Source organism: Apodemus sylvaticus, chromosome 22, assembly GCF_947179515.1.
Source record: "Apodemus sylvaticus chromosome 22, mApoSyl1.1, whole genome shotgun sequence".
NCBI classification, from domain to species: Eukaryota; Metazoa; Chordata; class Mammalia; order Rodentia; family Muridae; genus Apodemus; species Apodemus sylvaticus.
In genome coordinates, this window is record NC_067493.1 from 7,439,478 (window position 1) to 7,511,566 (window position 72,089).

A 72,089-nucleotide genomic window follows, 5' to 3' on the forward strand; every position below is an offset into this window, starting at 1 on the left:
AGGCCCCACCGACCTAGCCACGCCCCCACAGGCCAGGACACACATCTCAGATCGGCAGTGATTTCCCAGAAAACAAGAATCTACTGAGCTGGGTGGTGGTGGCGCACGCTTGTAATCCCAGCACTCTGGGAGGCAGAGGCAGGAGGATTTCTGAGTTTGAGGCCAGCCTGGTCTACTGAGTGAGTTCCAGGACAGCCAGGGCTACACAGAGAAATCCTGTCTTGAAAAAACCAGAAATAAAAAGAATCTATTGTCATCTGATCTCCATGTGAGTGGCGGTGCCAGGACTTGGCCAGAAGCTAAAACATCTGGTTTTCCATTCCTCACTTGAGAGGTCAAATCATTTAACTTCAGAATTCTTTATATAGAACAGGACCTAAGCGAGAACTCAAGTAAACTAACGGGCTGACCCCTAGCATTAGTTTCCAAGTTGTCCCCCAAGAAAGACTGAAGCCAGTTCCTGTCTAATCCCCTACAAGACCTGTGTCTCAGGTTATTCCTCCCACAAACCTGCGACCCCAGGTTACAAACCCACCCCTTACCTGATGACCATCAAGGCGGATGGGAGCAGAAGTTACGTTTATGCCGTGACTCCCAGCACCAGGCAATTATGTTAAAGCCACAGTAGCTTTCCAATCACTCGCTTGCACAAGTATTCCAAGCATTCTGCTCACCATAAAGCCTCGCCCCTGTAGACATTCCTGTCTCCACCACCATTAAACCATCCTTAGTGATGGTGGTGAATTGTGGGGGCCCAAACTAGGTGAAATACGGTAAAGATCCTGCTGTGAGTTGCTTCTGATTAGGTTCTGTTTGTCTTTTGGGGAAACACAAACATTTCCCTGGCACAACATTTTGGTTCACTGGCTGTGATGTTCCCCGTCATGCACAGGACTCCCATATGGAGGTGTGTGTGTGTGTGTGTGTGTGTAAGGGAGAGGGGGACATGAGTGACACTCCAAGGGCTGCAGAAAGAATGGACACAGGCGACCCCAGTAGACAGGATATTAGGGGACCCTACAGGATGCACCAGAGACCTGGGACATAAGAGACTCACGGGAATAAAAGGGCAGGGCCTTCGATGCAATGACTGACAGTAGAGAGAGGGAGCTGTAGACCCTCCCTCCAGCAGGAAGTGAGGTCATCAAATGAGGATGAGTGTGTGTGTGTGTGTGTGTGTATGTGTCTGTGTATGTGTGTGTGTCTGTGTATGTGTGTCTGTGTGTGTGTGTGTGTCTGTGTGTGTCTGTGTGTGTCTGTGTATGTGTCTGTGTGTGTGTGTGTCTGTGTGTCTGTGTATGTGTCTGTGTATGTGTGTGTGTGTCTGTGTATATCTGTGTGTGTCTGTGTATGTGTGTGTGTCTGTGTGTGTGTGTTTGTGTGTGTGTCTGTGTATATGTGTGTGTCTGTGTATGTGTGTGGGTGGCCATCCCATGCTCACAATTCTGACCCATAATTGTTCCCATCAAAAGAATTTCAGGGGTTGAAAAGGAGAGCATCACGAGGAAAAATGGATGACAGACAGACACAAAGTGGTGTCCAGCCCAGGGGGAGGTCCCAAGGCCTGATACTATTACTGCAGACATGGAAAGGTCACAAAAAGGCGCCTAGTGTGACCACACTCTGGACGTCCCAACAAGCAGCTGTAAGCATCAGATGCAGATGTTTCCATCCAACCAATGGACAGCAGCAGCTGAGTGTGGTTGTTGAATGAGAGAAGACGGGAAGAAGCGGAGGAGAAGGGCAGCTCTGTAGGAGGACCGGCCATCTCGTTTAATGGGGACCCCTGAGATCTCCCAAACACTGGACCACAACACTGACAGCACACACCAGCGGATGTGAGGCCTGCAGCACACATGCTGTAGAGGACGGCTGGGTTTGTGATTATTCAAAGATGGTGGATCTAGTTCTCAAGAGACTGGGGGAACCAGGGAGTTCAGAGGTCAGCTGGGTCGGGGGTGGGGAGGAGGTGTGGGATGTGGAGCAGTCGGAGTGGGAGGAATAAAACATGGACTCTAAAAAACTTAATTAATTAAATCATTAATTAACAAAAAAATTCTTCAATGCTAAAAACAAATTAGAATGGGACAAAATGAAACCAGTGTCCCAGTAGGTTTCTTTTTAAAATCAATTAACAAATTTTATTATTATTATTATTATTATTATTATTATTACTATTATATTATCAAATTTCAGTTATGTTTGTGTTTGTTTTTGAGTTTTTTGTTATGTGAACATGTGAGCACAGGTCTATCTGAATCAATAATTGGAACTTAGGGCACTGATTCCTTGCAACTATTCTTTCTATAATTAATTAACTTATGTATTTATTTTTACACTCCAGATTTTATTACCCCCTCCCGGTCCTCCATCAGACTGTTCCACATCTCACACCACCTGTCAACCCCCTGTCTCCACGACGATGTCCCCACTCATCACCCAGACCCCACCTTACCTCAAAACTAACTGGGACCTACAGATTCTTGATTGACATGTGCATCATCTCTGATTGAACACAGAGTCATGTTCTGTATTTGTGTGTGGTGGGGGCCTCATATCAGCTGTTGTGTGTGCGCCCTGTGTGTTTTTCGAGTGACTGACTGACCTTGGGGTCCAGATTAACTGAGATGCTGCTCCTCCCACAGGATCATCCTCCTCAGAGTCCTTTAGCTGTGCCCAATTCATCCAGGGTCAGCGGCCTCTGTCCATTGGTCGGATGCAAACATCTGCATCTGTCTTTTTCTATTGCTCATTGTATCTTTCAAGGTGCAGTCGTTCTTGTATTCACTTTACAAGTGTGTGAATTCAGAAACCAGGGGCTGCCTACTTCAAGCAGGTGCTGTGCAAAAGTAATAATACATCACATAATTACTGAGATTTCTGTCAGTGCTCTTCAATATTCTATGTGTTAACTAAAATATTTTTTTCTCTTTAAGTTCTTCTCCTCTAACACTTAGGATGAGTAATGATTTTATTGTCATCTTCCTGCAAAGGAATGTTATTGGCATGTCAGATGCAACATTCATTCTTTCTTCCACACAATTTGTGTTTGCTCTTATCAACCAAGTCACATCATCTAGACACACATGCACTCAGATTCCAAAATAAGGTAATCTGAGCTTCTGTTAACTGTTATTCTGGATCAAAGTAGGAAAATAACACTTTCAATATCGAGCAATATCCACAACCATGGTCTTGAAAAATCTGCAAATCATTAGATGATGACACAGTGTGTAGGACAGGTTGTTCCTTTTTGGTTTGTTTTCCTTCATTTTTCCATTACACATAATCATTATAAGAAACAGGGAGAAACACTATATAATGCATATGTCTTGAACTGAATGCTAATAGGTGATTCAGAATCAATATTATATTACTCAGTTACAATCTATAATATATATGTAGAGTGAGATTTCTTTCCTTAAATCTCGAGAATTTCTCTCTCACTTTAACACAATTTCAAAGCACTGGTGATAAAGAGGCAAACTCTCAGATGTGCATCGAATCCCAATATGTGGAAGACCTCAACTGCCTCCGTGTCTTTGACTTGCGTGCTATGGTAGACATTAAGGAATATAGCCTAGCATTTGCTGAACAGAAGCATGCTTTAAGTCAGGAAAGGGGCTTAATTGAACATGTCTTGGAGACTCCTAGCCTAGAATGCCACCGTGTAAATAAAAAAAGGCAAAGTGGAACAGCCATCCCAAGACAGAGAAAAGGGCAGTAAACTTGGTGCACACTATGATGTGTACATATTAGAGGTGTCCATCAATACCAACAGAGAGAATGGACATCCCAAGCCTGATTGCATGAATAATAATTGTGATGAGGAAACAAATGTGTATTATAGAGCTGGGTACCTGTAATACCAGGGTGTACTTCATTTTTCTTCCAGTGTCTATGACATTGAGAGCCACATGCTAATTGTTTTGTCCAGCACAATCTAAACAACAAGAGGAACTATAACACAAAATAAGATTTTCTGCAGGCTCCAGCAGTCAGAGCTTGAATGGACAATTAAGTGCAGGGAGCACAAAAAAAATAAAATTTTATTTACATGAGGATGAATCAGCTTAATGAACCGTTAACAAGAATTCACAAGTACCTTGCTGTGGTATTCAACATTACATCAAGACAGAGTTATAAATGTAGATAAACACAGGGTAATTAAGTCAAAGCCAATTCCAAAGTTTCTCGATGAGTGATAAAGACCACAGTTTTATGAATGCATGTTTCTGGTCTATGTTGGTATAATTCTCTTTTGGTCACTTCTCACACTAATCCATGTGTAATGTATTCCATGTGTGAAACTATGAAACTATTGCTAGTGCAGGATCGACAATTTATTGATAGTCCGTGCTTAAAGGGTGGTGAAGAAATTTCACACATATATATAGTATGAACATTTATATGCATATGTACATACATATGTAACACATATGAGCATATTCACACCATACATATACAGAGATACCCAGCTGTTAGAAAAGTATGTAACAGAAGGACACTGGTACACAAGGATTCAGTTTCATGATGTTCATCATCTTTACAAAGAATCAAATGAATCCATCATTTCTTTGTCTATTCCACTGTATTTTGATGATATCTCTCATTGTGTTTAGATATCAAAAATTTAAGTACGGTATCAGATTTAGTAGGAATATTCCTAGATTAAAAGACACGCAGGAGCTAATATCATGGTTAATATATTTTAATGTTATAGTTCATGTACATTTAATAACTCCTAAGGTATTACTAATTTTTTTAATTTAGTTGTTGTCCCTATGAGAGTTTGAAACTCACAGTTTTAGTGGGAATAGGTTGCACTGTCTTAATTCATGTGCCCAAACACACTAATATATAAGGTAATACTAAATGGAAACTCAACGATTTGTGTGAGTGTGTGTGTGTATGGGTGTGTGTTTGTATTTCTGTGTGTGCATGCAAATGTAATAAAATGTTCATGAATTACTGGCTTATTGTGTTTTTTATGTGTGCAGGGCAAGTATAGAGTGAGAGGAGAATGTTGTAAAATTAAAATATTAGTATTTAAAAACTGCAAAATTTAGAAATAAATACAGTTACATCCTCATCTGACTGGAGGGACACTGAACTCTTTAGTACTTTTAATAAGTAGCAGTAACCCTATCACTAAATTTAGAAAAGTCTGTTTTATTTATCCTTTTTTTAAAATTTTTTGTTTTGTTTTTTTGAGACAGGGTTTCTCTGTGTAGCCCTGGCTGTCCTAGAACTCACTCTGTAGACCAGGCTGGCCTCAAACTCAGAAATCCACCTTCCTCTGCCTCCCAAGTGCTGGGGTTACAGGCGTGCACCACCACTGCCTGGCTCCTTTTTTTAATTGATTATTTTGTTTATTTACATTTCAAATATTATTCCTTTTCCAAATTGCCTCTCTGACAGCACCCATTTCACTCCCACTCATCCCTGCCTCCTCATAGGTGCTCCTCCACCCATCCATCCACCCACTCCATTTTTGCATTAGAAAACCTTACATTCTAATTCCACTGGCTTTAGGATAAATCATCTACTTTTTCATTCACAAACTCCCATCTTTGTGAGACCTAAATTTTTTCACAGAACAGTGAAGATGATATTGATAAATAACCATGTCAAAAATAAAACAACAACAACAAGCAAGCAAGAGTGGAAAAACAGAATGTATGTGTTTAGGAATCTAACCTCATAAGTTAGATACAATCGCCACTGTAACAAGTTTAAGAAATGTTCCAAAAGACCCAACAAGCAGCTGAAAGGGTCACATGCAGATATTTACACCCAACCAATGAACAGAAACTGCTGACTCTGGTGTCTTCCTATGGGTCACCCTCCTCCTCAGCTTATTAAAACTATTCCATAATTCAACTGTTTTCCAGCTTCTACACATTGTTAGATATAGTATTTTTGTCTTTGAAGAATAGGTAAAAAGTAGGCAGAACTCTGCCATAAATGTGCTCCTACAGGAAATAAGAATATATGATTTGATTTCATCTTTGTAAATTATTTAGTTAATTTGTTTGACTTGATGGATGGTTTCTATTTGTAGCCATGTCTGTTCTGTTACTCACTTTTTATACAAGGTCATAGATACAACTCTCTTATCAAATTTTCTTGGAAGATACCAGGGGAGAAATATCCACAAAAGCAATATGATGAATAAATTTGTAATAAGGATTTGAGAATTTTATTTCTTCCAGAGTTAACAAAACAAGGGAATTGGTAAAGATTTTATGAATAATGTACAGAATATTGTCAGATATTATATGTCTAGTCATCAATAGAGGAGTCAGTGAGAGTGATTTCAAAACTAGATACATGCACTGTAATCAAATAATTGATAGATATGTGTCAACGTTTGACAGAATTCCTGAAATATTATTATTTATTCAAAAATATGATTTCTCCCTGACCTTTTGGATAGAATTTCTGTCTGGTCTTATTAAAATGATGTAGACCTTGGGTACAAAGATGCCTCCAAGCATCCCTGCACTGAATGCTAAGATGGAGAAGATCTCTATAGCAACCATGACCTTGCACTTGGTGCTATGGTAGACAGGGAGGAAGGTGACCCAGACACTGCAGAACACCAGCATGCTGAAGGTCAAATACTTGGCTTCATTGAATGTGTCAGGCAGATCCCTTGCAAAGAAAGCAACAGTGAAGCTTCCAAGGGCCAGGCAGGCTAAGTATCCTAGGACACAGTAGAATGCAGTAACTGAGCCTTGTTGCACACAATGATAATGTGGCCATACTCAGAATGTTCATCAATATCAACAAAGGGAGGAGAAACTGCTAGCCATATTTTACAAAGAATACAATGGAATAGAGAACATATGGGGATAATGTAGTTGGATGTCCCAGATACTAGGAAGTTTCTCATATTTCTTCCAGGGTCTGTGAATTTGAAAGCCAGAACCAAAGTGATTGTTTTGGCCAGAACTGTGGAAACAGCCACAGTGAACACAATTCAAGATGTGATTTGTTGCAAAATACTGGTCACTCTATTAGGATGGCCAATGATGTAAAAGGAGCACAGAAAACAGAACATGAGCAACATAAGTAATATGGAGCTGAAGATTCTGTTATTGGCCTTCACAATAGGAGTGTCATGGTGCTTGACAAAGACACAGAGTACCACAGCTGTGAATGCAGAGAAACAGAAGACTATAAAGGCAAGAGCCATACCGAAGTGGTCTTCATAGCTTGGAAACATCACACGTTTGTGAATGAATTTGTTTTGTTCTGTGTTAGCATACGGGTATTTTGTCCTATCACAATGTCCCACTGTCTCATCACAATGCCCCACTGTCCCATCACAATGCTCCACTGTCCCATCACAATGCCCCACTGTCCCATCAAATGTTCCACTCTCTGATCATAGTGCCCCACTATCCCATCACAATTCGCCACTGCCCCATCACAGTGCCCCACTGACCCATCACAGTGCCACACTATCACATCACAATGCCCCACTGTCCCATCACAATGACCCACTCTCCCATAACAGTTCCCCATTGTCCCATCACAATGCCCCACTCTCCCATCACAATGCCCCATTGTCCCATCACAATGCCCCATTGTCCCATCACAGTGCCCCATAGATCCATCAAAGTGACCCACTGTTCCATCACAATGCCCCATTATCCCATTACAATGCCCAATCGTCCCATCACAGTGCCCCACTCTCCCATCACAGTGCCCCATTGTTCCATCACAATGCCCCAGTGTCCCATCACAATGTCCCACTCTCTGATCATAGTGCCCAACTATCCCATCACAGTGCCCCACTCTCCCATCACAATGACACCTTGTCACATCACAATGCCCCATTGTCCCATCACAATGCCCTACTCTCCAATCACAATACCCCTCTGTCCCATCACAGTGCCACAGTCCCATCACAGTGACCCACTGTCCATCACAGTGACCCACTGTACCATCACAGTGACACAGTCCCATCACAATGCCCCACTCTCCCATCACAGTGACCCACTGTCCCATCACAATGCCCCACTGTCCATCACAGTGCCCCACTGTCCATCACAGTGCCCCACTGTCCAATCAGTGCCCCACTGTCCCATCACAGTGCTCCACTGTCCCATCACAGTGCCCCACTGTCCCATCACAATGCCCCACTGTCCATCACAATGCTTTTATTAGTCAGGGTTCTTCTGAGTCACAGACCACATGGTTGGTCTCTATATATTTAGGGAGTTTCTTGAGGACTCACAGTCTGCAGTCCAACTCCCCAAACTTAGTCAACAGTAGCTCTAGATGGACATCCAAGGATCTAGCAGTCGCTTCATCCCATGAGGCTAGCAGGCAGAGAAGAGTGTCTGCCTCCTTCCAATGTCCTCATGTAGGTTTCCAGGAGAGGGTGTGGCCCAGATTAAAGGCTGTCAGTCTCCAGCAGGGTCTTGGCCCAGATTTAAGGCTGTCAGTCTCCAGCAGTGGGTGTGGTCCAGATTAAAGTCTGTCAGTCTCCAGAAGAGGGCGTGGCCCAGATAAAAGGCAGTCAATATCCAGCAGAAGGTGTGGCCCAGATTAAAGCCATGTGCTAATGTGAATTTAATCCCATATGATCTTGAACTCAGAGATCTCCTTGTCTTAATCTTCTGGATTTCACAGACACCATGCTTCAAAATCTGCATGCCAAGATCCAGGTGAGAAACCTGTATCTCTGAGCCTCCAGATTAGGATCACAGGAGAGCTAATTCTTAATTTTTTGAGATTGTAATTAGGATTCTTAACAATCAGGGCAAAAATTGTCTTTTCCATGAAAATATGAAATGTATCACTATATGTCCACGTAGGAATTCACAGCTATATCCTTCCCATGCAAGGAAGGACTCTAGAGACCAGGCTAGACATCACTGCCCATGCTCAGGCTTGGTGATCATTATCTCTCTCCAGAAAACACAAATCTCCTCGATAATATGAGCTGTGATCTGCAAACATTAATGGGGTGTTGATAGATTTGTGACATTTAGAAAACACTTAGAGACAGTCGGGTGTGATACACTGTGGTTAATTCAGTTATAGAATAGATTGGAAGTGGCTGAGGGACAGGTGAGAGCTATTTGGGAAATAGGGAATTTGGTCATGTGTTGACAAATTTGGACACACAACTGTTGGGGAGTGTCTGGGTAGATGGGTCTCTCACAGCCTGACTTACAGAGCATGGAATACAGAGATATATACTATACAATATACTATATAATATATAAAAGATTACCCAGATCTGACACTCTGACTGAAAACAACAAAACAGAATAATCTTGTTTTCCTGATCGCTGTCCGCAGCCATCATCTCCAAGCAAGACCCTCCTGAGAACATCTCTCCTGTCCTGAATCTCCACATGCTGAAGGTGACCCTGGAACTGCCTTCTAACAAGTTCGTGCAGCCAAAGCCTAGGAAGAAAGTGGACATCTCAAGTCTTCTGCTGCAAACTTGATGGGCTGGCTCTTCTCTCCATCCTGACCCAGGTCTCCACAGCTAACATATTTGGAAATAAAGCACAGCACTTTCCCATTGTTCTGACACTGACAAATCTCAGTGGCTGAGACCTCTGGCTTTTGAAATGGAGGTGATCAACATTTGTGTCCCAGGAGAGTCTCCTGGGATGGGCACCTCAGCTTCTGTTCAGTAGAGGAAGAGCATTAGCAGGAAGAAAAAGCCTGTTCCCCATGACATACACAACCCCTTGTCTGAACATTCTAGTGTATCCTGGAGAGCTCTAGGCATCCTCTGTGATGTCACCAGTGATGTCACAACACCCACTGCTCTCAGGGCTTTCAAATAGTCCCTAGAGAGTTCACCCATATTTAGGTCTGCAAGACGGAGGAGGAGTGTACTTGAGAGTGATAAAGGGGAGCTTAGAGAAATGAGAGAGAGTCCAAAGGAAGCTGGCTTTCCATCTCACTGTAAACCAGTGAGGAAGATGCGGTCCTGGGAAAGGCTGAGTGAGTCATGGAAAAGTGATGTGAAAATTCCTGGAGTAGGAAGCTCTGAGCCTGGCTTCCCAGGAGTAGGTAACAGGCAATGGTGCCACTGTGAAGTTAATGGACTTAACTGCTTAACATAATTCTTGAATGGTGAGGATTCTAGTACATTTGTTTGTCCATCCCCAAAGACAGGATCTGGTTAGTCCAAAGCTAGTACACTGTGAATTCTTATATTTTTATTTTTATACATACATACATACATACATACATACATACATACATACATGCATACATACATACATACATACATATATATAATATTCCTGGACATAGGGGTGTAACCTGGTGACATAAGGAGACCATAAAGAATCAGTTACGAAATATTTCCCAGTTAATATCAGTTCAGCACTTTACTCCCAGTTTGTTTTTCTAGGTACAGTGGTTATCAGACTACAGTAACACAGAGAAAAATATTCTTTTGACACCTTACATTCTAAGACCTCCTCTGACAGCCTTATCTCTGAGTATGACACACTAAGCTTCCTGAATCAGCAGACTGGGTGTCAGCCATATCTCCAATGCAACCAAACAACTGTCAGAATCAGAGACTGGGTACATTTTCCAGCTCTAGATTGTTTTAGTCTTTCAGTTGGATGAATTTTTCAGTATTTTGTTGATATTTTGCCATATAAAGCTATTTTATCCACAGTCATGAGCCTAGAATTCATTATAGGGCATCTGATTATGAACACTGTATATGGATGCTTGGGGATTGTGTCATTATTCCTGGTTTCCATAGCAACATGGGGGCTCTGAAGCCAAGTTGTAACCTGTGCAGTTGTTAATAAGCCTGGAGAGGCCATCTCTTTGTTCATCATAAACATTTGTAGGTAGGCAGCCAAAACACTTAACATTTCTCAGGAAATATTGCAGAAGAAGGAGGAGGAAGAGGAGAAGAAGCAAGTGGGGGAAAAGATAAATCAGCGTAAATGTCTAGAAAATATTTCCAATAAAATCACAAATGAATTTTTCTTAACTAAAGGAAGGTGCCTGTTAATGTACAAAAAGCATTAAAAAACAGGTTGGGAAAAGGTCACTTTGCCACATAATAATCAAAACATTAAGCATGTATGTTAAATAAAAAAAATAAAAAAAAAACTACAGCACAAAAAATAACAAATTAGCCAGGCATTGGTGGCACGCTCTGGTAATCCCAGCACTCTGGGATGCAGAGGCAGGTGAATTTCTGAGTTCGAGGCCAGCCTGGTCTACAGAGTGAGTTCCAGGACAGCCATGGCTATACAGAGAAACCCTGTCTCGAAAACATTAAAAAAAAAAAAAAAAACACTTAACAAAACAAAACTTAGTAATGTGTGATATCAGAAATATTATATTCATACCCATCTTATTTTTAAGGAATTAATTCATTACTTATACAATGTACTCCGTGCATGTATTCATGCAGGCCAGAAGAAGGCACCAGCTTCCATTATATATGGTTATGAGTCACCATGTGGTTGCTAAGAATTGAACTCATGGCCTCTGTAAGAACCTCTAAGCCTTCTCTTCAGTCGTATTCCTGCCTTCTAAATGTATATTTTAAAAGGCAAAAAGGTCTGGACACAGGTGCTGCAGAGTCACAGAAACCACCCATGCTTCTACAAGAAGGCAACTGGTCCAGATGTTTTGGACAGAATTATATTCAGCTATGACAGTGAAGTTATTAAAAGGTCATGGCTGGAACTATCAAGTAAGAAGTACCACTAGAAACCTCAAAGGAACTCATATCTGGCTGATGGTTCCCATTTTTCCAATAGAGCACCCATCACCCCAGAACCCACTGCTCAGTTGCATATTCCTCTCTATTGTGGGCTGATATCCTGTGCTTACCAGGTCTGTATTTCAGAGCTTCTCTGAGTTTCCCTCACAGCACACAAGAGCAGAGCTCAGAGCGAGACTCAGAGAAACATTCAATCCTGCACAGCCACAATGAATTTGCAGAAAGACACCAGGAAGATCCCGCGTCTTTGTCTGACTGGCGGGTCTTCCTGGCAGCCTTGATGTGCCAGTGAGTCTTAGTCTGCTCAGGTTCAAGTGTGCTTCCCCTCTAGCGCCAGACCTATTCCAGATCTCAGGAGTGGTTTGTAACCCATTAGCATTTGAATCATTGTTCCTAGAGTACTCTAACCCCAGCCAGCCCTGGGGAAGGACCCACCATTCCAGCTCAGGCTAGTCAGCTGCCTGCTCCTCCTCTCTGTGAGCAATGATCCTGCTCTTACCCAGAGCTGTCCTCAGACCTAGCCTGAGCTTTCCTCACAGCACTTGTCTGCTTCTTCCTGTATTCAAGGTAAATAGCTTGCATAGCCCATTATTCAGGTGCAGCTGAGGTAACAATGTGATCCACAAGTGGAAGTGTGCCCAGGCTATTAACATAAATGTGGGGAAATATACATGTTGTTTTGTGGCTCCAGACTGGGCTCATGGAAACCAACTACAACTCCCTTTCACCAGATGATAGGTCCTTAATTTTTCACATTTCCCCCAGCAGACAGTCATTATTGGACTAGGAAGACCACTGTCAGTTGGACCTTCTATAATATCTCCTTTCTACACACATAGAGAAATTCATTCTTTATATGAGGTGAGGTATGATTATCTATAGAACCTGTCCTAATAAAATTGCGTTTTTTCTCCAACTTGCCACTAAGGAAGATGTTGTGAGTAACAGCCTAGCCCTTGGGAGCTTTTCCTGAGGCCACAATATATTGAGAATAAAATAAAGATCATTTTCTAAATCCTGGTATTTCCTTGGGAGAGCTGGTAATGGTCTGGGGCCAAGGATTTCACGACATTTTATATCCTCAGATCCTGTCTATTTCCACCATATGGGGCTGTAGTTGTCAGTCCTAAGGCCACTAGAGGGTTGGTCAGTAATGTTCCTGAGATAAGGTATAGTGTCTTTGTGCCACATTGTTTGTGACTCCCACCAAGTTTGTCCCATTGTGTGATAGTTTGTGCTGGATTCCTAGAAGTTGCTATTTCTTTCCATTTTCCTCTGCAAGTAGCATACACGATACTATTCTTAAAAGCTTTACTTAGCATGAGATATGGCTTCTGCTAGACCTCCCCACCACAACTTTTATACAGTTTGGCTTCTAATTTTTCTCTTTCATCCTCTGAGATTTCTCACTTAAGATGCTGTCAATAAAGAATGACCCTTTGCATTAGGGCACTGGTGTACTTAGGAAATAATTTCAGGAATGTCTTTGCTATGTAAATCTCCTATCAGCCTAATTGTCAAAACCTGCAGTCTTCTGACCCTATTTAAGTTGTCAAAAGTATAACATGGGCCCTGAAACTAAAAGAGCATTGACCAGAACTTAATTCATGCTGTCCTTATGGAGTTTTTTTTTAAAATAATCTTTAATTGTGGCACCACTACCCGGCTTTAAATTACAACTTTTAACATAACTGTGCATCCCCTTGCTCTGTTCAGGGTTTATCCTGAACTCAGTATTCTGACTGCCTTTTTTTTTTTAATTCTGCAAGTCATATTTATATACTTAAATGCTTATATACATAAAGACAATATGTATTAAAAGAAAAAAAGACATCAATTTGAGAGGGAACAAAGGAATGAGTGACATGGGAAAGACCTGAGGGGATATGAGAGGATGTGGAGTGACAAATGGAAAGGGAAATTCATATAATTACATTTTAATTAATAATTTAAATGAAAAAAGAATAATTTTTGAAAACCCTGATTGTCTTCTGTGTGTTATGCCAATTTTATATTAAAGCATAATAATAAAAGAGAAACTCCATGACATGTTCCTGCTAACAGGACAGCAAGTACAGGATTTTCTGACAGCTTTTTGGAGAACATATCGCTAATCCTTTGTTGTAGTGGCAAAGGAAGGCTTCCTCACATAAATGAGGTAGAGCATATAGAAAAGATGACCCCAAAACACAAAGGAGCACACAGAGACTCAAGTCTGAGAAGCTACAACACTGCCTTTTAAAGGAAAAAAAATACCTAAACTTTTAAGAAAAAAAATACCTAAATTTCTTTATTTCTATTCTTACTATGATTCTGATAGGTTGGCACACAGTACAGATACTTTTGATATTTTAGCTTCCTGAAGCCTTTAATGCAATTCATGTTGTGTCCTTTTATTTCACATAGTTGACAAATTATCTATTTTCAAATTTTTAAAGAATTTTCCATCGCCTAAATGGCTGTGCAGAACATCACAGCCTTTACCATTTGCTGAGAAATTAGCCCATCCTTACTTCTGGACTCTTGCTAGTGCTGATCATCATAGAGTTATTTACATTAACAAGAAGGACATTCCTCAAAGGAGGAATGTAAATTATGTACATTATTATATAAAGAAGATTATACACGCATTAACTATCAACACTCCTGGATGCCTATGACTGCTGGTTCAATCCCAAAGGCAGAAACCATGTTATTCTGTCTCTAACAAGGCTTGCCAGTCAAACCCCTATAGCCCTCCTTGTAAGTAGTCAGTTGTAAGCTAGAACATATACTTCCTCAGCATACTTTGAGACCTCCCTTGGCAAAAGGGCCTCTATAACTAGCCCTCCAATTTTCCAGGCTTGGACAGACATGCTTTCCTGCAGAAAACTGTAGTCTGGATTGTAGATCCATACACTGTGGCTACATTGGAGCTTCCTTCCTACATTTTTCATATAAATATTTTTTCTTGTATTTAAGAATGATTCATTATAATACTCCAGCCTCAAGGATGGTGTTATCAATTCTGAACTTTATAGATGTGCATAATCTATATTGCCATTCTAAAGTACAGGTGAGCAATCCCCTCCAAAACTGATGCTAAATAAGTGATGCTGGGCCATGATTTTGAACCTACAGAGATCATTGGGGACAATATGACCCTGCATAAATATATGGTATCCTAAGATAATTAGGATGCATACATCACTTACCTGTACCTTCACATCTGAAGAGGTATTTCAATTTAAGTGGGGATGATATAGTTCAATTAGAGCAGCACAAGTGCTGAAGACAAAGGCCTAGTGCAGAATTTGGAGTAATCACTTATAAGAGTATTTGTTGTCCTCTGGGAGGACATATGTGATGTTTAACAAGGACCACCTAATAATAGAGGATCTGATAACCCCTTTTGGCAGCTGGAGGAACTGATTGCAAGACGGCCATAGCCAAATGGTAGCGATAAAAAATTAAGTAAAAAAGAACCATTCTTTCATATAAAATAAATTTAAAAATATACATGAGCAACAACACAAACAGAAAAAGAATCTCATCAAGACCACCATCTATAAAAAGTTCTTTTCTTGCCTGACTGAGAAATAATTATCTCTGTTGTGTTGTTATCACTGATGCTATATTACAAAAATAATTTTGTAAAATGATGTGCATTTCTGAAATTTTTTATATTGTCTTGTGAATATTTTTATTTCCTTGGTATCTGAAGAGTAAGGTGACTGTATTTCTAATATATGAGTCCACAGTGCCAATAATGAATGTGGGTTATAGAATACATGTTTTATGGGGTAACAATAAACATAGCAATATGGCTATAGTTTGATAGGGATTGCATCATAAAGTGTGTATCCATGGAGTAAGAAATGTCATCCACACAATAGACACAACCCTCTGAGTAGCCCTAGCTGGCATAGAATTCAATGTACAGCCCTGTGTGCCTATAATTTACAAGGAATCCGCTTTTCCTGTAGGTTCTGAAGTTACTGGAGTATGATAGCACAGCTGAATAACTAAGATGGCCTTGAGGGTGAAGAATTAGAAAGAAAATATCTATTCATAATAATAAGTTTTTTAAGGTGTGTGGGTTTATTTCCTTTTTTACTGGATGTTTTATTTATTTATATTTCAAATGTTAATCCCTTTCCTGGTTTCCTCCTCTCAGAACCCCCCTATCCCATCATCCCTCCTTTTGATTCTATGAGGGTGTTCCTACACCCACCACACTCCCACCTCCCTACTTCAATTCCCCTACACTGGGACATCTATCAAGCCTTCATAGGACCAAGGACCTCTCCTCTCATTGGTGCCTGACAAGGCAATCCTCTGCTACATATGCAGCCATGTGTACTCTTTCCTTGATGACTTAGTCCCTGGAAGCTATGGTTGGTTGATGTTGTTGTTCTTCCTATGAGGTTGCAAATCATTTCAGCTCCTTCTGTCCTTTTTCTAACACCACCATTGGGGACCTCATGTTCAGATGAATGGTCAGCTGAGTGTGTCTGCCTCTGTATTTGAAAGGCTCTGGCAGGGCCTCTTAGGAGACAGCCATATCAGGCTCCTTTCAGCAAGCATTTCTTGACATCATCAATAATCCCGGGGTGATTGTATATGAGATGAATCCACATGTGGGACCACATCTGGGTGACCTTTCCTTCAGTCTCTTCTCTAACTTTATCTCTGTATTTCCTCCTGTGAGAATCTTGTCTCCTTGTCAAAAGAACCAAAGAATCCACACTTTGATCTCCCTTCCCCTTGAGCCTCATGTTGTTTGTCAATTGTATCATAGGTATTCTAAACATTTGGGCTAATACCCACTTATACACTGAAACAAAAAGAAGAGAAAGTAGGGAAGAACCTGAAACACATGGTAATAGGGGAAAGATTCCAGAACAGAACATCAATAGATTATGCTCAAAAATCAAAAATTGACAAATGGTACCTCATAAAATCACAAAGATTCTGTAAGGCAAAAGACACTGTCAATAGGACAAAATGGCAACCTACAGATTGGGAAGAGTTCTTTACTAATCCCACATTTTATAGAGGGCTAATATCCTATATATACAAAGAACTCAAGCAGTTAGACTCCTGAAAACCAAATAGCCCTTTTAAAAATGGGGTACAGAGCTAAAGAAAGAATTCTCAACTGAGGAATACTGGATGGTTGAGAACCACCTAAAGAAATGTTCAACATCCTTAATCATCAGGGAAATGTAAATCAAAACATCAATGAGATTCTACCTCATACCAGTCAGAATGGTCAAGATCAAAAAATTAGAGGACAGCAGATGCTGGAGAGAGTGTGTATAAAAAGGAACACTCCTCCATTGTTGGTGGGATGGAAAACTGGTAAAACCACTCTGGAAATCAGTTTGGCGGTTCCTCATAAAATTGTACATAGTACTACCTGATGACACAGCTACACCACTCCTGGCTATATACCCAGATGATTCTCCAGGATGTAATAAGGACACATGCTCCACTATGTTCCAAGCAGTCTTATTTATAATAGCAAGACAGTACAGATAAAGAAAATGTGGTACATTTACACAATGTATTACTAGTCAGACATTAAAATCAATGAATTCATGAAATTCTTAGGCAAATGGAAGTAGCTAGAAACTATCATCCTGGGTGAGGTAGCCCAATCACAAAAGAACACACATGGTATGCAACTACTAATAAGTGGGTATTAGCCCAAAAGCTTTGAATACCCAAGATACAATTCACAGACCACAAGAAGCTCAAGAAGAAGGAAGACCAAAGTATGAATACTTTGATCCTTATTTAAAAGTGGATCAAAATACCCATGTCTTACAGCCAACCAATAGAATGAACTTAGGTTCCCCAATAGAGCAGCTGGAGAAAGGACGAAAGGAGCTGAAGAGATTTGCAGCCCTGCAGGAGGAACAGTAATATGTGCCAACAAGTAATCCCAGAGTTCCCAGGGAATAAATCACCACCCAAAGAGTGCATGGAGGGACCCTTGGCTCCAGCTACCTATGTAGAAGAAGAAGCCCATTTAAGACATCAGTGAGAGGAGAGGCTTCTGGTCCTGTGAAGGCTCAATTCCCCACAATAGGCTAATGCAAATCACTTAATTCATGGAGAGGTTTTATCAGGGGGAGGATGGTATAATAGGGGGTTTTCAGAGGGGTAACTGACTCAGAAAAGGGATACTATTTGACATGTAAATAAAGCAAAGATTTAAAAAAAAAAGGAAACATTTGAGAGCAAATCCCATGGTGATTACCTAGCAGCTTTTTCTAGCACAGTGCTGGCTTATGCTAGAATCTCAGCAGACATATTTTGAATAGATGAAAATTTCACGAAAGTACTTCTGGACTCAGAAACACACCACTCAGCTGCTCTCTGTCTCCAAGGTGACTTTAACATAACGCAATCGCAACAGGGCAATTCTTCTTAGGTAGTCACATATACTAGGTCAACTTAATTGCTCTTAAGGTGAGACTTGTATAAAAGTCTGTGTCTGCAGGAACAATGCAATCATATGACCCCATTCCAATCTTAGTTTGTGTTTTCATCAGCTCTATTGATCCACAGACTAATCAGTTTGTATTCTTTGTTATATATACATGACTTTAGGTTTTTGGTTTTTTTCCTAATATTTCAATGAAATAGAAAGGCACAGATTTTAAAAATATGTCATAAATTAATAGTTCAAAACTGCCTTTTATACAGAGATGGTGGATTACTTCAAATAACTCTGACTGGTTTTAGCATCGACAACAGCCCTTTCCTCCCTATTTGTTGTGCAACAGGTATGTGGTTTGCTGAAGAAGGCTTTGCAAAGCCTTATTGTTCCTTGTATGAGTTACTCACATCCCTCACTCTAGAACAATTGGATCTTAAATAATGGAAGACACTGCTGGGAGCTTTGAGATGAATAGGATTAAGTTCTAGCTTCCATGTGACTGCATCTGCAGAAGGGGTTTGAGAGGTAGGAAGGCTAAAATAAAGGAAAAGAAGAAAAAGTCATGCCTATAGACCTATAGACCAATAGAAGAACACGACCTATAGACCAATCAATGGACACCACTGAATAACATAAACAACACAGAGGTTGCCAAAAGGATGCAGTGTCTATTTTGGTTCATTATCTCTGATGGTTGATTGGTTCTATTAGAGAAATGCCAGGATCCTTGCTATTGGATATTTTATGTATTTACATTTCAAATGTTATGCCTCTTTCTAATTTCTCCACAGAAACTCTTCATCCCACCCTTGCTCCTATTTCAATGAGGGTGCATGCCCCCACACACCCAGTCCTGCCACCTTGCCCTGGCATTCTCCTATACTGGGGCATTGAGCTTTCATTGGACCAAGGGCCTCTTCTCCCATTGATGTCCCAGGACTTCCTCTGCTACATATAATGCCAGAGACACCCTTAATGTGGTAAAGGTCTTGTGGGGGACATTTCCATTAGTGATTTTACTCAATGAAACACTTTCATTTCATAATGAAATTGTGTCTTTTTACATAAATTTACAGAGCACAACTGAACCCCATTGGACCTTTCTTAAAATATTCCTTTCCTTTAGGTTAATTGATATTTTTAAGAAATTTCTAGTGCATTTTAAAGCTACTCCAAAGTCCAGTGCTTGTATGCTGGCATATGAAACACTGTCCGTGTGCTTCACACTCTGATAAAATTTTCTCTTGTTTCTCTTTTCAAATAAGCGCATTTCAATGCATCAGAAATCTATGATATCCCAAATTCTAACAGAGGCATTTTAACATTTAGGTGATATCTTTGTTTCTGTTGCTCTAAGAAAAAAAACAAAACAAAACAAAACAAAACAAAGCCAAAGAAACCACACAATGATTAAGAGAAATATTTGAGAAAACTGTTTAATTCTTATGTACCTTGGTCACAGAATACTGAATGTAGCCAAGGTATGAAATTGGATGCAAGCACTCCATGAAATCATGTGGAATAATGTGACTTAATAACTTCATGTATATGTTGTCTGCAGTCCTCTTTCATATAACTCCAAGAAAAACTCACCTAGTGTGGATACCATCCACTGTCACTATCATCACCTTATATTAATCATTTATTAAGTACATGGCTTACACACAAAACCAAAGGTCAACATGATGGTAGCCATTCTTCAATTGAGATTCCTTATCATCAATTTCTTCAGAATTGTGTATTTATTTATGAACCCATTTTCCACCAAACTTTGTTCATTTGTATCATAATGACTAGTACTGTCCTATATGTAAGTTCTAATTTGTTTATCCCTTAAAATTTTTCGATGATTAAGTACTACATTTGTTAAGACAAAAAAAATATGTTGAGTATCATCTAACATTTTCCTAATATGAAAGTTTCAATGAAGCAATTTGTCTTTGCCCTTCTGTACAAAATTTGAATCTGGTCTAACTAAAATAACATAACACTTTGGAACAAAGATACACCCTAGCAACCCTGCACTGGAAGCCAAAATGGAGAAGACTTCCACAACCACCATGGTCTTCCCCCTGGTGCTATAGTAGACAGGTAGGAAGGTGATCCAGACACTGCAGAACACCAGCATGCTGAAAGTTAGGAACTTGGCTTCATTGAATCTGTCAGGAAGGTTCCTAGATAGGAAAGCCACAACGAAGCTCCCTAGAGCCAAGGAACCCAAATATCCCAGGACAACATGAAAGGCAATGACTGAGCCTTTGTTGCAAATAATGACAATCTTCCCATGTTCAGATTGTGTATCTCTGTCAATAAAGGGAGGAGATGTTACCAACCAGATGCTACAGAGAACAAGTTGGATCAGGGTACAAATGGGAATGACCAAGTTAGGTGCCCCCAATGTCAGCATCCCTCTCATTCTTCTCCCTGGAGTAGTGAGTTTGAAAGCCATGACCACAGTTATTGTTTTGGCCAACACTGTAGAAACAACCACTGTGAAAAATACTCCAAATGTGGTCTGCTGCAGGATACAGGTGGCCTGGTTGGGATGTCCAATGAAGAGCAAGGAGCAGAGAAAACAGAATACTAGAGAGATTAGCAGGATGTAGCTAAGAATGCGGTTATTTGCCTTCACAATAGGAGTATTCTTGTACTTCACAAATGTGACTAGTACAAGAATTGTGATGGCCGAGAAGGACAGGGCCATGGAGCCTAGAGCCATCCCCAGTGGATCTTCATAAGCCAGAAATGACACTGCTCTTTGGAGGCAGTGGGTTTGCTCTAAGTTGGCATACTTATCATCTGGACACCTCACACACTGTTCCATATCTGCTAGAAAAAAAAAATAAACCCTTACTAGATATCAAAATTATGTAGATAATAATTATTGATTTGTATTATTTAGAGAATATATCAATAATTATTTTGGTATTGAGCATCTATCCATGCCTTGTTGCTTAAGGACCACAGACTTAAGATTTTTCTCTATTTACCTATGTTTTTTGGTGAAACTAAGTACCATGATAAGGAATGGAATGGAAAAATTATGCATTAAACAAAAAATAAAGAAAATATGATAAATGATAAAGTGGATGATCTCAGATTTTTTTAATTCCTCAAACCATAAATTCACTATTCGCAGACGAGAGTAGTATGCAGACATAGTTAATGAGGTCAGGTGATGAAATGCATTATGCACTTTGTTTGCATTTTGGGTTGTGCCATTTGTCTGTATCTCCACATAGGAACCAGAACATAAAATTCATCATGCAAGTATTGTTTGCCTAAAGGAATGTTTTCATTCTTGACGCTCTGTGCCTCATAGAAATATGCAAGTCCCTCTCATTTTGGTACAATCTCCTTATTCCCAAGTATTCATTCCAAGCTATATGGCATGAAGGTAACGAATATTTACTTCCATCCCTCTTTCCTTAGGTCGCGGGTCATTGGTGATCCGCACGATGCCATCTCTTCTTTCGTGAAATCTTCACTCTTGTTCTAATTGCTTCACAGCAAAATCTTATTCCTTGAAGCCATCTATGCATTTTTTTGTTTGATTTGATTTGTTTTTTCATGACAAGGTTTCTCTGTACAGCCCTGGCTGTCCTGAAACTCACTCTGAAGACCAGACTACCCTCCAGAGTCAACTATCCTGTATCTTTAGGACGTTCAGAGTCTGAACCACCAACCAAGACCATACACTGGGTGGAGATAGGCCTCTCTGGTCATAGGTAGCAGATGTGCTGCTTAACCTTCACGCGTGTCCTGGACATCTGAGTGTGGGGGTGGGATGGGTGTGCTCCCCAAAAGCTGTGTTGCCTGTAAGTGGGATGTGATCTACTAGCTTGGCTGCCTTGTGTGGCATAAGAGAGAGAGGAAGCACCCAGCCTGCCAGAGACTTGAAGTGCCAATGGGAGGGGATGGAGATAATCAGGAGTGAGATTATAAAAAGTTGAATTTACCATAAGACAACAACATTAATGTAAGCCACTGTTCAAGTTGCTGAGGGACACACATGAACATCAAGCTGCATATTTAACACTCATATCAGGGCGAGGGCTAGGCCCAGCCCTTGTATGAACTCTGGCTGATGATTCAGTATCTGAGAGCCCACAGATTTGACTCTTATTCTTCTAGTGGAGTCCCTGTTCCTCAGGGTTCCTCAATCCTTCCACCACTGCCCCACACAAGATTTCTCAGGCTCTTTCTGATATTTTCTTGTGGGTTTCTGAATGTCTTTTGGTCAGCTGCTGCTTTGATCTGTTCTGAGGGCAGCTACACTCATCTCCTGTCTGTGAATCCAGGCTGACAGATGCAAACACAGCCTGAGGTTCCAAAATAGTTCAAGGAGGAAGGCAGCCCTGAAATGCGTCCCTGTTGATAATCTAAGGACAGCTCAGCACGTTACTCTAAATTGACAAGGTTGGTACTGCATTCCTTCATGTCTGCATCACACAGGGTTGTGTGTGACCAGACTGACAGTGAGAAATACAGGATGGAGGGGAAGGGTTTGGGATGGCTGATCTAGAGGGAAGCAGTGAGCGGTATTTAATGCAAATAAGTGAAACAACTAATAAATGAATATATAAATAAATTAATCATAAGGAGAAGGAGCACAAATGCGTATACACACATTGTGGTACTCACACATCCTGTGTAGTATGTAGCAAGCTATGATGAAGTATGCACAGCTCCTTAAGTCTCTCTGTGTGTGATGGACAGATGTGACTGATGTACTTGAGTCATTCTTTGATCACATGGATTTCATTTGCTCCTAAAGAACCTTCGCTGACAGATTCTGAAAAGGGATGAGTGAATTTCACGTCTTAAAACAATTTAGTGTTTCTGTCTTGTGTGGGGAGGTGGAGTTGGTTATATGGACGTCTTTTCTAGTACTAAATTAATTAATTCTTTAAAAAATTAATGAAGCATATACTCAACAAAACTTGACAGTTTAGAAAAAAATGGATACTTTTCTAGACAGATACCACTTATGAAACTTAAATCAAGATTGGGTAAACTAAATGAAATGTTCATAGCCCATAGGGAAACAAAAGAGGTCATTAAAACAACTCAACCAATGTATAAAGCAAAAGAAAAAAATTGATAAAGAAAACCAAAGAACAGGGCTATACGGATTTATAGGGGAATTCTCCAAGGCCTTCAGAGAAGAGCTAATACTGATACACTTCAAACTCTTCCACAAAATAGAAACATAAGTAACAAAATCTAATTAATACTATGATCGGACAGTTATTCTGAAACCTAAACCACAGAATGACGCAACACAGAAAGACGTTTTAGACAATTTTCACTTATGAATATTGATGCAAATATAATGCAGCAGAGGATAGTTCTATCAGCCATCAGTTGAGGGGAGGCCATTAGTCTGATGGAAGCTTCTTGCCCCAGCGTAGGGGGATGCTAGAAATGCAAGGGAGGAGTGGGTAAGTGGGAGGAGGATCACTCTCAAGGAGACAGATTTGAGAGAGGATGGGATGGGGTGTTGTGGAGGACAAACCCAGAAAGGTGAATATCTTTAGAATTATATATGAATAAAATGATTAATGAAATTAAATATTTTTAAAAATCCTCACAAAATTCATGAAGACATCAAAACCATCATTCCCCACAATCAAGTAGTCTTCATCTCAGGAATGCAGAGATGGTTCATTATATGAAAATCCATCAATATAATGGACCATACGAACAAGCAAAAAGAAAAAAAAATCATATGATCATCTCATTAGATGCTGAAAAAATCCTTTGATAAAACACAACATTCTTTCATGTTTAATGTTTCAAAAAGAACAGGAATTCAAAGAACTTACCATATCATAATAACAGTAATACACTACAAACCAACAGCTGACTTCAAATAGATGCAGAAAAACTTTAAGCAATCCTCCTAAAATCAGGGACAAGATAAGGCTGACCACTCTCTTCCCAAGTATTCAATATAGAAGTTGTAGTTCTAGCTAGAGCAAAAAGGCAAAAAAAAAAAAAAAAAAAAAAAAAAAAAAAAAAAAAAAGATCAAGTGGATCAAATTGGAGAGGAAGAAGATAGGTATTACTGCATGCAGAAGACATGATAGTATATATATGCGACCCACAAAATTCTCCCAGAGAACTACTACAGCTTATTAACAGCTTCAACTATGTGGGTGGATATAAAGTTAACTCAAATCATCAGCCCTAATTTTTTAAAGTATGATAATCCTCCTGAGAGACAAATTAGGGGAAGAAATTCCTTCACAAGAGCTGTAAATGATTGAAAACATTTTGATGTAAGTCTAACCAAGCAAGTGAGATGTTGGTGTGATAAGAACTTGAAGTTCCTGAAGAAAGACATTGAAGAAGTCCTCAGAAGATGGAAAGGTCACACATGGTCCCAGACAGTAGGATTGAAATATTTAAAAAAAAATAGCTATGTTACTAAAAGAAATATACAGATTCAATGTGATTCCCATCAAAATTCCCTTACAAATTTTAAAACCTTGATATAGCAACTCATAAATTCATATGGAAAAAAATCCTCAGGATAACCAAAACTATCCTTGATAATGAAAAAATATCTGGAGGAATCACCATCCCTACCTTCAAGCTCTATTACAGAGCAATCTTGATATAAAATGCATGGCTTTGGTACAGAAAAAGACAGACTAATCGGTGAAATAAAACCAATACCCAGAAATAAACCCACATACATATGGCAACTTGATTTTTTACCACGAACCGAAAACCATCCTATAGAATGAGGACAGCACCGAGAATGGATGGAGCTGACTTTACTGGCTCTCTGCGTGTAGAAGAAGGCATATAGCTTGATATTTATCATCCTGCACAAATTTCAAGTACAAGAGGATCACGGACCTCAATATAAATCCAGAAGTAGTAAAAGAAAAAATAGGAGTAGTCTTGAAGAGGAGACAATTTTCCTGAACAGAACACACATATCCTAGGCTCTAATAGCAAATATAAATAAATGGGATCTCATGAAATTCCAAAGCTTCTGTGAGGCAAAAAAGTGTCAGCTGCAGGAAATGGCAGCTGAAACATTTTAATAATCCAACATACAACAGAGGGCTCGTGTATATGTATGTGTGTATGCATAAGTGTAAGTATATGTACATGGACATGTATGTGTATGTGTATATGTAAAATATGGTACACATAAACAACGAAATGCTTTTTAGCTATTAAATACAAAGACAATAATTTTGAAGGCAAATGGATGTAACTAGAAAATATCATCCTGGGTGAGATATCCTAGGACAACAACAACATGAAAGGGATGTACATACTGATAAGTGAATATTATCCCCAAAGTACAAATTACTCATGATAGAACCCACTGACCCAAAGTTAAACAAGAATGAATGCGTAAGTGAGGATATTTTAATCCCACTTAGAAGGAACAAAATAGCTGTGGGAGGCTAAAAGAGAGAGAGAGAGACCTGGATGGGAGACAGGAAGGGGAAAGCCATAGCAGGTAGAATCAGGTATGGGGGGAGAGAGAGAGAGAGAGAGAGAGAGAGAGAGAGAGAGAGAGAGAGAGAGAGAGAGAGAGAGAGTCACAGAGAGCAAGAATAATGAATGAAAATATGTAGATGTCAGACGTGTGTGTATGTGTGGGAATCTTTAGGACGTTCCAGAGATCTGGATGATGGAAGCCACCAGGACTCACTGTAGATTACCTTAGCAGAAACACACAACAGTTGGAATAAGAAACCTAAAGAGACAACCAGACAGGACTCCCAGTGGAAGGATGGGGGCACAAACTCACCTAGAAAACATCTGCCCTGTTCTGGAGACGGCAAAATATGTCCTGTTCAAAAGAAATGCAGGTAAAAAAAATGGAGCACAGACTGCAGGTATGGCTGACCAGTGACACGCCCAACTTGAGACTGATCTCATAGGCAGGTGACAATCCCTGGCACTGTTAGTGATTCAGTGCTGTGGTGGCAGAGAGGAGTCTAGCATAGCTGTCTTCTCAGAGGCTGTAATTAGCAGCTGACTAAGAAAGATTCAGATTCCCACAGCTATACTTCAGGTGGATATTGGGGATCACATAGGGGAGTTGGGGGAAAGATTGAGGCCCTGACGACTTACAGTGTCAACTAACATGTACACCTCGGCGCTCGCAGAGATTGAGCCACCAAAATAATAATAATAATAATAATAATAATAATAATAATAATAATAAAGAGACTTGTCCAAGGCCCCCTGGAATTCATGTAGTATTAGACTGCCTTGTGTGGTCTCAATGGGTCTGGCTGTGCCTAATCCTGCAGAGACTTGATACACTAGGGTTAGGGAATACCCAGGGATGAGGTGAAGAACACTGTAAGGAGGGACCAGGTTGGTACAGCAATTGGGATGTAATAAATAAATTAATTAATAATAATAAAATAATTTCATTTATCTCAGTTGCAAGGGATGATGAACATACTTTTCTTCCTTTTGTATTAAATATACCGAGGACTCAGTACACTGTTATCCAATCTCCTGAACTCAGAATGCATGCATTCTTCTGTTATGACTTCATCTAAATTTAAACGGTGACCGTGACATTTAAAAGTAAGTAAACACTTCTTAATTTCAATTTTCTACATATAGTACGGGACTCCTATGAGTCATACTGTTTTTGGTTTACCAAAATAAATATTTGTCTCTGGGATGAATGGGAGACCTGAGATGCGGATGCTCACAGGAGTTCATTGGGTGACCTTAACTACGATTCATAGCAGAGTGGACATGGAGACTGAGGTGGCAACAACTTATAGCCAGGTGAGAATTCCAGTGCGGAAAGGAAGACATCACACAACCCACAGACCCTTGGGCTGATATTTTGCCCTGATGACAAGATTCACATGGATAAAGATGGATCAGTGGTTCACTGAATGCATAACCATTGAGTTGCTCAAATTAAAACCCATCCCAAGGCAGCGAGCCAAAGATTGTCACTATTAATGACACTCTGTTATACTTGCACAAAGGAGACTCACACAACTGTCTCCTTAGAGAGATCCAGTCGCTGGTGTAAACAGATACAGACACTCAAAAATAAACCTCAGGCGTGGCTTAGAGAGTGTTTTGGAAGAATCAGGGAGGGAATTAAGTGATATAAAATGTGTCAAGGATACCAAAAAAAAAATACCTACAGAATCAACAAACCTTGGTCCCTGGGTCTCACAGAGACTGAGCCAACAACCAATGATCATGCAGAGTTGGACGCAGGTCTGCTACCCACGTGTGTCTGATGTGCAGCATGGTCTTCATTTGAATTCGTTTTAAAAGTTAATTTATTTTTATTCTTTAATCCTTTTGTACAGTCCAGACTTTATCCCCTTCCTGGTCTGCTGCCTGACTACTCCCAATTCCATGGCTTTACCCCTTCTCCAAGAGGATGTCCCCAGCCCTCACCCGCACCACAAAAGTCCTCCACACACCCTGAGACCTCAAGTCTCTCATGGATTAGCGGCATCTTCTCTCACTGAAGCCACAACTTGACAATATATAACACCCCTTCTTTTGAAAAGTATTGAGATCAAGTACCTGAAGATAATTAAAGCAACACACAGCAAACCAACATACAATCTCAAATTAAATGGAGAGATATTTGAAGAAACCCCACTAAAATCAGGGTTAAGACATGGATGCTCATTCTCCCCATATGTTTCAATAGATGATTTGAATTTCTAGCTGAAACAATAAGACAACAAAAGGAGATTAGGGGGATACAAAGGGCAAAGAAAAAGTAAAGGTGTCACTATTTGCAAATGATATGATAGTATATGTAAGAAACCTCCAAAATCCAACCAGAGAACTTCGACAGCTACGAAACAAATTCAGGAAAGTGGCTGGATATAAAATTAACTCAAATACACAATTTGGATCCTTTAAAAATCATGTGGGGATGTTTCTGATTCTTTTTTCAGAACACTTATCTCTACCTGGACTGATGTGTTGTGTTTCTTTGGGAAAGGACATGATTTGCCTTGCCTAGACTTGATGCCCCAAGGCTTCATTGTAGCTAAGGGTGTCTTTCCTGTGAGGTTAAGAGGAGGATGTATGGAGTGGAGTGATTTGGGAAGTTTAGACTGGGAGAAAAGGGGTCAGGGGTGAGAGCACCCTGGATGTAAAGTGAAAAAAATATATAAATGAAAGAAATAATAAAAGGTAACATTGGCTATTTTCAGCCATCAAAATGTAACATGGACATATAAGTGCTTCTTGGTGTTGTTGGCTTAAATAGAGTAATTATTTGCGTCCTGGTTTGCCCAGCCTGTATGAGAAAGCTGGAAGAAGAACTGATATTTCTTGCTATTGCTTTCGTTGCTTCTTTTGTAAATGATCTTTAATATGTTATTTATATTTTAACTGAAGATAGAATTTAGTTATGATTAATGTTGAATTTTATGTCTCAAGGTGATATTTACAGAGCTATTATATTACAGGTACATATGTGGTCTAGATTTCAGACACTAGTGTTTCTACAATCTGTGTCTCTCTGAATAATGAATATAAATCAGATACTTGGATTCATAAAGTAGATACTTGGATAAGATCTGCAATGAGAAAATGATATATAATATACCATAACTCTAAATTCCACCAGCTGTTTAAAGCACAAAACACGAGCTCCTTGTTATCATTAGCTAATTGAGAACACACTGTGCATTCCTCCTCACACGCTCCTTTTAAACATGTTTAATTAACAGTTAAGAAAGCTTCCAGTTTTCTCCTGTAAGCCTCCCACATTGTACCTAATTATAAGGGAAAGAATAGGTTGTAAGAAAATAAGATTCTTTCAATTAGTAAATCCATTATATCAATATGTGAAATAGTGATACAATAAAAATAAAAAATCCATAATAATATTCATTTATGCAATTCATTGTGATATGTCACTTGGAACTGACAACATATGTAAAGTTGGTTTGATAAGTTCCCTCTTGAAATTCTGTCTTGGTGCTTTGTTGACCCTATTACATGTTAGGAATGAAGATAGTGACAAAGAGTACATTTGGTCATATCTCAAATTAGAACTTAATAATACATAATGAATAATTTGAGAGTATCCAGTGGTGTGTAAATATAACACATAACTGTTAACAAATATTAAATATTTAAGAACACAGCAGTGTCATTCACAGCAAAAAACATTGTAGAAAACAACAGATATGAAGACCAAGGTAGAAGCACTACTTTCATGGTGGCATGGCCAGTACTCATAAATTCTCACAGTAACATAAGAATATAGAAGAACATCTTTTTAATGAGAAGTAACATTGTATTAATAGATTAAGTAAGAAATGCCCTGTGGAAATAAGGAAGATATGATGTGCTCCTTATCAGACAAGTAAAGTAAATAATTTGTGCATATTTTTCTGTTAAAAGAAATAAGTTGTGAAAGAGATATGTCACTCCACATATGCTAACAAAGTTATAAAGGTGTAATTTTACACAATTTTTTGATCTTCTCAGAAGCTCTCAAAGTGTATGCAGATAAGGGACAATTGGGCAAAAGCTGTGGAGAGGAAAGGAATATGTTTGAAATATATTGCATGAGATTTTCAATGAATTTATAAAATATCTTTAAAAAGAAGCATTGCTTCCCAAAATAGGGGAAAAGTTAATATACAAAATTAATGATTATATACAGGTAGTCTAAGGCTGCGTACAAAACAATTGCTTTTGGAGTAAACATTAGTGATGAGTGAGATTATAAATTACAAGAAAAACATCAAGTATTTATCATTTCAGAACCACCTACATATGACTTTAACATCGAATTATAAGTTACTTTGGACTAGTGTACACAATAATTAACAAATACATAGTGTACACCCTGTGTGATAAAATGGTGTTTCATGAGTGCTAGTGTAAAATGAAGTGGAAAGTGTACAGCTTCAGAATAATTGTCCTACCTTCTCTGAAGTTTGAGGAGATATATTAACTGTGGGTATGGTTGTTGTCAGTATGGCTTGTTCTCATGTACAAGTATTTTAAAATAACAAAGATTATAATATTCCATATTTCAAAGTTACTGTAATATTAAAAATCAAAGCAATTATATGCAACCTCTTTAGTTCTGAATACAGTCATTGATTTGTAGGCAAATATTTTCAAAAGAACTCATCAGATAGTTCTAATAATGCACATTGAAGCTAAAGAAAATTTCAGAGAGATTTCATGGACATCATCTTCAAAAAACATGTTCACTCTGGAATCTGGCTTTTCCCAATATGTGTTCAGTTTCAACTATGTTCTCTTTCTATCCTCTTAAAGGAAAAGGCCCATGGTGAACTATATTGACTCAGGAAATGAAGAGGAAATGTTATTTGAAGCTGACAGAAAGTTTCAGAGCATGCATAACACCTCGAGTTCAAAACAGAAGTGAGCAAATATTCACAATGAAGTGTGGGCAAAGGAGAACAGTGAAACAAGCCAAATCCCCAGCACTCCCCACACTCAGAGCATGCTTATTACCTTGATCTTCTCTGAGTACAGAACCTTAAGGAATACCCAATATTTTTACACAGATGTATGTGATCACTTGAGACAGTTCAGTGGTATTTTCAGGTGTGTAGCCTTGTAATTTTTCTTGTTCATTCCCAGGTTACATCTCGTTCCACATTCTTGAAGGCCCAAGCCTCTAACAGCAGCATCACAAGAGTCACAAGAACCAAGGCAGCTAAAGCCATCCTTATGATATTTTCAATTGTGTGACCTCTGTGGTGTGAGGCTGGGGCTTCTGCATAAAGAGGTCAAAGAAGTAAAGTCACAGCATAAATTTCTCATGTTAAATTGTTTTGCATAGGGTCCCCATCTCCTTGAAAGAACTAGAACCTTTGTGCCTGTCTCTTAAATTGGAAATTTCTTTCTTATCTTCTTCTTTTTTGGTCATGCTTTCTGCATGTTCTCATTGTCCAAGTTCAAAGAGAATCAAATAATTTGAGTAAATTTTATGAAATGTGGGAAAACCTGTTGCTTTAAATTGTAGAAATAAGATAAATGGTCAGAGACGATGTCAGAATCTCAAAAGGATATTGTGATTTTTTTTCAACACTCATTACATTTGTTCATGGAGCTGGAGCTTAGAAAGAAACTTCATCAAAGTTTTCAGGAAAACTGATGATAAAAGGTAGAAAAAAGTAGGTTCTGAAATGTTGATAGAGAAAGATATGGGAGCGTACGCTATGTAAAGAATAGGTCATCTCAGTGAATAACAAGTCCAGTTGGGGTACTTTCTGAACATCAGAGGAGGCTTAATCAACATATAATGATCTCAACTAAAGTTTTACTCCCTTTAGGAGATCCATCACTTACCATCTTCAGTGTGTGTAGGGGTCTTGTCAATGGAATCTGCCCAAGATGGATGGAGAAATGATTATTTGAGTTCCCAGCTCTTGACTATGCCCTATTCTTCTTCTGAGGGTCCTCAATCTGCACTGTAAGTTAATTTTGATATCAAGCTATTGTATTCAAATTTTTGCCACTGGGTTCTTGGACATTTGTAAAGACCACAGCTATGCCCACCAGTCCACTACAAAGCATATCATTGGATGCTGGAGAGAACAGAACCTCTGAGAGACTGACAATTAGTTGATTGAGTTTGTGTACTATAAATACAAAATGCCTCAGTTGACTAGCTATTACCATGAGTCTGGTCACAGTATTTTAGGAAATAAAGACATGTGAGAATGAAGGATAAAGTCTACCACTGAAGACATGTTCTCTTTAGATTTTTGCTAACATTATATAAGCTAGAGTTATGCAGAATGAGACAGCTTCAACTAAAAAAAGAAAAAGAAAAACATGTGTATCATGTGGGCCTGTAGTCAAGACATGAGACAACTTGTCTGATTTATTTAAAATTTAAGTGTGAATACCAAACATCCATTGGTGATTTTGACACTGGATATTTGAATCTTGATGTTATGATACAAAATTTTAGCAGTTATTTGGGGAGAAATCCTGTAAGCAGTGTTAAACTATAGCTTCTGCTCGGGTTACTACATTGAGTATCTACCCTTCATTCTTTTCATAATGAAATGGAATAAATATTTTCCTCCCTGTAATGTCTTAGATCATGTTGATTTCCCACAACAGTAGAAATCTAAGTATAATGAAAAAAAATCCCTTATTCCTTTATGAATTGTTTGTCCTGTTCAACTACTTCTTCTCAATTACAGTGAATCCTACAGGAACTAATTTATTTCAGCAGATAATTTATTTCAGTGATAATCTTGTAATGAGGGATACATATCTTTGGAATGAAAAGGATTTGTAAATCTCAGGACTTCCTCTCATTTATTCATCTTAGGAAAGTGACCAGAGTGATCAAATACACCAAAGTATGATGTGTGGGGGTAATTACCAGAGACAATTAGGTCAAGGGGGTCACTTGATTTTGACCACACCAGTGATTCATTCTGAAATGAGCTATGGCATAGACTATTCCATTGTGGTCGGTGGTAACAGCATCCAGAACAAAAGTAGCATGGACACTCTTTACCCTAGTGCCTATTCTTTACCTAGCACATTCATGGTCCCCAATATCGCAATCACTCAACCTGGAATTGCATTTTTTCCCAGTCAGCTATAGGTTTTACCAAGGCTCACAGAGACAAGTTCACTTGGCCCAATCATTTAGAAAAAATGTAAAAAGCCTGGGTTTGAACTCAGAATTTGACTGCCAGGCATGCCCTTACCACAGATAATAAGCTATTTGAGCATGAAAACAGGTGACTGTCTAGCATCAGCTCCGAGTCTGCTCCAGTGTCCTGTGTCACCATTCTTGTGGCAAAGGGACCATAATCATTCCAGAACTGGAATTCAATGGAAGTGTCTCCTTCCTCAACCAGGATGTCACACCCAAGGAAAATGCAGGGAGTAAATCGAAGGGGTGAGCAAAAAAAGTTTCTTTATACTAGTAGAAGTCAAGAAAAATACTCAGAGAATATGGTTTTTCCCCTTCTCTGAATATCAAAAGATCATTTTTATCTTCCATTATTATCCAACAAAATTCCACCAGGTGGCTGGGGCCTAGGAATAAACTTTATCAGAAATATCAGGAACTCAATCAATCAGAAATTCTTGTAAAGGGGGGGGTCCTGAAATTTAGGTAGACAGAGACATTGAGCCCTGAGCTGTGTAAGGATCGCATCATCTAAGTCACAAGTAAGTCAAGATCTCCCACTTTCTCAACTTCAGAGCAGGATGCAACGGTTCATACTAATCTCAATTCTTGTTATACCCACTGACAGGAGGGCCTCACTTACCATCTTCAGAGGCCGTAGGGGACGCGTCCTTGGTTTTTGCCAGAGATTGATGGAGAGATGACCATTAGAGTTCAGGACACTTTATTATGTCCTGTTTCTTTCTATCTCAATGTGGACACTAGTTGCAGAAGGATATCTCCCTGTTGCAGACAAGATTTTTTTTGGGGGGGGCGGGGGGCCTCTGGGTTATTGGATCTCTGTGAAGATCACAGTTCAGCTCTTTAATCCTATACAAATCCTTATCATTGGATTTATGGGGAGGATGGAAAACCTGAGGGACTGAAAACTGCCTCACTGAATATGGGCAAAGGAGGTACAAAAAGCCTCTGCTGTGCAGTCATTACCATGAGTCTAGGCACATGATTTTAAGAAATAATAAAAAAAGAAAATGTACAGTATCTATCTGCCACTGAAGATTTTTTTCTTTAGATATTGTTAATTTGATGCAACCTAGAGAAATCTGGAAAGAGGCAGCTGCAATAGAGAAAAATGTATATATGTCTGTGGAAATATTTTCCTGATTGATCTATGAGAGCCCAGACCACTGTGGTTTATTCTAATCCTAACTGTTTAGACCTTGATGGTGGAAGAAAACAATACTGCAAGCCATTGACAAGTAAACTTGTGAGCAGTGCTCCTTCAGGATCCCTATTTCAATTGTTGCTTGCACGTGTACATCTAATTATCTTCATATTGTTTGACCCAAAATTATATGGAATAAATCCTTATCGCACTAAGTTGATTTATATAGATCATGTTTTACAACAGAAACAGGAACCTAACTAGTACAGTGACATCATCTGATCACTTTGTCAATTGTGTGTCCCACTCAACTTCCATTGCTAAATTACAATGAGACAAGGAGGAAGGCATTTGGACCGGGGGGATTCTGACTGCAACTCCGATATTAAGGCGTGAATGTCTTTTGAAATGAACAGGATTTTTAACCTTAGAGTTTCCTCCCTCTTATTTTAGGCCAGAGGTCATCATAGAAAAAAGACCATGTGACCCAAAATACTGAATGATTATGGGAAAGAGATGCTTACCTGAGACCATGAGGTCAAGGGGGTCACTTGATGTTGACCACACCTGTGGTTCATTCCTATAAGAGCCGTAGCATCTGAACGTTCCATTGAGGTTAAAAGAAGCAGCAGTCAGAACAAAAGTAGCATGGAATGGCGGATAGGCCTGATGCTGTGAGTCCAGGGTCCATGAGAGGTGGTGTTTTCCTTCCTGGATCAGAATGAATCTGCCAAATCCCGTGTATGAGCTACAGGTAAAGGCTATGGAAACTCCAGATATCACATTAGTGCTGGGCCAGACTGACAGGCTGGGCTTTTCATGTGCTCCTAGGATACAAGGGGCAGGATATGAAATGAACAAGAGTTACTCATATTGCCTTCTAGGACTGGACTCTGAGAGAAGAGCTCCCGGAGAACAGACCTCCTTCTCAGGAGAAAGCACATACATGGTGCCCAGAGCATCCACTCCCCTGTCACCACCAGCTCCAGGGCATCACTGTGCTCTGAACGTCCAACAGAGGTCCTATAATAACACTTATAGATGCCTGTGTAGTCAGTTGCCGTGTGTTGAATGTTGAACTTGGCCTTATTCCTGGTTTCCAGAGGGAATTGAGTATCTCAAGGATATCCATTTTCCTCTTTATACAGAAGATACTCCTGGGCCTCCCAGGAACCCTCACACCAGATAATCACAGGTGTATGTAAGGCAATCACAGAGCCTGGCTCAGCCCAGATGATGGGCTTTGAAAGATGTCCTGTGAAAAAAATCAGAGGCTGACTCCCAGAACATCTTCCTTCAGACACCAGATCATAGCACAGAAACCTCCCCTGGACAGAGACATTAGACCATAAATGCTTTTTACTGATTACCATTGTGAGAAATTGGCTCACTAGAGGAAAATAGAGTTATTCCCATCACAGTGAAGAAACAAACCCTGGAAAGGATGGAGACACTCACCTGCCTGTCCTGCCATCCTGGGTTCCACAATAACACCTGGAAGAAAACTTTCAGTCAGACCTTTTCCACATTTAAAGACAGAGGGGATCCCCTAGGGTGTCCACGGGAAATTAATCCTGGCTGTTGAGTAGGTTCCCTTACGGACATAAATGTCACCTCTCCCTGTTCATATCTCACCAAGGAACAACAGCCCTGTGAGCACGGCCATCATGGTGAGTCCCAGTCGTGTCCGTAGCTGTTGTCCTGGGCCAGTCTGGCAAATGTTCTGTAACATCAGGCAATATGCGTATGTCCTCTTATGGGCAGGTCCTTCCTGTCATGGGTTTTCAATATCACAGCTATTACAGGAAGAGAAACTTCTGTATTTTCCTTAGTACAGAGGATTGTGTCATCACTCAGGACTCTGAAGTGATTTTAGAGAACTTTGTTGTTGTTTGTTTTTTTTTAATTTCTCAAAGATTTTCCATCATCCTGGTGTTTTCTAAGCCAGAGTGCATTCACAAGTAGGAGCATTTTGCTTTAAAGTAGAAACAAATATAGATGCAGGATATGGAAATGTCCTGTGGGTCAAATCCAGGACTGTGTTCTAAGACAAGAGTCATCGATGCTCTTTCAATTGGAGGATGTAATGCCAAGGGGCTTCACAGACTCAGTTCACATGTTTCTCAAGGTTTGTGTCATGTCACTGCTGGACCCAGTGGTGTCCTTCCCCGTGCCATATTGTCCTGATCCATTGTAACGAGGGAGCAATATTTTACCAAGACTCTTCTCTCTTTTTCCTTGTTTCTGTGATGCAGATGCCTTTGTCTCCATGCTGGCATCATCCAGATGTTATTAATGTGTTGAGACCACAAGACTTAGGTCCTCCTCCAAGATTATTAACTTAAGTACTTTCTTGTTCCTGAGTTTTAACTTTAGTTTCTGGGCATGAGATTGTAGGAACCTTTGGATTTATTATTCAGTTTAGTACCATATTTGTCCATTTTTTCCACCTGAACTATGCTGACTGGCTCTTATCATCCCAGAGAGATATCAACACGTCCTTGGGATGCCTGTGCATTTGGGAAATCCAGCCACTGAGGATCCCATGGAAGAACAATGTGCTGTTCCATGAACTTCCCTGGCAGGCCTAAGACTTTGTCTTCCTCCCAGTGAGGGCTGTCAGAATGAGGGAGATCTAATCAACACTAGATATAACAATATGTCTGATGTCCAGTGTAAGAACAAAGCCAACAATCCTAGAGCAATATGGCAACACCAGAGAGAGCCCAGGGAACCTCCAGCAGGCCCTGAATAACCTAACACTGCTGAAGCTGGTGTTAAAGTCAGGAAAATGACCTTAAATCATAGCTTATAAAGATGATAGGGGTCATTAAGAAGGTAACAGTACATTCCTAAAGGAAAGCACAAACTGATGGAGTCCTGGAGTTGTAAAACCTAGGGAAGAGAAACAGGAACCACAGAGGCAACATCATCAACTAAATACAAGGTGGAAGAGAGAATCTCAGACATAAAAGTTATGATGGGAGGAATGGGTTCATGGGTCAAAGAAAATGCAAAATCTGAGCACTTCCTGACACCGAACACATATGAAATCTGGAGCACTATGAGAAGAACAAATTTAAGAATAGTAAGAATAAAAGAACACTCCCAGAACCACAGCTCAGGAAATATTTTTCAACGTATTGTAAAAGAAAATTCCACCACCCTAAAGAATGGGATGCCTATAAGGATAGAAGGGGCTGACAGAACACCAATCAGATTGAACTAGAAAAGAAAATCCACCCACCACATAATAATCAAATCACCAAATAGAGAGAGCAGAGAAAGATTATTGAAATCTGTAAGGGAAAATGGCTAAGTAACATAGAAAGGCAATATAGGAAATAAAAGCCATAATGGCCAGTACAGATATCTTGCACACTCAGAGAGACCAGAGATATCAGACAAGACCACTCTAGCCAGCAAATCTTTTAATAATGTTAGATGGAGAAAACAAGATATTCCATGACAAAACCAAATTTAAGCAATATATATTTGCAAATCTCGTCATAAAGAAAATACTAGATGGAAAATTCCAAAACAAGTATGCTAAATTTACCAAATAAAACAAAGAAAATAAGTAACATCACACAAACAAAAACAAAAGGGCAACACACACACACACACACACACACACACACACAGCAATCATTGGTCATTAACATTTCTCAACATCAATGGACTCAGTTTTCCAATAAACACACACAGGCTAGCAGAATTGATGTGAAACTAGATCTATCATACTGTTTCATTCAAAAAGCACACCCCAGTAACAAGGATTGATATTACCTCAGAGTAAAGCTCTGGATAAAAATTTCCAAGTAAAATTATTATAAATATCAGAAGTTTTCTTATTTACAAAGATATTTGCTGAGAAAAAAAAAATGAAGAAACTTAATCCAAAGGCCAATGTTCCCTAGAAAAGAAATTTAATGCCATGCTTTGCAGAAAGAAAAGGGAGATCTTAAAATTCATATAGTGGCAAAAAAATTCCCTGGGCATGTAAGACGGCATTGCCTGTATTCAGCGGAAGACTATTCACCGAATCCATGTTTTTTTTTTGTGGGAATTACAAATAATCAGAGCTACGAGTTTTCTTATCTGCACTGCGTCCATTGTGTGTCAAAGGTTTGGATTTGTTTTGCGTTCATTTTCACTAAATTCTAATCGTTTTTTCTTTAATTCTTCCTTGTCCGAGTTATCATGGAGTAGTGTGTTATTCGGTATCCATGTTGATGTGGGACTTCTCTTATTATTTCAAACCCAGCCCAAGTCTTTGATGATGTGATAGGATGCATGGGATTATCTTCAACCTTTTTGTGTCTGTTTAGGCCTGTTTTATGAAACTGGAGCTACAAACTGAAGGTAAAAACATGGACAAGCTGTGTCTCCTGGCTTGCTCTCCTGCTTGGGCATTGTCCCATGCTCAGGTAGCTCTCTCTTCCAGCTCAGGCCCACTTGCTTATGAATATTGTCACATTCAGAATCATGAACACTACCTCACACAGACATAACAACTGCCATTCTGATGAGAGCACATCCTCAACTGAGGCTCCTTCAGATGAACATAGCTCTGACATGGAGAAATGCCGGCAAATTTACCTCTCTCCTGACTGTGTTCCCTTGTGGATTGAAAAGATGATCTCTTTCTGCCCACCTGCTCGCCTCTGCTTTCCTAGTGCTCATTTTCATGATATCAAAATCTTCTTTCTTACCCCCAATGAAATAGGTCAGGGAGTTATCCATGAACCTAGAATTCCCTGATGGGAACTATCTTTACATTATTATGGGGCCCAGTTCACATACAATAGAAGAATAAACATGATTCACAACATCATTGCTTTTCTGGTGTGTTGGGGTATCCAGGGCATGCTGTGGTGGGAGAACTAGATTTTGATGATACCAATTTGCCTTGGTTTCTGTTGCTTTTGTTTTTGCCCTTGTGTCTCACTCTCTGGTTGTCTCTGGTGTTAGCTGATCTGTCTGTGACTGAGGTTTCTCTCTCCTGCAAGCCTGTGTGTCAGTACTCCTGAGAACAGTTCTCTCCAGGAGGAATTTTGTTATGGGGATAATTTGCACATAGTCAGCCAGCTCCTGGGTGGAGCTCCAGAAGGATCCTGTCCCCAGCTGTTACTTGGTTTCTGTGTCCTGATGGCTCTGGGTGGATCCCTCTTGGGCCTGGAATTTTAAGAAAAAGTGGAGTCTTACCTATGTTTGCAGGTGTGGTGTTACTCCTGGGAGATCAGCTCCCTCCCGATGGTATTTGCATATGGAGCACTGTGGCACAGGATCAGCTCTGGGTGCAGGAGGTCAATGGAAGGGTCATGTCCCAGGCTGCTCCTCAGTTTTTTGACCTGAGTTCTCTGCGGGGGGTCCTTTTGTGCAGATGTGGTAGTCTTGACTGTAGTCACAGGATTTCTGTCACTCTTGGAAGACCCTCTCCTGGGGATGGAGGACTGTGGCACAGATTTAGCTCTCACATTTAGTGTTTTGACTAAATGTGACAAGAGATTTTTATTTCTGTTCTAAATTATTTGGGGTGCTATAGGCTTCTTGGATATTTACGGCCATACTCTTATTTAGGTTTGAGAAGGTTTTTATTTAAATGATTTTATCGAAGATTTTTTTCTAGTAGTTTGAACTGGGTGTTGAGGGATTGAAACATGCTATTAGAGAGAGAGGGATAGAGGAATGGGATGGGCATTTTTGGGGATTGTGTACCGGGAGAGAGGTAAGAACTAGACAAAAATATGAAAGTAATAAAAGAGTTAAATGGTAAAAAAAAAAAAAAAAAGACTGAAAGATCGCCCATGTTCAAGGATATAGAGATTTAACATTTTTTTCTGACATTTCAAGGACAAAGAATACAAATAACATCAAGGAAAAGTGTTCTAACAGCACTGTGGATGCAGATGTCAGATGAACAGCTACGTGGTGCTATTCTATCCTTAGAATATGACTGGTTTTGACTCTAAGGAGGCTGGTTCCAAGGATGTCCACAGCTGCCCCTAAATCCACACCAGAAGGAATAGATTTTAACTCACCCTGACTGTGCTCTGTCTCAGGGCTAAGTCAGCACTATAGTCAATTCCTTTATAGTTTCATTTTTATGTGCATGGTTTTGTTGATTGCGTACATCTGTGTGCAATACCTGCAAGGCCAAGGAGTATCGGATCCCTTGGGACTGTATTTACAGGACTTGATTACCTATCAAGTTGTTTATGGGACTGAACCTTATCTTTCTTCAGTTCACAATCTCTTCCCTAGCACGCTGCCTGTCTACCTGTGATTTTATTGAAAAATGATTTGACATTTCAATTAAAGTGTATCTCGTTATATGTTGTTCTCTCTCAATGCCTTCCCCACTTCTTCCCTTCGAAGTCATTCATTTTCAATAAGTTTTAGAAAGTATGTACAAATATGAGGATACAATATGATGAGTGAATTTCTGTTGGTTGTGTGTATATGGTCCAGGGATGAACACTTAGATGAAGACTTGCATAGGATAAGCAATTTGAAAAGTCCCTCTGCCTCAGGCTAATTCTCCCACTTGCGAGACACTTGCTGTGTTTCCACTTTCATGGTGAACCCATATCCCTCTGGAATAATAAAACAAATTATACTCTCTCAGAGGTAACCTTAGATGTTATAATTTATGATAACAACACAAATGGCACTAGTACACAGCCATAAATTTTTACAACTGTAAAAGTTCTTTCATGTAACTTAAGAGAATTGTGAAATACAAAAAGGTTTCCTTACTGTTGCCTTCATGTGTCTTTTCTCAATACATGTTTACAAGTGCAAATAAAATCGAGGGGCATCATAAAGTCTAAATTGATTCTTGACACTTGTCACAGTTTTCTTTTAACAAAAATAATCTTGAGTGAAACAATGTAAGTATGTTGCTTCAGATCTGTGCACTTTCCCTACTGCATACAATCTGTGCACTTTCCCTATTGCATACAATCTGTGCACTTTCCCTACTGCATACAATCTGTGCACTTTCCCTACTACATACGATCTGTGCACTTTCCCTACTGCATACAATCTGTGCATTTTCCCTACTACATACGACCTGTGCACATTCCCTACTGCATACAATCTGTGCACTTTCCCTACTGCATATGATCTGTGCACTTTCCCTACTGCATACAATCTGTGCACTTTCCCTACTGCATACAATCTGTGCACTTTCCCTACTGCATACGATCTGTGCACTTTCCCTACTGCATACGATCTGTGCACTTTCCCTACTGCATACAATCTGTGCACTTTCCCTACTGCATACGATCTGTGCACTTCCCCTATCTGTTTGGATTTGTCTCAAGGTTACTTCTGATTCAACCCCTTCCCCAGAAAATCCCTGAACCCTTTACAGAGTAAAGTCCTTTTCCTGCAGGAGGCGAAAGCTGTGCTACTGGGGATGGATTGTGTGTTGTGATGTCCAGTACAATAGAAGTATCCTCATACTGTAACATAGAGGAAATAATGACAAGAAGGAGGTCTGTTGGATACAGAAGCAGTTTTATTCTTTAAATACTTTTGGTGACCCTCAGGTGTGGAATTAGATATAGAGGGAGGTTGCTTACTTATAAGTTTTGTCAGCTGTATCCATCGTAATAGTTTACTGCATGCTAATAGTTTACTGGAGTTTTTGTGTCATTAGGCCATCTGCCTTCATCTGCATGGTTATCGGTGTGGAATATGTTCATTAAACCTCCTTTTTGACACTTAAGAGTGTGCGGGCAGGTCTTGGGAATTCGGGAGTGGATGGGACGGAATATACTGGGTTCCCAGAGGCAGGGCTGTATGGCTCTGGGTCTCTCCGTGTTTTTCTCTTAGCACTCAGGGCTCCCAGCTTAGGGGCTGGGGACAATGGTGGGAAGCCTTTTCAGTCTTCTACTTCTGTAGGGCTCATCACAGTGCCCAGCCCCAAACTGTATTCCTCTGCCCTATCTTGTCCTCGTCACATCTTGGTGATCTTGAGGTGTGGCTGGAATGAAGACTGGCACTGGAGGGTGTGGCACCACATGGCTGTAGTCTGCGTATAGACAGCGTAGGATGCACTCTCTCCATCCCTCGCCTTTGCCTCACGCTAGATGGCCCGGGTCTCATTCATCCCCAGGTTCGAGGACCTCTCCTGGACCAGTCACTCTTCTAGGCTCCGGGGTACAGGAGTGCAGCAAAGTCCTGCCCGCAGGTGCTTACTTTGTGGTGGAGGAGTAGATTGCAGGCCTGTGGGTAACAGGGGAGCAGGATGTACCCCAGGGCAGAGGAGATATGAAGGCCCTGGGGTACCAGCCTGTGAGACGGCTAAAGGCCCATCCGCCTAGAGGAACATGAGCCCCAGGGATGATCACCAGGTTAGGATCATAGAGCCCCGATGCTGTTCTAAAAGCTACAGCTTGTTGTTGTTGTTTGAGACCGGGTCTCACTATGTAGCTCAGGCTAGCCCTCTTGCTTGCTTTTGTCTCCCTGAGTGCTGGGATTAAAGGCATATGCTTGCACACCCAGCCGAAAGACTGTAGCTCTCATGGATGTGCAGAGGGGAGCCCCGTGGGGGTCGGCCATAGGAGTGACAGCACCCCTCGGTTCACGGCTGAGCTGAGATGTCATTTCTTCCTCAGGCACCTAGTGTGTCCGCCCTGCCCGCTCAGTCCTCACAACTTGGGTCTCTTGCCGAGAAGGAGGCTGAGGTGTCTAAGGACCCAAAGGTGCTGGCCAGTCTGGGCTAGCCTGTGCTCTGGGTCTCAGGCGGGGTCAGGCTGACTCAGGGCCTGTCCCTGGGCTACTGCTCTAACTGGGGCAGGAGGGCGAGGAGCAGCCCCTCCTCTCACTCCGGTTTGGTGGAAAGAAAGGCAGATGGGTTCCAGAGGGGGAGGCTGCGTGGGAAGGGGAACTTGTGCCCCAACTGCAGACAGCAGCCCTCCCGCCCCACCCCGCCCCTCCCCGCCCCGACCCTCCCGGACCCTGAGGCTTTGTGTTCGACCAGGCAGACTCACCCTGCTGTTTAGAGACCTGAACTTTCTGCTGCTGATTTGGGCTGGACTTGAGCTCCTTGTCTGAGGCAGGAGAGTGGACATCACTGCCTTGGACTCCCCAGGGGAGGAACCTTCCAAAGTTGGCTCTCTCTCTCTGTCTTTGCGACCTTCCAATCACAGAATGTCACTCTGTAATCCCTGATTTTCTCTCTCCCTAAAGAAGCAAGGAGGGCTTTTCTTGTTGTTTTAAAGAAAAAGTAGGCTGGGAAAATGGAGGTCACAGAGTGAAGCTGAGGGAGGAGCCCAAGAAAGAACACAGGCCAGGGCCGAGGAAACCGCCTGCATCCATGTGGGGCACCGAGGAAACAGCGGGTCGGATAGGGGTGGGGGGATGGGGAGAGGGGCAGCACACGGGCACACGCCGGATTTCTACATGTGGGGTTTATTACTCTTATATTGACTGTGAACATGGGTGTCTGAATTCAAGGAAGTTCTGTGCCTTTCCTGTCCTCGTGTCACAGCACATCAGCTGTGCCCAGGAGTGGGGCCTAGACGTGTGTCTTCCACATGTATACAGGTTTACATGCACACTCACATATGACCTCTGTACCTTCATATGCACATCCATACGCAGCACACACACTTGCTTTTATCGTATGGTGCTTGTGTGTGTGTGTGTGTGTATGTGCGTGCGTGCACGCACGAGAGAGAGAGAAAGAGAGAGAGAGAGAGAGAGAGAGAGAGAGAGAGAGAGAGAGAGAGAGAGGGAGAGAGAGAGAGAGAGAGAGAGACTGACTGACTCCAGGTCCAAGGAGAGGTGCATATTTGAAGTGAAGCTGCCACTAGCAATTGCCCATTGCCTGACAAGACACAGTATTTCTGATCGCAGTACAGTCTCTACTATTCTGGATGGTCACTCTGTGACTCAGTTTACCCATTTTATGTACAAGACGAAAGAACCTGGAGAGACTGAGCCCATAGTGGGTGCTGCAGTGCTCCCTGCTGTGTTGACTGAGGTGTCAGATGCCAGCTATGTAGTTACCAAGAGCAAGAAAGACAACTGGCGGTGGGAAGGGGGCATCCTGCTGTGACTTCCTGCCACATGAGGCAGGGCGTGGCACCTGCAGCTGGGGCAGCTGTCCTGACTTGGCATACGTGCAATCAGCAGAACCCCGCCCTTGGCCCCTGAGCCTGGGGGTTGCTGCTGCTTTGAAAGGTGGAGGTGACAGAGCCAGGTCACACTGTGCTCGACTCCGCTCCTCTTCTGGAAATGAGGCCGCTGAGATGGCTCTGCAGGTAAAAGCTCTTCCCTCCCAACCTGAGGATCGGAGTTCAGTCCCTGGGACCTCCTGATGGGAGGAAGGAAATAACTCCCACAGACTCTGTCTTACACACACACACACACACACACACACACAAATATAAAAACAAAAAGCCCCACAACCTAACCAGCACCACTGCCGACAGCTTCAAAGTACAGAATCACCACGCAGGGGCAGACATCCATTAGACTATCTCCCCTCGCGGTGGCTGTGGAGAGAGGGAGGACGGCGCCGTCTCACACGATGCTTCCATAAATTCGATCAAGCACGGGGCAGGGCCAGGCTGTTACTCATCCTTGACTACGTCTCAGTCTCGTGGTTGACAAACCCAGCAGGTAAAACCCAAGGGTAGGGAGGCAGGGCTGCGAGAGGAGAGGGGGCCTGACGCTCACTCACATCACAGCTCAACCTCATTTGTCCTCCTTCCTAGTCTGCTCCGCCATCTTCCCAAGGCTCCAGGCTCGGCCTTCCATGCAGGTGGGAGAGAGGGACCAGGTATGGGCCGTCTGCCCCAGCGCACAGTAGGTGCCTGTCCTGTCTCCCTTGGGGTCTGGCTCAGCCTTTCTGTTTAGGACAATGGCTGCATGGTGGCCTAGGTCCCAGGGTGCTGCTGGGCCTCTCCAGAACTTGTTTGTCACAGCCAGCGCCAGCCTTTTGCTTTGGGGTCCCCAAGCATCCTATTTTAGGCTACTTCTTCTGTTTTTGGTCCTGTCACATTGTCTCACACTGTCGCCCAGGCTGGCTTTGGGGCCGTCCTCCTGCCTCAGCTTCCCAGATGTGAGTCACAACGCCTGACCTGTCTCTGTTTTTCTTTCTTTACCATGTTGTTCCAGAAATGAACACTCAAGTGACCCCCAAGTAGAGAGGTGGGAAGATGGCCCAGCTGCTAAAGTGCTTGCCATGTAAACTTGAAGATCTGAGTTTGATCCCTAGCACCTGTGCCAAAGCCAGCTGTGCACATCTGTAAGCCCATTGCTAGGAAGGCCGAGACAGAAGAATCCCTTGACAAAAGGCCATTGGGCCTGAAGGTTCAAAGACACACCCAAAAATCAGAATGGGCAGTGACTGAGGAAGACACCGGGGGTTGATCCCTGCCCCACCCCACAGTGACCCCCAAATAGCATATTGGCGGTATACTTTTTTCTTCTTTCTTTCTTTCTTTCTTTCTTTCTTTCTTTCTTTCTTTCTTTCTTTCTTTCTTTCTTCTTTCTTTCTTCTTTCTTTTGTTGGTTTTGGCTTTTTAGAGACAGGGTTTCTCTGTGTAGCCCTGCCTGTCGTGGAACTCACTCTGTAGACCAGGCTGGCCTTGAACTCACAAATCCACTTGCATCAGCCACTCAAGTGCTGGGATTACAGGCGTGTGCCACCACTGCCTGGCTTAATAATAATACTCCTTAAGCATGACTTGGTTCATTCCTGCCTTGCATATCAGATGTCAATTACAACATTTGTCTGTGGTCAGTGTATTGATGGACATGTGCCGAGGCCCTGAACCTCTGCATCCGTTCCTGCTGTGCCGGCACCTCGTGTATCTTCCTTACGCATCCCCGAGGACTCATTTTCCATGTTTCTTCTCTTCAGATACTCCTGCATCCTCCTTTCACAGCATCCCCCAGCTCCTGTGCTCACGCCCTTCTGTACTGTGGGCTGTGGACAGGGAGGAGCATCCAGATCCTGCCTTTGCTGTGGAGTCAGTCGGGTGTGCAGAGAGGAAGTGATCTGTCCTTTCCACCACTGCGGCAAACGTGACAGGGGGATGTAATAATCCGTCATGTCATAGGTGCTCTCAACAGGGTGAGATGTAGAGATCTGAGCTAGGTATTCTGCATGCATGATGTATTGACATTGGCTTAGTGTATGCTGGGAGAGAGAGAGAGAGAGAGAGAGAGAGAGAGAGAGAGAGAGAGAGAGAGAGAGAGAGTACACGCATGTGCACACAATGCATTGCTTAATTTTCCTTTAAATCCTAGGGTTTCTGTCAGAAACCCAGCAGGTAAAACCCAAGGGTAGGGAGGCAGGTCTGCGAGAGGAGAGGAGGCCTGGCGCTCATGACATAGCTCAGTACCATTATTCAGAACCAAAGTTCGGTACCATTATGCTTTTTACCCATTGCAGGTGGCCTGACTTTTCTCTCAGAATCTGACGTTTTGTGACACACCAGCATTGCCTTTTGTGGGTCAATCTGTGGATTAAAGGTGAGTGTCTTCTGCTGGGTGTGGTGACTCAGACCTTTAATCCAAGCACTATGGCAGTGAATAAGTCAGGTGGATCTCTGTTAGTAGCCTGGTCTACAAAGTGAATTCCAACGATTTGAGAAGAAAAGTGTAGTGCTAGGGAAATGTTAGTGATCTACAAAATAACAGATAGGAGCCGATCTGACGTAACTCATATTAGGGTTGTTATTTTATTATTTTATTTTATTTGAATTAGCTTGGTCCCCTCCAAGGAACCACTGTCATGCAGGATGGTTGTGGTGGGTGAAGGCAATGCAAGAGCCAGAACAATGGAATGAGGCCTGGCAAGAAGGCTAAAGTCTCCTTTTTTAGATCCTCAGTTCTCCTATAGATCTGCAGCCCAGCGAATCTGAAGTAAGTTTTCACATTGCCTGCTTGCTCTCTCCTAGATAGCAAGACTTATGACTTCCCTGGCATTATTGCTTACTTGTCTGTGATTCCATCTTCTACTGAAGTCCAACTGTGACATCCAGCCTCAGGGACTGAGAACTTCTGGATTCAAGGACTTTGTGAACCATCCAGCTGTTGTGGAATAAGGCAGACTGCATCCTGCATGTCATTCTAATATAATCCCCTTTCAGGACAGAGAGAGTGGGTGAGAGATCATTCTGTGTGATCTTTTACTCTTTACAACAGGCACCACAAGAAGATTTACTGACCCATGAGCACTTCCCCCATAGTCTGTCTCATCAGTCCACTATAATTTTAACTCTAGACAATTGCATCTAGATTGGTAGAATCTTAATTTGAGAAGCTTCCATCTTTTCTTGTTATCATGTTTTGATTTTTGCCTAGGTTTTCATCTGTAGCCCCGGCTGTCCTGAAACTAGTTCTATCTACCAGGTTGGCCTTGAGATCAGAGATCCACCTGCCTCTGCTTCTATTCCCAATCTGCTTCATTCCTATAGGTGCTGAGATTAAAGTCTTGCACCACCAGACTGGGCAGAATCTTGCCTCCTTAGGCAATGCAAATAGATGCTAGTATTGTGGGTTTAACACCCAATTTACCACAGTGCAATGCTTGGGACGGTATTAATAACTAACTGGAGACTTCTCTATATCAGAAGGTCAGGGACTTGCCCTCAGCATTCTATAGATAACCAGCATGTTTTTAAAGGAGTGCCGTCTCAGTTTTGTCAAAAAATACAGCAGATTCCGAAGAGCATGTTTTTTTCCAAGAGCATTTTATTTTATGTAGGTTTTGGGCAAACATCAAGCACTGCAGCCCATCAATAACAGTGTTATTTTAACGTGTTGATATTCAGTTAGAGCTCCTGTAGGTCTAAATATATTATGTTGTTTGATTTTTTAAGACCGAGTAGACATGTTCTTCCTCTCTCGCTTTCTTTTGTTTCTTTATTTGTTTTGTAGGTGATGTCTATTGTAAGAAACTGTCCCGACTGGCAGAACAGTCAATAGTGTCCATGGAACTACCTACGGGGAAGGCGAGAGACAAGAGACACGGAGATGGACAGCAGGTCTGTATTTGGATCAAGCTGTCAAATGTTATTTTTTACACAAGCCAATTTAAAGGGAAGCTCACAAGGTTTAGGAGGGGTAAAGGGGGAACAATCTCAGGGGGTTGGCATCATTTCTAAGAAAGAATTTTTCAGAGTTTCTGGGGAAAGCTAATTATTGCTGCTGGAATTTTGGCATGATAAAAAGGGGGTCATGAAGAGGTGAAGTGGAAATGGGTTGCTATAGTAACCTATCCACAGATAAGCTTCAAAAGGAGGGGGTTTTGAGATCTACGTAAGAATGGCTCCTAGCATGGAGACCTAAGAGAGAATGACTCCTGGTATGGAGATCTCCTGGCATTGAGATCTAAGTGAGGATGGCTCCAGGCAAGAAACATTCTTTTTGTCTTCCTATAAACACATATTCACCACCTAAGTTATTTAAAGTTAAACGTACATGGGGAAAATAAACGTAACACTTTTCTGGTTATTAGCACAGTGAGTAGTACACAGGCATGCACATAGTATTTGATTTGCTTAGCATCTATGTTAAAGTACTTTTATTTAAGCTATTTTGCATTGTACTGTGTAATGTGGGCGGGGGGAGTATCATCAATTAAAAAACCCCATTCAGTACATTGTGATTTTTGATTTCTTTTAGTTTAGGAACTTTGTATGTCATTACTTTTATTTTCACAGAAAATTTTCATATTACACTGTACTGTATTACTCTCTGTCTCTCTTTCCTTCATCTCCTTCTGTCCCATCTAGGCCCATTGTCCTCTCCTCTACCCTCTCGCTAAGTATTCATGGCCAGCCTCTCTCTTTCTTCTTCTTCTTCTTCTTCTTCTTCTTCTTCTTCTTCTTCTTCTTCTTCTTCTTCTTCTTCTTCTTCTTCTTCTTCTTCTTCTTCTTCTTCTTCTTCTCCTCCTCCTCCTCCTCCTCCTCCTCCTCCTCCTTCTTCTCCTCTTCCTCCTCCTTCTCCTCTATCTATCTCTCTATCTCTCTCCCTGCCTTTCTCTGTCTTTACTGCCCACGCAACTCCTCTTTCCATGCCCTAAATAAAATTTTCTATCCTATATAAAAAAAAAAACAATTGAGAAAACACAAATAATGCTAATCTTAGATGGAAATATGTCTGTGTGAGAATATGAATCCAGTAGAAAGTGGAGTGTAAACCAAGACCAAATTTCCAGTTAAAGGGATTAACTGAACCCCTCCAAGTATTCCTCAGCATATGCCACAACAAAATATACCTGCTTATTAATATCATTGTGGTAAGGAATGAAAAAAATTGACCTAACACAATCAGTTACCTTGGACAGACATTCATTTCCGCACCACAGGCTATGCTGCTTAGCCATGGATATCACCCACTCTCTATATCAAACAAACCCACTCCTTATTTGTGAATTCCACTGCAAACCTGTGTCTCAACCTCCATCTATAGCAAGCATGAACTTGCAAACATACTATATGCTAACCAGATGACCGGGTAGGCTGCCTACCCATGGACATCCAATACTCTCCTGGAACCCCACCCTGAAACCACCCCATTCATCCCTCACATCCTTGTCACCTTATCCCAGCCATTAACTTGTGCAGAGATTTGCTGGACCAGAGGCCACATTGACTTTCTCCAGGACTCCAAAATCAATGGTTACCCAGAGACATTCTCCGGTGTCTTGGTGCACCCAGCAGTATCCTTAATAACACGATCCTGCGTCTGTAGCATGAAGAACTTCCACTTTTCATGGAGAAATCCTGCTGATTCGGTGGCCACGTAGGCTGACAATATAATGGAATTAAAGTGTAAGACAAACCAAGAATTGATCATCTCATGAGATGATGTAAAATTCTCTGGCAATATTCATCACCGATTTATGATAAAACTCTTGGAGTGATCGAGGATAAAAGGGACATTCCTAAACATGATTTCCAAGATGGGAAATATCTTTACATTATAATGGGGCCCAATTCACATACAACAGAAGGTTAAATATGATTCACAACATAAGTTTTCCCAAGCTCACAAACACACTGCACCTAAAGAAATTCGTAAGCTTATTAAAGATTGGTAGTAAAATGACCTTGTTATTGGTTAGCACTTACTGATCAGTGCATTACCTACTCTGAGGTCAGGACACACCTCATCCCTCCCCAGGCTCTGAAGAGCTTCTTTAAAAGCATCAGCCTAGCCAGGTGAGGCACACATACACTGCTACCACCACACACACATCACTGGGCATTTGTCAACCAGGAGACTAAAGTGAGCTCCAGCCAACCTAGAAGACACAGTGAGTTCTAGAGCGGCCCTAGACAACACAGCAGGATCCCAAAAGGGGCAAGAGAGAAGCTGAGAGTGAGAGAATAAGAGAGGGAGGAGGAACAAGCAGCCCCTTTTATAGTGTGCCAGACCTATCTGGCTGTTGCCAGGTAACAGTGGTGAGGGGCATAACTGGCTGTTGCCAGGTAACTGTGGGGTGGAGCTTAGACAGAATCCTAACAAGGGGGAGGTTCCTCTGTGCATGGCTGTAAGGGACTGCCTTGGTTATCTTAACTGGTGTGGGAAGCCCCACCCACTGTGGGCGGCACCATTCACTGGCTAGGATCCCGGGCAGTGTGTGGAAAGGGGCTGAGCAGCAGCAGGCGTTCTTTGCTCTTGGTGTCCTGATTATTTACACACCTGATGTGAGTGAGCAGCTACTTCACACTTCAGAGTGGCATCCCCACCATGAGGGACTTTACTGTGAACCGTGAGCTGGAATAAACCTGTTCTCCTGACAAAGTATTTTATCAAAGCAGTAGCAGTGATTAAGATTCTTGTGAATTGACCTTTATCCATTCAAGGAGGTCACAATGAGAGGTAATGTTGTGTTTTGTTTAAAGAATTTTTATTAGATATTTTCTTATTTACATTTATTTTTTTGTTTTTGGTTTTTTGAGACAGGGTTTCTCTGTGTAGTCCTGGCTGTCCTGGAACTCACTCTGTAGTTCAGGCTGGCCTCAAACTCAGAAATCCACCTGCCTCTGCTTCCCAAGTGTTTTTTTTTTTTTGTTGTTGTTGTTGTTGTTTTTATATTTATTTATATATATTTATAAATTTATATATTATATATTCATATGTTTATATTTATATTTTGTTTACATTTCAAATGTTGTCCCCTTTCCCCATTTTCCCTCTGAAAACCCTCTATCCCCTCCCCCCTTCCCCATGCTCACTAACACACATACTCCTGCTTCCCTGACCTGGTATTCCCCTACTCTGGGCCAATGAGCCTTCATGGGTCCAAGGGCTTCTCCTCTCATGGATGTCCGACCAGTCCATCCTCTGCTACCCATGTGGGTGGAGACATAGGTCCCTCCATGTGCACTCTTTGGTTGGTGGTTTAGTGCCTGGGAGCTCTGGGGGTACTGGGTGGTTCATATTGTTGATTCTCCTATGGGGCTGCAAACCCCTTCAGGTCCTTGGGTCCTTTCTCTAGCTCCTCCATTGTTGACCCTGTGCTTAGTTCAATGCCTGACTGAGAGTGTCCACCTCTGTGTTTGTCAGGCACTGGCAGAGACTCTCAAGAGACAACTATATCAGGCTCCTGTCAGCAAACACTTGTTGGCATCCACAATAGTGTCTGGGTTTGGTATATGAGCTGGTTACTGGCCCCTATATGCTTGCATTACCCTAACTCACCCAAACTGTTATTGCAACAACACTGAAGGTAAGAGGAGGCCCTTTATCCACAGTCCGGCTATGCTGGCAGGTCTCGAGGTAGCCACAAGATGGCTCACAAATTTGGCTAGAGTGTATGAAAAAATAAAACAGAGAAAATAAAAGCCTTACAGCTTTTTTAGATTGTGTCATGGTGACATTTTTGACAATACACCCCCATGGATCCTGAATCACCAGAAGCAAAGGCAGCTGTGGCTTGAGATTTAGTCAACCAGGGAATACCAGCTATGAAGACAAAGCCCCAGAGGGTGGAATAGTTAGGAAAGAGTTGTCTAAGAGATTTAAGGACAGTGGCAAAGAGAGTATTTAATGGAGGACATACTGCAGAGGAGACGCAGATGAGAGGAGAGAAGCGACAGACTGGAGCCTCAATAAAGGAGATGAGGGGGCTCTGAGAATCAAAAGTGCCCCCACCACAAGATCAGGGTAACCCTAAAAGTGAAATGTAAATCCACCAGTTTTTGTTGATAAAATTCAACATTCCATTTTGCTAAAACAGACAGATAGAATTTCTTCACCTGTTTACAATTGACTTCCCAGTGGCTACAGAAAGAAAACAAACATGGAGTACTTTGTAGATGTGTCACCAATTGACACAAGCTAACTACCACTCTACCTACACCTCAGTCATAATGGCTTCCAGGTTAAAAATGATGCCAGAATAACTCTTTGCAGCCTCTCTTCTTAAATCCCCCCAGGATAACTACTCAGTTGCCGTGCTGTCAGACCCTGACCTCACCGGATGGGCCTCTGTATGACTGTTCAAATAGATGTAGAGGTAACGGGGTTCGCCAATGGCAACTGCCTCATTCAGGATGGACAGAGGTACGCTGGGGCAGGGTGCTGTCAAATACCAAGAACACATGTGGAGGACCACACCTGGCAGGAATGTCAGCCCAGGAAGCTGAACTAGCAGCTCCGAAAATATCATTAGAGCTGAGAAAAGGCAAGACACAGAGGGCTGGTGTGCCATTGCTACCTCTCATATCCATGGGGCCATTTATAAGGAGAGGACCCTTCAGATGGGGAAGGACTAAACTCCATCCCAGAGTGCAACAAGAAAGCCCAGTGGGTGGCCCCTAGAAATTGGGTTCCTCATGTCCTTGATTGCACCAGACGCAGGAGTCCTCACACTCTCTGATGAGACAAAATATATGATCTGAGCCAAAAACCTGTTGATGTCTCAGTGTTGTAAGAGATGAGGGAGGACAGCTAACTGACTACAAACTAATGTTCGAGAGAAAATGGGTCTACACAGAAAAAAGGGAGAAATCAGAGAATTTCAATAGTTCATTGGAAATGAATATGCAACATGCACAATCTCATGGAACAGAAAGAAAATGAAAGTGGAGCTAAAAGAAAGTTCACGGCACAAAATGCCTACAGAAAAAAATTGGAGAACTCACATGCTGGCAATTTAACAGCATGTTATAAAGGTTACAACAAAAAGAAGTGAGGGAGCAAAGAAAACGAGGAGGAGACATCAAGAAATTTTCAAGTTGGGGGATGAAATTGATAAAATAGAAAGAGAACAATTCAAAGAATTAATGAGACATGGAGTTGGTCTTTTGATCCTTTTATTAGACAAGATAAAGAAACCCCTATTAAAAGATAAAGAATATACAAATTAATGAAATCTAAAATGAAATGGGGGATTAAATAATGGGTAATGAAGAAATCCAGAGAGTAGTAAAGACATAGTTTAAAAAGGGTGCATTCCACCAACTTGGAAATTCTAAAAGAAATAGCTAACTTCCTCAATAGATTCCACATCCCAAAATTAAATTAGAGAAAAACAACTTAAACTGACATAAACATGAAGGAAAACAGAATTCATTAAAAATATGTCCCCAATATGAGCCTACGTCTATGAGTTTTAGGGTAGATTCCTACCAGACTTTCAAAGACGATTTAACAAGAATTCAGTGTATTCAACAATACAGAAGCAAAATAAATGTTAGTCAATTTATTTTCTGAACCCCTGATTACTCATATATCCAGTCAGGAAAGACTGAGTGATAAAAAGAGAATTACAGAACAATTATCCCTAAAACCACAGATTCAAAAATACTTAAAAGATAAAACACAGAAAATAAAATATAAAACACATCAAAAAATTGTCCACCATTAACAATGAGGAAGGCTTCATTCTAGAAACAGTGACGGTTCAACAAAATGGGATTAAAGTGTAAGAAAAACAAAGAATTGATCATCTCATGAGGTAATGTAGAATTCTCTGACAATATTCAACACCACTTTAGGATAAAATTCTTGGAGTTCTTGTGCTTACTGGGGCTGGAACACGGCTCCTTCTATTCCATTATCAGCAGCTTTCAATATTTCAAATACATCACTGCCTAATCTTGGCTTTCCTGGAACTTGCTTAGAGATCTACCTTGATCTCAAAGATCTGCATGACTCTGTCTTGTAAATGGTGGGTTAAAAAGCATGTAACACCATGACATGAACTAAGCCTTTCTGCTTATATTTTAAATTCAGAACCCAGAATCCAAATCTATCTCTTGGCAATTTGACATATAATTGTATCTTCATGTGTCTACATCAAAACAGTATCCAGGTAATAATAATTCCTAACACGATACAGTTCTCTTTCATACAACTGCAAAGCCATATGTTTAGCTGAATGTAATCTTCTCCTAATGTAACCATTCCTTTAATGCCATTGAATATCCTTGATCAGACGATTAAACTTCATTCAACTTCCTGATGATGCCTTGTATTTTGAACATTTCTTTTTTTTATTTTTCCTTTCTTAGTTTCTATGCTTGCTAAAAAATTTCAGGCCAAATTCTATGCAGTGATTTTCGTGACTTACATTGTCAATACAATTAATGTAAACATCTTTACCTTAACCTCAAGGAAACTCTTTAGACGAGGGCAGCAAACTTCTTTGCAAAAGCATAAAAAAAAAAAAAATCTCCAGAATGGAAATAATACCAAGCACCCATGTCTATCATATCCTACTACGATACCCTCCTAATTCCCACTTAAGTCATGATCATTTTCATTATGTTTCTCTCCAGCACACAGAATTTGGAGACTTATCCCTGGTGAAAACACTTTACCACATTGATTACATTAATAAGTTTTCTGTCCGATGTGTGTTCTTTTATGATACTGGAGATGACTGGGTCTTGCAAAGGCTTTACCACATTGATTACATTCATAAGGTTTCTCTCCAGTATGTGTTCTTTTATGATACTGGAAATGACTGGGTCTTGCAAAGGCTTTACCACATTGATTACATACATAAGGTTTCTCTCCAGTATGTGTTCTTTTATGTATTTGGAGAGCACTGTGCTGTGCAAATGCTTTACCACATTGATTACATTCATATGGTTTCTCTCCAGTATGTGTTCTTTTATGATACTGGAGATGACTGCGCTGGGCAAAGGCTTTACCACACTGATTACATTCATAAGGTTTCTCTCCAGTATGTGTTCTTTTATGAATTTGGAGATAACTGTGCTGTGCAAAGGCTTTACCACATTGATTGCATTCATAAGGTTTCTCTCCACTATGTGTCATTTTATGTCTTTGGAGATGACTGGGTCTTGCAAAGGCTTTACCACATTGATTACATTCATAAGGTTTCTCTCCAGTATGTGCTGTTTTATGATATTGGAGATGCCTTGATCTTGTAAAGGATTTACCACATATATTACACTCATAGAGTTTCACTCCAGTATATCTTCTTACATGCCTGCAATGATAGTTAGCAAATGAGAAATCTTCACCAAATTCATTACTCTGATCAATCATGTAATTAATATGAATTATGTTTACAATTTGTCTAATGGTAAAGAAGCATCAGATCTTAAGGTTTTAGCACTTTCTATGTTCATGTTGTTTTCCCTCATCATGAGTTGTTCAAGACACCTGTGATGGTTATTACATGGCTTATATTTATAATACCTTCTTTTTTATATGATGTATTTTAGCTATCTGAAGAAAGTTAGAAAAAGTCTGATCTGTATAACACTCATTGTATTCAGATTTTTCCTCTAGTGTGAATTACAGCACATGTGACTGGGAACCAGGACACACAAAAGAATTTCCAAATTCCTAGTACCCATAAAGATTTTTTTACACTATGAGTTTTGGGATATTCCCTGTAAAGCTAAAAAACCAACTAATTACAAATGTCTTTCATATTCCTAATTTCCTTCAAAGGCAGAATACTACATATCTTCTTGCTTTAGAACAAAAGTTTTATGCTTCTTCTTCCCATATCCCAATGCTCACATGATTATTATCCATTGTGATACATGATATACCTAATATAAAGAATGATAAATGAAATGTTTACGCATTGCATTCACACTGTTTGAATTTTTGTTTCTCTTAACATGTGCAATATGGACTAATGTTTCTCCACAACAGCATTCTTGATTCTCATAAAATGCCCTCTCACCAAACTGAACCATATTACTACAAGAATATTAGTATCACCAAATTTTCTATGGACTATTTGCTTATTAGAATGTTTTGGATATAAATTTATCACTATTCAATGTGCAATTTATAAATACTATGAGACTATACAGATTGGCAGATCCACAGCACAGGTCTAATGGAGCTACTTATCAAATGGATACACAAATCACATATCGGATCTTGAGGTCCATGGTTTTGAAAGAATATTATAATCATATTTACACTTAAATGACTGTTATTTTACACTCTAGCTTTTTTGCTGGAGATTCCTTAAGATATTAAAATTTCCTCAGAAACAATTTTGCATCAGCTTGCACATGAAAATTACCTTTCATGACTTCTATTATTTTGACAATGTTTTTCAAGATGATGCTCTTCCCAATTATAGCCTAAAACACAGTACCAGAAAATGAATGATATAGTATTGGAAAATAGGCAAAATTAAAGGTACTGTGAATTTTAACTGCACCGTGATAGTTACAGTGAAAATTCAGTGAAAATGAATTATTCAGCTCAATTTCCATACAATTAAAATAATAGAAGATCATCAATAACCAAGAAACATTTGTTTCCTTCAGAAAAAAAAATAACAGTCTTACCTATAGCTTTGAGGTTCAGGTAGGTTTCCAACATCACATTTTTGTAGAGACTCTTCTGGGAAGGATCCAGCAAATTCCACTCTTCCTCAGTGAAGTTCACATACACATCATCAAATGTCACTGTATCCTAAATATTCCATACATGTGTACAACACAAAACATGAAACTACCATCACTGTAAAGGAAATATATGCTTACTCAAAAACATATTCATATAATTTTGGCACTTGCTTCACTTGTTCTTTGACTCAGAAGTTATAATCAATGTTTCATTTTAGAAGGACCTTGAAATTATAAGTTACACCTCTGTCACTTTTGAACAATGTAAATAGGATACAGCTTTGCCAGACAAATGCAAATTGAGAGGGAGATGCAGAGGGAACAGAACCACAATACCGAGCACACATCTGAAAAATTGTATGAACAATTGCTAACTACAAACATGATGGGAAATCTGTGTGTATTTTCTCATGTCTTTAATCACAGAGGCACAGGCAGGTGTATGCCATTTAGCAAGACACCGGCATGGCCTTTTTAATGTGTTCTAGGAGACTAAAATGTATATTTTAAGACCCTCAATCCCTACAAAAAAAAAACATGGGAAAAATGATACTGAACTCAAAGTTTTTTATGAAAGTTCCTACAAAGAAGTATAAATTCACAGAACATCTTTATTCACCTGGCAGAAATATGAAGTTTAATCTATAACATTTGGTCAAATTTCAATACTAAAGATCTGGATGAAAAACCACACAAAAATATTCTTATATTACAAATATAAGACATGTGGTTTTTTTGTGGTTTCTCTACTACTTTAAGGACAGACAAAGCTACACAGCAAAATTTGTTTTGGAAAAGAAAAGCAAAAAACAGAATAAATATAAAAATAAAAAACAACTAGACTTGTAAGATAGATTATCACTGATTAGCAAATGTATATATTGTATTTTATATGATTTAAGGAAAGAGATTATCGTGAATATATGGGAGCATGAGAAGAAAGTTGAAGGGTCAGTTTCAACCACAACACAGAACACACCAAGGACACAATGTTTCCCCTCTAAAAGAAATGTGGGGTAAAATCTGGAGCAGAGACTGAGGGCATGGCCAATGAAAATTTGCCCCACTTGAGAGTTCCATTCTACGGACAAGCACCAGTCCATGACATTATTAACGATACTTTGTTATGCTCCCACACTGAAGCCTTGAGTAATTGTCTATTGAGAGGATCTACCCACAGGCTGACTGAAAAAGCTGCACAGATCCAGAGTCAAACCTTGCATGGACCTTGGGGAATCTTATGGAAGAGTTGGCAGGAAGACTGAAACCCCTGAGGAGGATAGGAACTTCACACGAAGACCAAGAGATTCAAATAACAAGCATTCATTCTATAAACACTATCCTCTAAGGTATCTGGAAAGGCTCCTCCTACATGATCTTCCCCAAGCTCCATAAAGAAAGCCAGACAGGACAAACAATCTGCCAAAGTCATCATCCCATCTAGAAGCTTTTTGTTTTTTGGGTTTTTGTTTGTTTGTTTGTTTGTTTGTTTCTTTATTTTCTTGGATTTTTTTTTTTGAGACAGGGTTTCTTTGTATAGGCCTTTCTGTCCTGGAACTCACTCTGTAGACAAGGCTGGCCTTGAACTCAGAAATCTGCCTGCCTCTGCCTCCCAGAGTGCTGGGATTGCAGGCATGTGCCACCACCGCCCAGCGAAGCTTTTTGTTTCAATCAACTGCATCCTGACCCTTGACACAAATGTTCATCCTGTTATGTAAATGCATTCAGTCGTTCTTCAGGGATCCTCACAGTCTGCAGGAACTCCTACACTGTTCAAACATCTATAGTCTCTTCTGACACACAAGGCAAAATCTTGAAAGTCACCTCCTGTAACAGCTTGGGTACATCCTCTCCTTGTATACATCTCTCCATGGCAGATTTACCAATGCTTTAGTTATCTCAACAAGCTGTGGTCGCAAAATACAACTCAAGAATCATCCTCATAATTTCACTGCAATGAACTCTCGTGGAGTCTTCCCCATGGCTCTGACTCTGCCAAAAGATGGCTGGAATCGTGCCAAATTGAAACCATACAGGAAGAATCCAGGAACTCAAATTTATCACATATCAGTTTTCAGAAGCCACACCATATAAAAGATCCTCTTAAGTTTGGCTTCTAAGGTGATGGATTCTGCCTCACTTGGTCCACAGTTGCAGCAAGTTTTATTTAAAGTTCCTTCTTGGGACTAGGAAACACACTGCCTACTCCTTCCATGAATTTAAGATTTAGCAGGAGGATATGTTACACTTAGGATATATATGTTCTTAGGACATCTACCTACTAGAGCATGTGTTCCACTAAGTTCATATATGTTTTACTTATAACAGCTGGAAACTGAAAAAATCAATAAGTCCGCCAACCATAATTTGGATACAGAATATGTGGTTCATATACAAAATGGAATACTATTCAGCAAGTAAAAGCAAGAACTTTATGAATCTTGCAGGCAAATGGATACAACTAGATACTATCATCCTAAGTGAACTATCCTGGAACCAAAAGGACATGCATGTATGTACTCACTTACAAATGGATAATGACCATAAAGTACAGGATATATTCATGACATTTCTTGGACCTGAAGAAGCTAAACAAGAAGGAAGCCTAAGGGGATGAATAGATGGCTCAGCTTTCTCATCCAGTCCAGGTCCACTTGCTTATGAATATTGTCTCCCTCAGTGGAAGACACTTCCCACATCAATCATGTACACTGTCTCACACAGACATAGCAACCAGCCATTCTGATGAGAGCACACCCTCAACTGAGGCTCCTTCAGATGACTGTAGCTCTTAAAGGTTGAAATGTTGGCAGCTTCACCTCTCTCCTGACTATGTCTCCTTGTGGATTGACAAGATTATCTCTTCCTGACCTAGCTTTCAACATTAACCAGCAATCTCTCTTGAACATAACAAAAAGGTCAATAAAAGAGGCCACACTATGCCAACACTATGAAAATCTAGACAGAAAAATGTAAAACAGGAATAAGCATCCACACAAACAAGAAAAACTGAGAAAACTTAACTAGACCAATAATCACCACAAAAGCAGCTGCCCAGACACCAGCATAAATAAATCAAGGACTGGTTAATTTCATATTGCAGGATCTTAGAGAGAATACTTAAGAAATAATTACTTCCTATGAGAGTTTTAAAATAAAAAAGTCAAACTAATCACCTTTGTTTTGTAAAATAAAGTAGTACAAATACAAAAAACAAAAATGACCTTTCCATATATAGGTTGAAAAAGCATGTATATCCTCGATCAAAGGTGGATCTGAACATCTCTGAAGATCAAGAGCAAGAAAGGGTTTCTCAATTTAAAAGATATAAATAAGAAACACCCCCCATAGTAACCAGGGTTAGTTATGGTTGCGGATTAGAGGATTAAGGTTAGGGTTAAGGTACAAGGGTTGTTAGGGTTAGGATGTTTAAGAAATTAAGAGGTTAAGATAGGATTAGAGATTTAGGATAAGTCTCAGGCTTAGTCTCAGGTTTAGGGTAAAGTTGGCCACCATTATTCTTGATAGTCCCACTCCCACTGAATCAATAGTATCTCTATTAGACAAAGAAGAAATGTCAGGGTTAGGGTCAGTCTCAGGATTAAGTCAAAGAATTTGGTTGTTGTGCTTTGTGAAATCAGCTTCTATATGTTCTCTCATCTGCCTTCCTCGTCCTTGTTTTCATAATAGCAAAATCTTCTTTCTTGCCCCCAATGAAAGTGGAAAGTGAATTATCCATGTACCTAGAATTCCCAGATGAGAACGTTCTTTACATTATTATGGGGCCCAGTTCACATACAACAGAAGAGTAAATATGACTTGCAACATCATTTTTCCCAAGCTCACCAACAAACTGCACCTAAAGATATTCTTACGTTTATTAAAGAATGGCAGTAAAGTGACCTTGCTATTAGTTAGTACTTGTTGATGAGTTTATTACCTACTCCCAGGTCAGAACACACCTCATCCCTCCCCAGGCTCTGAAGAGCGTCTTTAAAAGCATAAGCCTAGACAGGTGAGGCATGCATACACTGCCACCACCACACACACATCACTGGGCATTTGTAAACCAGGAGACTGCAGTGAGCTCCAGCCAACCTAGAAGACATAGTGAGTTATAGGGCAGCTCTAGACTACACAGCAGGATCCTGTCTCAAAACAATCAAATCAAGAAACATCCACACTACATGTGTGCTACTCAAAGAACTTCAGTTTAGGAACAAATTTGCAGGCAACAATTAGAAATTACACCAAGTTACTTCTATGCAGCAACCTCTGGACTCAGGCCTTGGATTCCTTTCTCGGAAGGAATATTAAATAACACTGGCCAGCCTTACAGCTTTACAGTGATAACTTCAAAACAGAGTCAAAAAATTATGGGCCAAATGTTTCACAACTGAGCTAATGGCTTGGCTGCTGAAGTTACCACGCTTCTAATCCAGTCTGGTATACCTATTTCTTCAACTAAACAGTAGGACAGCATGAACAGGTTTTGCACTTAGCAGCTGCCATGTGGTCTCAGGTCTCAGGTGGCTCTCACTGTTAGGCTATGTCCTCCCATATTTCAAAAGATCCTGGACAGCCAAGCAGTGGTGGTGCACACCTTTATTCCCAGCACTTGTGGGGCAGAGACAGGCAGATCTCTTGTGAGTTCGAGGCCAGCGTGGCCTAAAGAGCAAGTTCCAGAAAAGCCAGGTCTACACAGAAAAATAAAGAAAGAAGGTCTTGAAAATTCAAGATAATAATAGTAATGGTGATAAAGTCCTGATAGACTTTTTTTTCACTGTTTTGAATTCCAGACTCAACAGATGGGCAATTCTAGTTTTGTTTTGTTTTGTATTGTTTTGTTTTGTTTTTAAAGAAACGAAGCTCTTCAAAGATCCGGTAAGTTTCACCACTGCCTTCCCAATGGCAAAACTGTGTTTCCAAGTTCCTCCAAAAGCAATTAGGGGATGGAAAGGAAGAATACACTCAGAAGAAAAGAATTGTGAAACTCCACGATGAGGTAATAGAAAAAAAAAATGGGTAACCAGATCAGGATTAGCATGTCCCCGCAAAACACACACACACACACACACACACACACACACACACAAACAAACACACACACACACCAAACTTTGCAAGACCCAGTTTCATTTCAGTGTCTGGGCAGTCCTGCTTCTTCAACTGCCCCTGTGTCTTCACCTCTCCACTGACCTTTCCTGGCCTCTCATACTGGCAAAACTCAACTGCTACTCATTTTCATTACCCCATGTCTTAGTCAAGGTTCTATTCCTGCACAAACATCTTGAACAAAAAGGAAGTTGGGGAGGAAAGGGTTTATTCAGCTTACACTTCCATGCTGTTGTTCATCAGTAAAGGAAGTTAGGACTGGAACTCAAACAGGTCAGGAAGCAGGAGCTGATGGAGAGGCCATGGAGAGATGTTTCTTACTGGATTGCTTCCCCTGGCTTGCTCAGCCTGCTCTCTTATATAACCTAAGAATACCAGTCCAGGGATGGCACCACCCAAAATGGGCCCTATCCCTTTGATCACTAATTTAGAAAATATCCAAAGCTGTTTCTCATGGAAGCAGTCCCCCAACTGTAGAGCTCCTTTCTCTGTGATAACTCCAGCCTGTGTCAAGCTGACACGAAAAAACCAGCCAGAACAAGGTTCATCTTAATTGGCTGCCTTGTCTAAATTCAGTAAAAGAGATATGCTTAGCCATGCAGAGACTTGAAATGCCATGTTTTTTTGATACTACAGTGGTCCCTGTGATTCTTTGAGAGATAAAAGGTGTCATGGATGATGGACTGTACAAGGGGGATGGAGAGTTGGGAGAAAGTAGAATGTAAATTAAATAAATAAAAATAAATAAGTGGGGAAAATAAACAAATACATAGAAATGGAATGAAAATTTAGAAATCAGCCCATTATTTTTAAAATATACCCAACTCTATATTTCAGGTGTAAGACAAGGAGAAAAGATTTTTGGCCAAAATATCACACAAATGACCTCTCAGTAAAATTCACACAGTTTCTTTTTTCTTCTAAAATGCTATGATCTCAGTTTCCTCTGGCTGCATACTGTCAAAACTCCAATCTTGCAAGTCCTATGAGAACAACTGATTAAGCTCCATGGACAGCTTTCTATGACTTTCATCATCTCAATTTCTGATATATTCCACATTCCTGCCAAAAAGAATAAATTCTGTCCGGCCGCAAAATCAACTATTGATACCATTTGTTTTTGTTATTGTTGTTCTAGCTTGCTACTCTGCTGCCGTGATGGAATCTTTTGAGCAGAAGCATCTCTTTTAATGAACTGTTGTTGTGAAAGGTTTTGTCAGAGCACAATTCATCACTTTCGGAGCTTAGAGTAGAAACTGAAGCTACAAACTGATGGTAAAAGCATGGACATGCATTGTCTCCTGGCTTGCTCTCCGGCTTGGTCAGTGTCCCATGCTCAGGTAGCTCTCTCATCCAGCCCAGGCCCACTTGATTATGAATATTGTCACCCTCAGTGGAAGAGCCTTCCCACATCAATCATCAACACTATCTCACACACATAGCAACCAGAAATTCTGATGAGGGCACACCCTCAACTGAGGCATCTCCAAATAACTGTAGCTCTGAAATGTTGAAATGTTGGCAGCTTCACTTCTCTCCTATGTGTCCTTGTGGATTGCTAAGATGAACTCTTCCTGCCCACTTCCTCTCCTAGCTCTCAAAATTAGCCTGCATTCCCTCTTGAGCACACCCTCCAAACGGGTCAGTCAAGAGACAACATTTAAACAACATCCTATGAAAATCCAGAGGGCAAACTCTAAACCAGGAATAAAGCTCACACCCAAAAAAGACAAACCCAGAAACTGATTCCTAGACCCGTTATCTCCACAAACCCAGATGGCTAGACACGAACATAGGAATAAAATGAATAACAGCCAGGAAAATATTTCACCAAGAAAGACAAGCTATGATTTCACAGCAGGTCCTGAGAAACTAAATCATGCAAGATATCTGATGCAAAAGAGGTTCTATGGGGGAAGGGAGAGGAATGAGAACCTGAGGATGGGATAGAGGTGCACAAGAAAACCTGAAGTCAGGCAGACAGACGGGGAGCAGGGAACGAGCAATGAAGGAAGAGAAAGAGAATAGAGAGAGTGCATGTGCAGAAAATAGAGACAGAGTACAAATATAGAAGGTTTTACAGGTATATAACGTACAAACGGGAAACAGCAGCAGTTGATTGAGGTATCTAATGGCTTAAGCATTTCCTAAGTCACTAAGAGCAGGACATTGAAATTGCCTGTCCACTGACAAATATTGAGACAAGGATCATCCAAAGAACAACAAATGGAAGAGAGAATCACAAGAATTAAAAATGAATAGCAAGCAGGCAGTGGTGGTACACATCTGTAATTCCAGCACTCTGGGAGGCAGAGGCAAGCAGATTGCTGAGTTAGAGTACAGTCTGGTCTACAGAGTGAGTTCCAGGACAGCCAGGGCTATACAGAGAATCCCTATCTTGAAGGAAAAAAAGCCAACAAATCCAAAACAATAACAACAACAACAACAACAACAACGAAAATATGAATCACAAAAAAGCGATAAATTGGTAAAAACAAAAATTGAATTCTAAAATTTTCCAGGCACTAAATAGCCAAAAGTTCTGCAACATATGACAAGGCAATACCACAAATGATTGGAGGAAGAGAAAAAAAAATAAAAAGGAGAATAAGAAGAAGAAGGGAGAGGAGGAAGTAAAAGGAGGAGGAGGAAGAGGTAGAGGAGGAGGAGGAGGAGGACGACGACGAGGAGGAGGAGGAGGAGGAGGAGGAGGAGGAGGAGGAGGAGGAGGAGGAGAAAGAAGAAGAAGAAGAACAACAACAACAACAACAGCAGCAGCAGCAGCAGCAACAACAACAAGAAAACAAGAAGAAAAAGAGGGCAAGGGCAATGGTGAGGGTGAGGGTGGGGGTGATGGCGATCAATCAGTAAAAAGGACAAGAAAATATTTCCAATTAACACTCAATGAAAACATTCCCAAACTAAAGAAGGTGCCTGCTAATTTAAAAGAAGCATCCAAAATACAAAATACTTTGGGAAAAAGTCCCTTTGCCACATAATAATAAAAGCACTGAACTTCTAAAGTAAAACAATAAACAAACTACAATTGAAAAAATAACGAAACTAGAGAACAAAAACAAGTCACATGTTCAAGCAGAGCTGCTCGATTTATACCTGTCTTTTTAATGAATGTTATAAAACACAAAAGGGTTTGCACACGTGCTGCAGAGTCACAGAAACCACACATGTTCCTACAAGAAAGCCACTGGTCTGAATGTTTTGGGCAGATTCAGAATCAGTCATGACAGTGAGGTCACTCAGAGACCACTGGCTGATGTGTCAAGTGAGGAGCAGCACAAGGGACCTCACAGATGTGCACATCTGGCTGATATTTCCCATCCAGCCACAGAGAGGATCCCCCACCCCAACACCCACTGCTCAGCCGCCTGTCCCTACCCATTGTGGGCAGTGATCCTATGCTCACCATGTCGCGATTTCAGAACTTCCCTGAGGTCCCCTCACAGCACACAACAGCAGAGCTCAGAGCAGGACACGGAGAACCATTCAAGCTGCACAGCAAGGATGAATTTCCCCACCCTCAGGAAGGGCAGGAAGTCCTCCTGCACGAGCTGCTTCTCCCTGTGCTGCTCAGCAACTGCGGGAACTTCCTGGTGAATCAGGGCCTTGGGGGCTGGGCTGCGATGTCATCACTGTGGGACTGCTCTCCTGCCTGCCCTTCCCATGCCTGTCTCCTGCTGTGGGCGCAGGGTAGAACCCCAAGGTCTCCCTCTACAGAGGGCTGGGGGCGGGGCCGCGCGAGGGGGCGGGACCGGTGACAGACAGACAAACAGGGCAGTGAGCTTGTTCACTATTCATGCCTTGGCATGCCCTCACCCGGCGACGCCCCGCCCTCTGTCCCTGGGCCCCGCCCACCTCAGCAGAGCTCCCAGGGGAAATAGATGCAGGGATGCTGTGGTCGGGGGCGTGGCCAACAGCTGGTGCTCCTCCCTGTGGGCGTGAACCTCTGGGGGCAGGGTATCGATGTCCTGGGAGGAGGGAAAGGTCGTGGGGTCACGGGGTGAGGGGAAAGGCGGGGGACTGCAGTGTCAGAGATGGAGCAGGCTCAGGGCATCTGCACAGGGTCACAGGCCACGCCCCCACCTATCACTCTCAGCCCTCGCCCCGCCCCCAGCTTCCATAGACCAGAGTTTAGAAGGTTATAAATGTTCCGTCTCATTCACACTCTGAGAAGAATCATGGGACATTGTGTCTTCCACTGTCTAGTGTAGGGAAGCACAGTCTCACAGGACACACTGAGCCAGGAGTTGAACATTCTCTCTGTTGTTCATATGCTATTGTGTGCTAGTCATGGTTACAAAATATCTCCAAACTTCCTGTGACTCCTGTCATCTGGGGAACACGTCATTATGCTAAATCCAAAATGCCTGGATTATAAAGATCCAACCCCCGTCCTGTCCAATATCTGTACCTGTGCAGACATTCACTGAGTTATCATGCTGATTTCTTGCCTGATAATCAGTCCCTGGCAGTCAGTGCCATTTGATGAAACATTTCTCTGTTGATGTTTGTTCACACCTCATTAAGAAGTTTGAGAACAATTTCATACTTTTTTTTCTAAAGGACATGAAAGATTCCAAATGGCATTTCTGAGAAAGAATTGTATTGCTAATGTCATTATGTACCATATATTTTTCATTCATGGCTAGTTGGTATTTGTTTTGAAACAGTTCTATGTTTCATTACATTGCAACAACACAAATGTATGTCTATTATGCCAATTTTTGTGACTTGGTTAGATTCCAATCAGTGCGAGCGATGGAGCATTACATTTGATTTATATTTGTTTGAACTACATTATTTTTGGCCCATAATATTCACACTGATTTAAAATAGAATATTTAACTCCATTTTTGGAATGGTTGCTAAGTCACTGGCTTAAAATAAAATCTGGCTGTGGAGTTTATTGCACTATCTTAGATAATAAGAAAAAAAGTGGCTTCATACTTTTGTTGAATTATGCTTTGACAATTTGAATATTTTTCAGTACTTCTGCAGACCTGTATATTGGGAAGATTGAGTGCCTTGATACTGTGATATTCTATCCTTGTTGTATATTGTGTGGTAATATCATGTCAAATGCATTGGGAATGTGCATTGAGGCTGACTCTTCACTCCATTGTGACCCCTATGGAAATTCTTTCTTGGTCTGTGGCAGTCTTTTGGAAGTAATTTGGTGCATATGAGCTTTGCACTTAGATCCATACCATACTCATTACAGGCAGAATACAGTTCAAATATAAACGCCCTTCAATAAGCTTAAATTTGATTTTGCCAAGATTGAGAGCTGAGAGTCCATGTTGTTTTCCACAGAGAAATCATTCATGTCCTTGGAAATCAGATGCCTGATCTCTGAGCCCTCTGCACCAAGCCAAGTTTCACTCAGCAGCCTGATATCCCAGGAAGACCTGACTTCTCCTGCCACCTCTCCGCATACCTTCATCTGAAACAAAAAGAACTGGAGGTCTGGAAAAAGACATACTAAGGATACCCATCAGATGACTGCCACACCAGGATCAACAAGGTGCATGCCCTCCCAATACCCACTACAGTAAGAACTTTTATGGACCAACATTTTCAGGAAACCCTTGAAACAGCACAATCAGCAAAAGACATGCATACATAATACGTAATACCTGCAAAGAAGACCTACACTGATACAGCAAGCCCAGGAGAGCAAGAAATATAGGAAAATGACTACAATTCAACCTTGTAAAGATGATAGTAGCCTTTAAATAGAAAAAGTGTCAAAATTGAAGATTATCTTGGAAAAATATTAAAGATAAAAGGGTAGACAGGACATATTTATAAAATAAATAAATGTATTTTGTATTTTTACTATTTTACCATTATTATTTTCCAATAAATTCTTCAATTTTAACATTTTTCTATATGTTTGTTCAAGTTTCTGAAAAATATTTTGCATGTAAAAATTCAGTTTTCTCAGAAATAGTTCCTATTTCCTCTTTCATTATATTAGAAATAATTTTTATGTCTACAATTTTAGATGAAAAGCTTCAATTTTAACAATGTATCTATGTATTCAGTTTTATCACAAATATTTTCCATCAAAATCTCCAATTTTTTCATAAAATTTTCCATGTGCTTGGTCAATTATTAAACAAATATTTTCTATGTTAACCATTTTATCATTATTTTCCATCAAATTCTTCAGATTTACATTATTTTTCTTTATCTTCCTTCAGTTTTTCAGAAATATATTCTATGTAAAGCTTCAACTTTGTCAGAAAATATTTCTATTTCCCACTTCAATTTGTTTAGAAATGTTTTCCATGAAAATTTAACAATTTTTTATATTTCTTAAATTTTGTAAGAAATATTTTTCATCAAATCCTTCCAAGTTATTTCTATGTACTTCCTCAATTAGTAAAGATATATTCTCCATGTCTCATATTTTGCCATTATTGTTTTCAAAAATCGTATTCAATTTTAACAATATTTCTATATATTTCCTCAATCTTACAAATAATATTTTCCTTGAAAATTTTCAATTTTTTTCAGAATATATTTCTAATTAACTCTTTAAGTAGAGTAGAATTCCTTTCTATGTCTGTCCTGTTATCTGTATCATTTTTCATGGAAATGTTCAATTTGAACACTTTCTATGTATGTGTTCTATTTTATCAGAAATATTTTCCATCAAAATCTCCAATTATAACAGAATTATTTTCTATGTAATTGGTCAATTACTACAGAAATATTTTCTTTGTTTACAGTTTTGCAAATATTATCTTCCATCAAATTCTTCAAATTTAATATATATTTCTGTATATTTCTCCAGTTCAGAAATACCATGTAAATCTTCAAATTTATCATAAGCTATTTCTATTTACCAATTCAATTAGTTTAGACATATTAATATGTCTATATTTTATCTCTATAAGTCTTCAATTTTAACACTTTTTTCTATGTTCTTCAATTTTATCAGAAATATTTTCCATCAAAACCTTTCATTTTATTAGAATATATTTTATGTGCTTGGTCAATTAGTAAATATGTATTTTACATGTTTACTATTTTACCATTATTATTTTCCACTAAGTTCAATTTTAACTGTATTTCCTGTAAGTTTCTTCTATTTTTTAAGTAATATTTCCACTAAAACATACAATATTAAAACATTTTTGTATACTTCACAATTTTTTCAGCAATATATTTGAAGGGCATATTCAATTTTATCAGGAAATTCTACTTGACTCTTTCATTAGGTCAGAAATATTTTGTATATTTATCATTTTACCTGTATTTTTCATGAAAATCTTCATTTCAACAAATTTTCTATAATTTTTCAATTTTATCAGAAATATTTTCCTTCAAAACATTCAATTTAATCAGAAAATTATTCTATGTGCTTGGTCATTTAGCAGAGATAAATTTGATATGTTTAGTTTTTCCATTAATATTGTTCAACAAATGCTATTATTTTAACAAATTTTTCTATATATTTCTTCAATTTTATTAGTATATTCCATCAAAATCTCCAATTTTACCAAAAAATTTTTCTATGCATTTGGTCAATTAGTAAAGACATATTTTCTATGTTTACCATTGTGCCATGGTTATTTTCTACTAAATTATTCAACTTTATTATATTTGTCTACATATCACTTCAATTTCATCAGAAATATTTTATTTGAAAATATTCAATCTTATCAGAAAATGTTTCTACATACCACATCATTAAGTTTAGAAATGTGTAATATGTCTACCATTTTATCTATATTATTTTACATGACAATCTTTGATTTTAACACTTTTTTCTTTACTTCTTCAATTTTTTCCAAAAAGGTTTTTCATCAATATACTCTATTTTATTAGAAAATATTTCTTTGCGCCTGGCCAATTAGTAAGGATATATTTTGTACATTCATTATTTCACCATTATTATTTTTCAAGAAATTCTTCAATTTTAGCATATATTGCTTTCTCCAATCATTTAAAATGTAATTAAAGAACATACTTACTAAAATAATTTTTAAAAAGTAATACTTTCCATCAAAATCTAATTATTAGATTTTTTCTATTCCTTGGCTAATTAGCAAAGATATTAAAAATTATTGTTTTTCAACAAATTCTACAATTTTAAAGTTTGTTGATATACATTTCTCTAATTTTATCAATATTTTCCATGAAAACTTCAATTTTATCAGAAAATGATTGTATTTACCACTTTAATTAGCTTAGAAATGGTTAATATGTCTACCATATCTATATGGTGTGGTACTATCTATAATACATACTATCTGTAAAATATTTCTTCAAAATATTCAATCTGATCATTTTTATATATATTTCCTTCAAATACATTGGAAATATTTCCCATCTAAATGATTCTACTTAACTCTTTAATTAATTTAGATTTTTTTCTTTTTCTAAAAGATTTATTTATTATATTATGTAACTACACTGTAGCTGTCTTCAGATACTACAGAAGAGGGCATCAGGTCTTGTTACAGATGGTTGTGAGCCATCAAGTGGTTTTTGGGATTTGAACTCACGACCTTTGGAAGAGAAGTCGGTGCTCTTACCTGCTGAGTCATATCTCCAGCCCGAATGTATTTTTCTATTTCTACCATTTTAGCTATATTATTTCCTATGAAAATCTATTTTAACACCTTTTTTTCTAGAGTTCTTTAATTTTATCAGACATATTTTCCATCAAAACCTTAAAGGTATTAGAAAATTTTTCTATGCTTGGTCATTTATTAAAAGTAATTCTCCAATGTTTGTTTTTTAACTGTATTATTTTCTAACAAATTCTTCTATTTCAACACTTTCATTATACTTCTTCAATTTTGTCAAAAATAAAATTTTCCTTCTAAATTTTCAATATATTTCTTGTATAATTTCAGTATATTTCTTCTATTTTGTCAAAAATAAAATTTTTCCTTGTAAATTTTCATTTTTATCAGAAAATGTTTCTACTTCCTTTTTAATTATTTTACAAATTTTTTTAGTCAACCATTTTATCAGTAATATTTTCAATGAAAATATTCTATCTAAATATTTAACTTTATATTTCTTCAATTTTAACAGAAATATATTCCTTCAATATCTACAATTTTAGCAGGAAGTTTTTCTATCTGCCTGGTCAATTAGTAAAGATATATTTCCTATGTATACTATTTTACTTTTATTATTTTCCAACAAATTCTTTAATTTTAGTATTTTTTCTATATATTTCCTCAATTTTATCAAAAATAGTATCCATGTAAGACTTAAATTTTATCAGAAATTGTTTCTTCTTGTCACTTTAGTAATTTTAGAAATATATAATTTTGTCTACCATTATATTCCATATTATATTCCATGAAATCTTTAATTTTAACATTTTTCTGTATATTTCTTCAATTTTATCAGATATATTTTCAATCAAAATCTTCAATTTCATTAAAATATGATTCAATGTGCTTCTATATGCTTGGTCAATTAATTAAGATATATTTTCTATGTTTTCTACTTTTTCCATTATTATTTACCAAAAAATTCTATTTTAACACATTTTTATATATATTTCTTCAATATTTGCTAAAATGTATTCCATATAAATATTCAATTTTATCAGAGAATGTTTCTACTTACCTCTTTATTTAGTTTAGAAATGTTTCCTATGTTCTCCATATTATCTGTGTAATTTTCCAGGAAAATCTCCAATTTTAACACATTTTTCAATATATTTATTCAATTTTATCAGAAATAATTTCGATGAAAATCTACAATTTTATCAGAAAATATGTTTACTTAACACTTCAATTAGTTCAGAAATGATTAATATGTCTACCATTTTATCTGTATTATTTCCCATGAAAATATTCAACTTTAAAATATTTTTTTACATATTTCTAAGGCAAAGAGACAGACAAGAGCTGTTCAGAACAAGTATAATTTGACATTTGTTGACAATTTTGGACACACAACTGTTGGGAAGTGTCTGGTGAGATGGGTCTCTCACATTCTGATTGACAGAGCAGGGAATACAGAGAATGCACTACACCCTTTGTTTTCATCTCTTGGTCAGAGTGTCACATCGGAGTCATCTTGTTTTCCTGATCCCTGTCCACAGCCATCATCTCCAAGCAAGACCGTCCTGAGAACGTCCCTCCCGTCCTGAG

At 39.8% G+C, this 72,089-nt stretch overlaps 1 protein-coding gene and 1 pseudogene across 1 annotated transcript; both read right to left on the bottom strand.

Annotated features, from left to right (window-relative positions):
• Window positions 1-30,784: 30,784 nt before the first annotated feature.
• Window positions 30,785-35,355, bottom strand: LOC127673251 (leukocyte immunoglobulin-like receptor subfamily B member 4A; annotated as a pseudogene).
• Window positions 35,356-54,754: 19,399 nt separating this feature from the next.
• On the bottom strand, window positions 54,755-55,150 carry LOC127672347 (zinc finger protein 120-like; the record flags this gene model as incomplete). The annotated part of the gene is made up of 1 exon (XM_052167436.1): window positions 54,755-55,150. A coding segment is annotated over one exon (345 nt), but the record flags the coding sequence as incomplete, so codon positions are not given.
• Between the last annotated feature and the right edge of the window lie 16,939 nt (window positions 55,151-72,089).